We start from the raw sequence: 72,089 nt of genomic DNA, 5'->3' as shown, positions 1-72,089 counted from the left end.
CAACGAACACAGTGATATTATCCCCTACAAACAGTTAGAAAGGTAACCCTTATGGTTAACAACGAACACAGTGATATTATCCCCTACAAACAGTTAGAAAGGTAACCCTTATGGTTAACAACGAACACAGTGATATTATCCCCTACAAACAGTTAGAAAGGTAACCCTTATGGTTAACAACGAACACAGTGATATTATCCCCTACAAACAGTTAGAAAGGTAACCCTTATGGTTAACAACGAACACAGTGATATTATCCCCTACAAACAGTTAGAAAGGTAACCCTTATGGTTAACAACGAACACAGTGATATTATCCCCTACAAACAGTTAGAAAGGTAACCCTTATGGTTAACAACGAACACAGTGATATTATCCCCTACAAACAGTTAGAAAGGTAACCCTTATGGTTAACAACGAACACAGTGATATTATCCCCTACAAACAGTTAGAAAGGTAACCCTTATGGTTAACAACGAACACAGTGATATTATCCCCTACAAATAGTTAGAAAGGTAACCCTTATGGTTAACAACGAACACAGTGATATTATCCCCTACAAACAGTTAGAAAGGTAACCCTTATGGTTAACAACGAACACAGTGATATTATCCCCTACAAACAGTTAGAAAGGTAACCCTTATGGTTAACAACGAACACAGTGATATTATCCCCTACAAACAGTTAGAAAGGTAACCCTTATGGTTAACAACGAACACAGTGATATTATCCCCTACAAACAGTTAGAAAGGTAACCCTTATGGTTAACAACGAACACAGTGATATTATCCCCTACAAACAGTTAGAAAGGTAACCCTTATGGTTAACAACGAACACAGTGATATTATCCCCTACAAACAGTTAGAAAGGTAACCCTTATGGTTAACAACGAACACAGTGATATTATCCCCTACAAACAGTTAGAAAGGTAACCCTTATGGTTAACAACGAACACAGTGATATTATCCCCTACAAACAGTTAGAAAGGTAACCCTTATGGTTAACAACGAACACAGTGATATTATCCCCTACAAACAGTTAGAAAGGTAACCCTTATGGTTAACAACGAACACAGTGATATTATCCCCTACAAACAGTTAGAAAGGTAACCCTTATGGTTAACAACGAACACAGTGATATTATCCCCTACAAACAGTTAGAAAGGTAACCCTTATGGTTAACAACGAACACAGTGATATTATCCCCTACAAACAGTTAGAAAGGTAACCCTTATGGTTAACAACGAACACAGTGATATTATCCCCTACAAACAGTTAGAAAGGTAACCCTTATGGTTAACAACGAACACAGTGATATTATCCCCTACAAACAGTTAGAAAGGTAACCCTTATGGTTAACAACGAACACAGTGATATTATCCCCTACAAACAGTTAGAAAGGTAACCCTTATGGTTAACAACGAACACAGTGATATTATCCCCTACAAACAGTTAGAAAGGTAACCCTTATGGTTAACAACGAACACAGTGATATTATCCCCTACAAACAGTTAGAAAGGTAACCCTTATGGTTAACAACGAACACAGTGATATTATCCCCTACAAATAGTTAGAAAGGTAACCCTTATGGTTAACAACGAACACAGTGATATTATCCCCTACAAACAGTTAGAAAGGTAACCCTTATGGTTAACAACGAACACAGTGATATTATCCCCTACAAACAGTTAGAAAGGTAACCCTTATGGTTAACAACGAACACAGTGATATTATCCCCTACAAATAGTTAGAAAGGTAACCCTTATGGTTAACAACGAACACAGTGATATTATCCCCTACAAACAGTTAGAAAGGTAACCCTTATGGTTAACAACGAACACAGTGATATTATCCCCTACAAATAGTTAGAAAGGTAACCCTTATGGTTAACAACGAACACAGTGATATTATCCCCTACAAATAGTTAGAAAGGTAACCCTTATGGTTAACAACGAACACAGTGATATTATCCCCTACAAATAGTTAGAAAGGTAACCCTTATGGTTAACAACGAACACAGTGATATTATCCCCTACAAATAGTTAGAAAGGTAACCCTTATGGTTAACAACGAACACAGTGATATTATCCCCTACAAATAGTTAGAAAGGTAACCCTTATGGTTAACAACGAACACAGTGATATTATCCCCTACAAATAGTTAGAAAGGTAACCCTTATGGTTAACAACGAACACAGTGATATTATCCCCTACAAATAGTTAGAAAGGTAACCCTTATGGTTAACAACGAACACAGTGATATTATCCCCTACAAATAGTTAGAAAGGTAACCCTTATGGTTAACAACGAACACAGTGATATTATCCCCTACAAATAGTTAGAAAGGTAACCCTTATGGTTAACAACGAACACAGTGATATTATCCCCTACAAATAGTTAGAAAGGTAACCCTTATGGTTAACAACGAACACAGTGATATTATCCCCTACAAATAGTTAGAAAGGTAACCCTTATGGTTAACAACGAACACAGTGATATTATCCCCTACAAATAGTTAGAAAGGTAACCCTTATGGTTAACAACGAACACAGTGATATTATCCCCTACAAATAGTTAGAAAGGTAACCCTTATGGTTAACAACGAACACAGTGATATTATCCCCTACAAATAGTTAGAAAGGTAACCCTTATGGTTAACAACGAACACAGTGATATTATCCCCTACAAATAGTTAGAAAGGTAACCCTTATGGTTAACAACGAACACAGTGATATTATCCCCTACAAATAGTTAGAAAGGTAACCCTTATGGTTAACAACGAACACAGTGATATTATCCCCTACAAATAGTTAGAAAGGTAACCCTTATGGTTAACAACGAACACAGTGATATTATCCCCTACAAATAGTTAGAAAGGTAACCCTTATGGTTAACAACGAACACAGTGATATTATCCCCTACAAATAGTTAGAAAGGTAACCCTTATGGTTAACAACGAACACAGTGATATTATCCCCTACAAATAGTTAGAAAGGTAACCCTTATGGTTAACAACGAACACAGTGATATTATCCCCTACAAATAGTTAGAAAGGTAACCCTTATGGTTAACAACGAACACAGTGATATTATCCCCTACAAATAGTTAGAAAGGTAACCCTTATGGTTAACAACGAACACAGTGATATTATCCCCTACAAATAGTTAGAAAGGTAACCCTTATGGTTAACAACGAACACAGTGATATTATCCCCTACAAATAGTTAGAAAGGTAACCCTTATGGTTAACAACGAACACAGTGATATTATCCCCTACAAATAGTTAGAAAGGTAACCCTTATGGTTAACAACGAACACAGTGATATTATCCCCTACAAATAGTTAGAAAGGTAACCCTTATGGTTAACAACGAACACAGTGATATTATCCCCTACAAATAGTTAGAAAGGTAACCCTTATGGTTAACAACGAACACAGTGATATTATCCCCTACAAATAGTTAGAAAGGTAACCCTTATGGTTAACAACGAACACAGTGATATTATCCCCTACAAATAGTTAGAAAGGTAACCCTTATGGTTAACAACGAACACAGTGATATTATCCCCTACAAATAGTTAGAAAGGTAATTATGGTTAACCTTATTATCCCCTACAAATAGGTTAACAACGAACACAGTGATATTATCCCCTACAAATAGTTAGAAAGGTAACCCTTATGGTTAACAACGAACACAGTGATATTATCCCCTACAAATAGTTAGAAAGGTAACCCTTATGGTTAACAACGAACACAGTGATATTATCCCCTACAAATAGTTAGAAAGGTAACCCTTATGGTTAACAACGAACACAGTGATATTATCCCCTACAAATAGTTAGAAAGGTAACCCTTATGGTTAACAACGAACACAGTGATATTATCCCCTACAAATAGTTAGAAAGGTAACCCTTATGGTTAACAACGAACACAGTGATATTATCCCCTACAAATAACATACATTCATAGGAGTACAGGCTCTCATTTTTGTAAGGCCCGAATTAAACGAAAATGCTCGAAAAAAAAAAAAAAAAACCGAATCTGGATAACAACATTTATTCATATTATTAATGCAAAACGACTATAATATAGGGTTTGCAAACGAATTACAACGCATTTTTAGATGGATTACAAAAAATGTTTAGGGTAGAATGATGGAAATACATGGTAAAATAAAATCTCGGGTTAGCACGTTGCCCGAATATCTCCATACTTTTTTTTCCGATTTTGAGGTTTTACTTCAGTACTAGGGGGTTGGGGTGGAAGTGAACGGCAATCTCTTACGTATGGATGCATTGGTTGGAAACGATTAATCGCTCAACTCAATATTTTTTTAAAACTAGGTTATATAATAATTAAGGTGTGTGTATGTGTGTCTCCCCCCCCCACCCCACCCCCCTCTCTCTCTCTCTCTCTCTCTCTCTCTCTCTCTCTCTCTCTCTCTCTCTCTCTCTCTCTCTCTCTCTCTCTCTCTCTCTCTCTCTCTCTCTCTCTCTCTCTCTCTCTCTTCTGTAGCCGTAGTACATTTTTAACGTTATCGTCTGTCAATAACGCAAACACGATATACATTTCTTTCTGACGTTTTCGTTACATTGTAAAATGAATGCTCATTAAAAAACATTTGTGTCAAAACATCTAAACATGTTCAGGAGGGAAATTCTATCATAAATGTAATTTGTGAAACCTACTACTACCAGAGGCTTTAAAATATATTATATGTATCTGTCTCTCTTTCACTTTCTCTACCTGTCTGTCTGTTAACAGTTAACAATTAACCATTACTCCTCTGTCCGGTTAAGTGGATATAAGCACGAAACGAACTATACATTAAATGAATGAATGAAATCACACACATATGTCCCGGAGAGGGAATTCAGGTCGCAGGACTGTGTCCCCAGGACAGCGTGCTTGAACCGTAATTTGATATAGTCACGTCAAATTCACGTCATCACGGTAAATACCCAGTAAATTAAGAATATATAAAGAATCCCAATATTTAGTTTAAACCAAGTCGGCAAGGGAAACTACTTCTAAGCGCTGTTTTGGCTGTAATACAGTTCAGGTGGGGTTTAATTAATTTTCAGGTGTATATGTTTGTTCCAGATGGAAAGCGACAGCTGGATAACCATGCATGTAATAAAGATTGAGAATCAATAAAACATGTTGTTAAGTTAACACAGCAACCTTTTTACCTCATAGCGGAAAGCTTTTATATTTGGCTGTTGCCCCGTAATCCGACTCATACACAGTTTTGCCCCCCCCCCCCCACCCCACCCCACCCCTCTCTTTCTCTCCCTTTCTCCCTCCCTCTCTCCCTCCCCCTCTTTCTCTATCTATCAGTCTCTCTACTTTTTTGTCTCTGAATGAATTAATGAATGTTAAACAAAGGTAAGTACATAAATGAAACGATTATTAAATCAATATAAAAATTGAAACGTTCAATTAAAAGAGCTGTGCAAAATATATTAAAATATTAAAATTTACAATAATATTCATTATCTCGAAGAAATTTGAAAAACAAAGTTCAAGGTGGACTCGAAATGGTTGCGTGGCGGAAAGTAGCCCAGTAGCAGAGCGCCAATGGTCCATTGGGCTATTTCTCATTCCAGCCAATGCTCCACAACTGGTGTAACAAAATTAAAAAAACGTTTATGTTTAACGACACCACTAGAGCACACTTGGTTATTTTGACATATAGTCTTAGTCCCACAGACAGGATAGCACATACCACGGCCTTTGATATACCAGTCGTGGTGCACTGGCTGTAACGAGAGATAGCCCAACGGGCCCACCGATCCCAAACCGACCGCGCATCAAGCGAGCGCTTTACCACAGGGCTACGTCCCGCCCCTGGTTTAACAAAGGCCGCAGTAGCTCCACAACTCTGTCCAGACCTCTCGCTCGCTCCCTCCTCTCTCTCTCTCTCTCTCTCTCTCTGTACCTTCCGTTCCCCCGCCGCTTCTCTCTCCCTCCATCCGCTCTCTCACTCTCTCCATCACTCCCCTCCCTCCCTCTCTCCCTCTCTCTCTCTATCTCTCTCTCTCTTTACCTTCCCGTCCTCCCGCCGCCTCTCTCTCCCTCCATCCCCTCTCTCACTCTCTCTCCATCCCTCCCCTCCCCCCCCCTCTCTCTCTTTACCTTCCCGTCCTCCCGCCGCCTCTCTCTCCCTCCATCCCCTCTCACTCTCTCTCCATCCCTCCCTCTCTCTCTCTCTCTCTCTCTCTCTCTCTCTCTCTCTCTCTCTCTCTCTCTCTCTCTCTCTTTCTCTCTCTCTCTCAAGGTGTTGGTCACCGAATGTTCTTTCCCTTTTTATGTGACTAATTAATACTGGTTTCACTGTACTCAATTGTAGCCTAAAATTAGTTGTATCCATTATGTCACGGATAAAAGTCTTGATATATTGTGGTGGACATATCGGACCCACGCCGCCACGGTAGACGCGTGTGAATATATATCTAGTGCATAAAGTTAAAACAATTCTATTCAGTCACTTAGAATTCAATGACGCATGCACGCTCCACCAAATGTCAAAACGAACTATAGTATGTTGAACACCAAACAGCCGTACTTTTGACATGTATTGTAACGTCGTAACCTTCCTTTTTCATATTCCTTTTCGCTACATATTGTAAATACTTTATGTGTGTAAACAAAAACTTCTAGACAACAATGCAAGGTGGACTTACCTTTTTGATGTAAACAACACTATATGGAATGTGCAGGTAACCATAAATAACTGTGTGTAATCAGCATCGCTCGGCCGTCTCCGAAGTTCGATCTAGACTACCTATATTTATTTACCTGGCGGCAGGTGTTTTAGCCGTAAGCCATTCGTTTGTCGTTAACAATGCATAGCCCTGGGGTTGTCACTTACATAGCACACCTTTCGCCTTGTTACGATGTATATCTACACGAAGCAAGACACCGATGTATCAAAATGTTGTATTTGGTTTCCCCAAGTAACTAGTAAAATTACCTTCGATCTCTATCAGTGGTAGTTGTTTCTTGTTGACTGTTAAGGCTCATTTACACCAGATGCGGCACGGCCACACAAATTAAAGTGACCGACTCTTAGTTTTTAAACACTACGATGTTATTGTATGTTTCACTACTAGTGTGGGGGTTTTTCGGGGGGAGGGGGGGGGGGGGGAGTTCTTACAATTTATTGTTAGATTAAGCCTATATACCCATTTTCGTATATCCGAAGTGTTTGTAATACCATGAAATGCATTTTAAAAAATATAATTCTAAAAACCCACGTACCTGGGGCTGTAATATAATTTTAGTATAGAGAGTATTTTTCCGTTTCAACATCACAGACTCACTTTTCACTTTATTGTAACCTTATCCAGATGTGTTACAGGTTTGTTAGAGTAACTCAACTTAGTGTCCATTTTCACGTGTTGAAACTAGGCTTTGCGATTGAAATACACTATTTACAATGACACAAGCGTGCGATGCGTGCGATGCGTGCGCTTCCAAAACTCACACAGCAGCCGCAGTTAAATAGCCTAACGCATGCTTCTATTATAGCTTATATGTAAGTCAATGTTATTTTAACAAAAATGGTCAACAAAAGCGTTCATTGCAAAAGTACCGCAAGTTATTTAATGTATGAGACGCTATATAATCGTAAATAAAATGTGTTGAGTGCGTCGTTAAATAAAGTATTTCCTTCTTCTTCTTCTTCTTAATGTATGGCAACAAACCATACCATGCATTTATCAAAATAATGAATTGCAATCCCTTTAAAGTTCGATTTGATCTTTGATACGATCAAATGCTATTTGCATACGCCCGAATAACAACATTTATTTATGTTAGCATTTCTACCAAACAGCTATATAGGGTTGCAAACGAATCAATGCGTGCGCGTTTTTACATAGATTACAACTAATTTTGAGGGTACAATGATGGAAAGACATGGTAAAGAGGTCTCAGGTTAGCGCATTTTACCCGAATATTTATAACATTTTTACCTGAATTTTAGGTTTTACTCCAGCACTGGGGGGGGGGGGGGGGGGGGGGCAGTTGACTAGTTGGTGTATTGGATATTGCAATAATATATCACTATATACATAGCAAGGATAAACATGACAAATAAATAACTGTTATAAATATGTTCATAACACAGCTCTATCTTTAGTATGTTTAATATAAAAATGCATAACTGTGATGTGTGTCCAGGACAGCGTGTTTGAACTCCAATCAGTAGGAAGTGAAGTTAAAGTGAATGGACTGCCAGTATTCTTCGTTGAATATATTTGTGGTTAATCGGTATTTAGCTCGTATTTCGGAGTCATCATTTGATCCATCAAACATCAACAACAAAGTACACCAAACAACAAACATCTGACCGGGCCGAGTTGGAAGGGCACCTCACTTTCAATACGGGGCTCAGTGGTAAAATGCGCGTTTGGTCTAGTATGGACACCTGTCGGTGGGCACTTTGAGCTATTTTTCGTTCCAGCCAGTGCACCACGACTGCTCTGTCAAAGGCCGTGGTATGTGCTATCCTGTCTGTGGGATGGCGCATATAAACGATCCCTTGCTACCAATGGAAAGATATAGCGGATTTTCTCTCTTAAGACTATATGTCAAAATTACCAAATGTTTGACATCCAATAGCCGATGATTAATAAATCAATGTGCTCTAGTGGTGTCGTTAAACAAAACAAACCTGTTTTGTGACTGCTCTCTCACTAACTGTTAGCTATTATAATCTTACAGTTTACACCCATGTCCTGGACAGACAACCCAAATAGCTGATGTATGTACCCAGGACAGCATGCTTGAACCTCATGTGTATATCAGTAGGAAAATAAAATAAAATAAATGTGACTAGAACCAGAACCGGTTTATTGTATCTCTCTAGTTATTTGTCTACAAACTGCCTCCAGAAATTTTGAAGACCCGCCTTCCAATACTCGTGGATACTCCTTTTGTTAACTGATTCTCTCTCGATTGCTTTAGGCGAAGTCGGTTTCACGTAGATATTTAACTTGATCGTTGATAAGAGAGCGTATCCATTATACGCTCACAACCTGTGACAAAACTCTATAACCTAACCAACAGGTTTTATAAATGATTTTAGGGGGCGAGACGTAGCCAGTGGTACAGCGCTCGCTCGATGCGCGGTCGGTGTGGGATCGATCCCCGTCGGTGCGCCCGTTGGGCTATTTCTCGTTCCAGCCAGTGCACCACGACTGATATATCAAAGGCCGTGGTATGTACTACCCTGTCTGTGGGATGGTGCATATAAAAGATCCCTTGCTGCTAATCGAAAAGAGTAGCCCATGAAGTGGCGACAGCGGGTTTCCTCTCTCAATATCTGTGTGGTCCTCAACCATATGTCTGACGCCATATAACCGTAAATACAATGTGTTGAGTGCGTCGTTAAATAAAACATGTCTTTCTTTCTTTCTCTCAATATCTGTGTGGTCCTCAACCAAATGTCTGACGCCATATAACCGTGAATACAATGTGTTGAGTGCGTCGTTAAATAAAACATGTCTTTCTTTCTTTCTCTCAATATCTGTGTGGTCCTCAGCCATATGTCTGACGCCATATAACCGTGAATACAATATGTTGAGTGCGTCGTTAAATAAAACATGTCTTTCTTTCTTTCTCTCAATATCTGTGTGGTCCTCAACCAAATGTCTGACGCCATATAACCGTGAATACAATGTGTTGAGTGCGTCGTTAAATAAAACATGTCTTTCTTTCTTTCTCTCAATATCTGTGTGGTCCTCAGCCATATGTCTGACGCCATATAACCGTGAATACAATGTGTTGAGTGCGTCGTTAAATAAAACATGTCTTTCTTTCTTTCTCTCAATATCTGTGTGGTCCTCAGCCATATGTCTGACGCCATATAACCGTGAATACAATGTGTTGAGTGCGTCGTTAAATAAAACATGTCTTTCTTTCTTTCTCTCAATATCTGTGTGGTCCTCAACCAAATGTCTGACGCCATATAACCGTGAATACAATGTGTTGAGTGCGTCGTTAAATAAAACATGTCTTTCTTTCTTTCTCTCAATATCTGTGTGGTCCTCACCAATAGTCTGACCATATGAATCTGACGCCATTAAATAAAAACCGTGAACCATACAATGAATACAATGTTGAGTGCGTCGTTAAATAAACATGTCTTTTTTTCTTTCTCTCAATAGATCTGTGTTGTCCTCAACCATATCTGAACGTATAACCGGACGAATACAAGTGGGTTGAGTGCGTCGTTAAAAAACATGTCTTTACTTTCTTTCTCTCAATATCTGTGTGGTCCTCAACCAAATGTCTGACGCCATATAACCGTGAATACAATGTGTTGAGGTGCGTCGTCGTCTTTCTTTTTCTTTCTCTCAAATCTGTGGTCCTCAACCTAATGTCTGACGCCATATAACCGTGAATACAATGTGTTGAGTGCGTTTCTAAAACATGTCTTTCTTTCTTTTCTCTCAATATCTGTGTGGTCCTCAACCATATGTCTGACGCCATATAACCGTGATACAATGTGTTGAGTGCGTCGTTAAATACAACATGTCTTGTTTTTCTTTCTCTCAACATCTGTGGGGTCCTCCGTTCTGAATATAACCGTGAAATACAATATGTTGAGTGCGTCGTTAAATAAACCATTTCTTTTCTTTCTTTCTCGCAATATCTGTGTGGTCCTCAGCCATATGTCTGACGCCATATAACCGTAAATACAATGTGTGGAGTGCGTCGTTAATACGCCCTAAAAACATGTCTTTCTTTCTTTCTCTCAATATCTGTGTGGTCCTCAACCATATGTCTGACGCCATATAACCGTAAATATAATGTGTTGAGTGCGTCGTTAAATAAAACATGTCTTTCTTTCTTTCTCTCAATATCTGTGTGGTCCTCAACCATATGTCTGACGCCATATAACCGTAAATACAATGTGATGAATGCGTCGTTAAATAAAACATGTCTTTCTTTCTTATAAATGGTTTCTTCACGAATGGAGTGCTGGGTTTAGCTCAGTCGGTAAAGCGCTCTCCCGATGTGCTGCGGTCGTAGGATCGAACCACCTGAGAGGACCCATTCTCTGATTGATTTAAGCCCTGTCCCAATCAGTTCTCCAGGTCTAGTATATCAACGGCCGTGGTATGTACTGTTATGTCTATGGAAAAAAGTGCATATAAAGGATCCCTTGCTATTAATGGGAAAATGTAGCTGGTTACCTCTAACACTCTATGTCTTAAATTACCAAACGTTTCACATCCAGTAGTCGATGATTAATTAAACAGTGTGCTCTAGTGGTGTCGTTAACCAAAACAAACTAATTCCTTAAGTTACGAGCGTTATATACATATATGTAGCTCTATGGTATAGCATTTGCTTAGAACATTTGCGTAGAATCCTTCATTGCATTCCGTGCTTATATCCAATTAAGGTTCAAGCACGCTGTCCTGGGCACACACTTCAGCTATCTGGGCTGTCTGTCCAGGAGAGTAAATTAGTTGTTGGTGATTAGTGACAGAGAAGAGGCTGTAGTGATCTTACACCTACCCACTGAGTCGTTAAAACTCGCTCTGGGTGGGAGCCAGTACCGGGCTGCGAACCCTGTACCTTCCAGCCTTATATCCAATGGCTTAACCACGACACCACCGAGGCCGGTAGAATCCATCAAATTCGATTGTCTCGGTTTTCTTCCTCGTCCCAACTAATACCCCACACAGTGGTAAAGCGCTCACTTGATGCGCGGTCGGTTTGGGATCGATCCCTGTCGATGGGGTCCATGGGGTTATTTCTCGTTCCAGCCAGTGCACCACGACTGATATATCAAAGACCGTGGTATGTGCTATCTTGTCTGTGGGGTGGTGCATATAAAATATCCTTTGCTACTAACAGAAAAATGTAGTGGGTTTCCTCTCTAAGACCAAATTACCAAATGTTTGATATAAATCAATGTGCTCTAGTGGTGTCGTTAAACAAAAACAAACTTTTAACCCGCACAGTACATCAAAGGTTGTGGTATGTACTGTCCTATATACTGGAAGACTGCATGTAAAAATACCTTGGCGCTCTCTCCATCTCTTACTGTTTCTCGCTCTGTCTCTCTCACTCTCTGTATGTCTGTCTGTCTGTCTGTCTGTCTGTGTCTCTATATCTGTCTCTGTGCTATTGTACTATCAAGTAGTAACTTGTATTGTGGCAGCTAACCCGAGCACACTGACCGGAAGACGTAATGAGCGCGTTATAACTGTCCAAATATCTCTCTTACGGTCAGAGTACTCGGGCTAGGTGGCATACGTATTTACTTTTTCGATTGTTTTTCTCTCTTATTCCCTGTTGTCTGTAGGTCTGTCTAGCTACCCCTGCTATTAATGAATACGACAACGAGACATCCTACTCTCTCTCTCTATCTGCTCTCTCTCTCTCTCTATCTATCTCTCTATCTCATTCTTCTATGTCGTCTCATCTGTCTGGTCTGCTCGTCTCTCTCTAGCTTTATCTCTGTCTCTCCTATGTCGATCTGTCTGTCTGGCTATCTGTCTGTCTGTCTCTTCCTCTCTTCTCTCTCTACTCTCTCGCTCTCTCTCTTCTCTCGCTCCCTCTCCTTCCTCTCTCTGTCTGTCTCTCGCTATCTCTTCCTCGTCGTCTGTCTGTGTCTGTTGTCTTTCTTTCTTTCGCTCTCTGTCTTTCTTTCTTTCTCTCTCTCTCATCGCTCTCCTCCTCTCTCTCGCTCTCTCCTTCTCCCCCCCCCGCTATCTCTCTCTCTCTCTCTATCTCTCTCTATCTCTCTCTCTCTATCTCTCTCTCTCTCTCTCTCTCTCTCTCCATCTCTCCCTTCTCTTCTCTTCTCTCTCAAGGGTCTATATATCAGAACACAAAATATACACCGTTTTTAAAGGTTTACGAGGCCATCATAAAACAAATTGACCGGCCTCGGTGGTGTCGTGATTAGGCCATCGGTCTACAGGCTGGATCCCAGTCGAGGTATGGGATTTGTAATCCAGATACCGACTCCAAACAGTGAGTGCACCGCAAGGCTCAATGGGTAGGTGTAAACCACTTGCACCGACCAGTGATCCATAACTGGTTCAACAAAGGCCATGGCTTGTGCTATCCTGCCTGTGGGAAGCGCAAATAAAAGATACCTTGCTGCCTGTCGTAAAAGAGTAGCCTATGTGGCGACAGCGGGTTTCCTCTAAAAACAGTGTCAGAATGACCATATGTTTGACGTCCAATAGCCGATGATAAGATAAAAAATCAATGTGCTCTAGTGGCGTCGTTAAATAAAATAAATTTTACTTTTACTCTCTCTCTCTCTCTGCCAAGTCTATTATATCAGACACCAAATACACACATTTTTAAATGTTCCGAGGCATCATAAAACAAACATTCCTTTCTTTTCCTTCTTGTCCTGTGAAAAGTGTCTCCAAGATTCATCTCCCAGAATCCCTCTTTTCGATATCGATCGACTGATTTGAACAAATATTAACCTAACTCTGTCAGACATGCTTCTTGCGTTCTCCTTCAGCGCGATCGCCGGACACTGGCAGGGAAATTATTATGGAATCGGAGTTGTTAACATTTACATAACCGATGTTGCGCGTCTAACTGGAAGACGGAATTGGCATCGATTATTTAGGCTTTCACCGAGTTGGCCTTGCTAACATTACAAGTCATCGACGTTTCCTCTTTGCCGGAAAACCAATCATGGGATGCTAGCAACATTGAACCCTGCGTGACGCCGCATACAGCGGAAAACAGGGTTCTTGAAATCAGTGTCTGACTCTTTTCGAATTGCTGTATTAGATATAATTACAAGGAATAATGAGATGTTACACACATTTTTTTTAATATCTGATCATGACAGTGCAAAAGGTCCCAGATCGTTCTATATAGGCCCCGAAGGGAAAGAAAAGACAGGGTGATTCTTGAGTAGACGTTAAAAATGCCTGTTTTGTTTAACAACACCACTAGAGTACATTAATGTATTAATCATCAGCTATTGGATGACAAATATTTGGTCATTTTGACATATAGTCTTAGAGAGGAAACCTGCTACATTTTTCCATTAATAGCAAGAGATCTTTTGTAGCACCATCCCACAAACAGGACAGTACATACTGCACTGGCTGGAACAAGAAATAACAAACAGCAAACCCCAAGAAAAAACTAAAACAATAACACACACACCCGAACACCCCCCCCCCCCCAAAAAAAAAAAAACCTAAAAAGAAAACCCCCAACAAATAACCTAAAAAAAACCCAAACCATCAAAAATAAACATACAAACATGCAAGCAAAAAAAAAACAAACAAAAAAACAAACAAAAAACAACAACAATAACTTGCTTAATATTTTTGTGGGAAGTATATTATTTGTAAAGCAATGCTAGCCATCCCCGTGACAGCCGAAAGCAAAATGGTTTCTTCCTGATGTTAACCACTGACACATTCAGTTAGATTAGATCTAACTGGACTAGAAGAAATAAAATATCAATTTACTGCAGGTGCGGATCCGGGGTGGGGGGGGGGGGCGCAGGGGACTCGTCCCTCAAAAAATATTCAAGTGCCTCTTTTTCCTCTTTTATTATTTGTTTTACCATCGGGATGCCCTTTTGACAAGTTGATCCATGTGCTCTTTTCACCGTTAGTCCCCCGCCACCCAAACCTCAAACCCATCCCCCCCCCTCAAAACAAATTCATGGATTCGCCCGTTATAGTGTCTCACGGAAAGGACAAAAACATGGAACTGAATAGTTAGGTTAGAAAAGAATGATAGAAATTGCTATTATTATGGGTAAACGTCAATAACACTCTGGTATTGAGAGCGAAGCAGAAGTAGATGACAGAATACACATGTTTGATTAGGTACATTTCGCTACATTGTACAGTTGGCTGCTGTTGGGAAAGGAAATAATAGAAATTATTGTTTAACGACACCTCAGCATATTTTAAACTACGGCCATTTTGTGTCGGGAGGTGGGGTGGAGAGAGAGAGAGAGAGAGAGAGAGAGAGAGAGAGAGAGAGAGAGAGAGAGAGAGAGAGAGAGAGAGAGAGGGAGGAGGGAGGGAGAGAGAGAGAGAGGGAGAGGAAGAGAGACAGAGAGAGAGAGCGAGAGAGGAGGAGAGGAGATGAGCTAGAGAGAGAGAGAGGAGGACACACACACACACACAGAGACAGAGAGAGAGAGAGAGAGAGAGAGAGAGAGAGAGAGAGAGAGAGAGAGAGAGAGAGAGAGAGAGAGAGAGAGAGAGACCCGCTGCTAACTCGTAATAAAAGAGCATCAGGGTATGTTTTATATGTACTTTCCCATCGCACTCTCAGCTATGACGCCGAACGAGATAAACGTTGTCCCCCCCCCCCCCCCCCCCATCTGGGGGGACTAATTGCTACTTATGGCTGGCTGCTTGAATACCGTGACCTTGGTGTACGGAGACAGGATCCAGAAGAAAGGAAGGTGAAGGAAGAGGAGATGTGCGCCAGGGGCGGTCCAGGGGAAGCCAAACGCCGCCCACTCAAGGCCGAAGAAGCTGAAGAACGAAGAAGCACCTGCCCCATCGGATCTCACCTCAGCGACCACGACGGGACCGAACGAGTTGGACACTGCAATATGTGACACCCCGTATCGGCGACCCGCTCCACCACGCCACTCTTCAACGTTTCCGGCTGTGTCGCCGATTTTACAGGCGACACCGTCGAGACGCAGGCCCGAAAAGCTGCTGTTCCCAAACGGAAGGCGACCGCTCCCCCGAGCGGCCAACCAGTAAAGCTAAGCCAACCGTCTACGCAGCCACCGAAACCGGACATGAAACTATCTGAGCAGTGGTCACTTCAGGCCGGGAAACTACATCAGCGATACGCTCAGATAGTGAAGGTCAACCTCGAGGATGTTCGGCAGCTCATTGCGCAACCTACCAACCGTTGCCAGCAAGCCCTGCAGAAGGACACTACGCCATGCACAAGGTCACGTTGCGGGAGGGACATGGACTCTGCCTCACCATCCGCCGGAAGGGACTATACCATCAAGGTATGCTAATCCACGAAATGGACCATCCATCGTGTCATCAAGACCATTACCGGGAAGGATTACCGTCCAATCGCCAAGCTGTTAGCAATCTCCACGTACCGGCAGTACCTCCCGCAACTGGACGCCACGAACTTCATCGGGTCTCCGTGACGACATCCTCACCACCAACCTCCTTTGCCTCCGTGAGTAGGACTTAGTCAGACTTTAAACTTTTTTTGGCCGCTATTTCAAAAACTATGTTTAGGTTTTTTTTGTAAATAGTCTGGCACCCTTTATTTTTGGCAGTCTGTCTAAATTGCTCCAATCACCTTCAACTTTGGATGAGCAGTCAAATTTTTTGTTTGGCCTTAATTTTAACTGGACATGGTTATTCTCAACTCTGCAAACATTTTCCAAATTCCGCTCACCTCAAACTTATCCTCCCCCTTGCCCCAGAATTGGTCACCGGCGAAGTCAGAGGCTAAGTCCGAGGTAGGCGTGCCTGAACCTAAGTTGGATATGGGCACGTAAATACAGTACCCATTCCCATACTTTCCCATAAACACGACAGTACATAACTATAACACGTCCTTTGTTATTCCAGTCGTGTTTGTTTTTAATCCAATTACTTCTCGATAACTGGTGTAACAAAAGCACTGTTTATGGAGAAGTCCATATTAAAAAAATCCCCTGCTAATTCGTTTATCACAATGTATAGAAAGGTATCGAACTAACCTTAAGTTTAATATCAAATGATTGTAACTTAAATGTGTTTTATTTTAGTTTTACATTACAGGTTTTACTTTTTTTCTTTTAAAGTTTTTACAAGGTTTTTTTTTTTAAATGTATTTTTTTTTTTTTTTTTTTTATTTTTTTTAACAAGTTTATTACCCCAGAACCAAATATAATAGTGTCAGGGATGGGGCCTTGATATCACTACTATACCGGCCTCGGTGGCGTCGTGGTTAGGCCATCGGTCTACAGGCTGGTAGGTACTGGGTTCGGATCCCAGTCGAGGCATGGGATTTTTAATCCAGATACCGACTCCAAACCGTGAGTGAGTGCTCCGCAAGGCTCAGTGGGTAGGTGTAAACCACTTGCACCGACCAGTGATCCATAACTGGTTCAACAAAGGCCATGGTTTGTGCTATCCTGCCTGTGGGAAGCGCAAATAAAAGATCCCTTGCTGCCTGTCGTAAAAGAGTAGCCTATGTGGCGACAGCGGGTTTCCTCTAAAACACAGTGTCAGAATGACCATATGTTTGACGTCCAATAGCCGATGATAAGATAAAAAATCAATGCGCTCTAGTGGCATCGTTAAATAAAACAAACTTTACTTTTGATATCACTACGTTAAAGTTTTATTAAACGCACAGTTCTTCCTTGATTAAAGTGGAGTAGTGCATGTTTCAGTTAATTTCAGATATACTTTGCGAGATTACTAGTGCGAGAAATATGACAAAAATTATCAGTTTGTATGAAACAATGTGTTCGCGCAACCAGCACCGTGTTATACGAGGCGTGCAATCTGTTTCTTTATGAAAACCGCTAGCTCTCGCTGTCGATATATACTTGAAAAACATCAAAGGGTTCTTGAGCGCTGTTTGTCTCATCTAAAAATAACACTACATTTTTACTGCAAATTCAATACCGTCGGCGTCATGCAACTTGCCGTTGCTATGATGTCAGTATAATGTATATTTTATAGTTTATTTCATTCCAAAACCGCAGCGAATATAGTTTCATATTTGATATTCTTGGATCTCGCTAAAAAATATAAATTGGTTTTCGGCGCCGCGGGTATAAAGGTTTATGGTCATGATCGATACTGGAAATCTTTTTTCTTGTCACACACGTTCAAGAATATGGAAATAATGGCTATTTAGCAAACTGTATCCTGTAATTCAGCTGCCAAATGGAATATGTTTAGGAAGGTCTCGAGGGGAGGCCACTCTAGCTCTGCAAACCATAAGAGATCCAATTATTCCAATACTGCCAATTAGTGTCGGTGCTCTTTAGATGTCGATAATGCCGACCGCTTTTAGACTGAATATTTTCATCCCTGTAAACAGTGGTTCCAGACAGAAGAAGTAGACAGTAGGCCAGTTGCATTACAAAATGTCCAACCCCGCCCAACCCAATACAAATAAGTAAAAACAAAACAAAACAAAACAAATAAAAGCAAGAAACAAAACACCAAACATCAAACAACAACAACAACAAAACACATACACATACACATACACCCCCCAAAAAAACAAACAAAAAAAAACAAACACACTCCCCCCCCCCCCCCCCCCAAAAAAAAAAAAAAAAAAAAAAAAAACCCACACCTCCAACAACCAACCACACAAAAAAACAACAACAAACAACCAGCACCATAAAACCCTACAAACTCATACAATTCCCTAAACCAAAACCAAAACAAAACCAAAACACAATAATTTACCCAAGCAACATGAATATATGACATGGTTATAAAGGTGGCAATTCATAAATAATAAAATTTATATGATATATCTCCCCGCAATAATAATTTTTAAAATACACAACAAAAGAGATAAAAACACAACAAATAATCAACAACAAAATAATCCCCCAAACAAACACCCCCCCCCCCCCCCCCAAAAAAAAAAAAAACCCAACCCAAAACAACGTGAACAACAACGAAACAACGAAAAACAACAAACAAAACAAACCCTCGGTCCAAACAACAAGAAACAAATAAATTTTTGCTCTCAAATCTAATTTTTAAAATTTATTTGTACCTTACAAGGGGCGCGTAGCCTATAGGTAAAGCGTCCGCTTGATGTGCGGTCGGTCTGGGATCGGACCCTGTCGGTGGACCCATTGGGCTATTTCACGTTCCAGGAAGTGCACTACGACTGATATATCAAAGGCCGTAGTATATTCTATACGGTCTATGGGATGGTGTATATAAAGGATCCCTTGCTACTAATGGAAAAATGTAGCGGGTTTCATCTCTAAAATTATGCCACAATTAGCAAATGTTTGACATCCAATAGCTTAATAATAATAAATCAATGTGCTCTAATGGTGTCGTTAAACAAAAAGGTTTTTAATATACCAATCTTGGAATATATGTTCAAATTGTGAAAATGGTAGTAGGTACGCCGAGTGTCGAATTTACGATCCACAGAAACTCGGGAACGAAATCGAACTACGTTATGCCCCCTTCCCAAATTAAATGGGCTGAACTGTAAAATAGTACACGAGATATATACAAGTTTTATTTCATACGGAATTACAAGAAAATGTCGTATTTGTGCTAATTAATACCTGCACTCTTTCGTGCAGCTGAAATATATCTTTCTCCGCCATGTTTACGCTGACTATTCTACGATTTGTGACTATGTCACATGGTTTGGCTTTGGGACTCATCCAATAAGAGAAGCCACTGCTGTCCACGTGACTGATGTTCGCACGTGCAGCCAACATTCCAGTAATATACACATCCTCCAAATGAATTGACGGTGTTGTGACAGCGGCCCTTAAAAGCGACTTCAGTGCCGCCATAGTCATGACGTAAGCACCTCCGGTAACATAAGGCGGGAAAGTTGGAAGCCGATATTTAGCGAATGGCACCGACCATGCATCACGTGGGTCTCGAATAACTTTGGCGCCAGAACTGAAAGCTCCTAATATTTCATGCTGATCAATAATTCTATTTGCAAGCAGTGCCAACAGATATGAGATATTGATAAAAACATCGTCATCACATTTCATGTAAAACTTTGCACTGGGCACGTTTCTGGAAATCCATTCCATCCCCTCAATTAATTTATTGGATAAATTCCTGTAACTCTCTATTACATCGATTTGTAATATATCTTGATGCAAAATATTTTCTCTCCGTATTATTTCCGTCCAAGTATTGGCCTTTCCAGTTAAAAATATCACTCGAACACTTGAATTGTCTTTTCCGCCTTCTGCCCATGTATTCCTTATCGTCTGCCTGAGGTGCACGTGAGACGGGTGGGAGCAGACAACAATAAGCAGAGTCAGTTCCTTTGGTAGTTTCGGAACAACAGAAGTTTGTTGTTTGAAGTTGTTCTGAAAATTATTGATTTCTCGAACAGCTTGCCTCTCTTCGAAGGAATGGACTTGTTGATGCAATCCGACTTTTCTTGAAAACACAATATCCGGAATCGATTGAATTTTACTTGGCTTGACGAGTTTATCAAATGCTCCAATATCGTCCACGTGACTGACCTCTGTGTAGTGCGGATACTTGCGAAGATGAAGGCACGCCAGTAAGACACAAAACACGAAAACCACTTTGGCAAGTCGACATGTTGTGAAAAGGTTTCTTCTGGTACACAAACGAAACATTCTGAACAAACAAATAAAAGAAATATGAATTATTTGCGATTTTACTTGTTACCCGTTTTGAAATAAATTTACCGTATGTTAGTGTAGAAATTAATTATATACTTTTTATGTCTGTAACATTTTCTTTATTGTTAATAAAAAGGAGACTTGTTATATTTCATGTATAGTCTATGAAACCAATTTCACCGATTATTGCGTCAAACAATACGAATAATTTGAGTGTTGTTTCCCCTTATTTATATATTTATTTATTTATTTATTTTACACATTGTGTTATTTACAAATTCACAAAATGTGAATATTTCAAGGAAATTATTTGCTTTAATACGAAACCAACTTCACTATGGAGTGAACTATTATTACATTCAAAAATGCATTTCTGTAAAAACAAGACTTAAACACAAAATGCCATCTGAGCATTCATATAAAAGACTTAAAATTCAAAATATGTACTAAGCGTTCGTGGTTACACTGGATCGTTATATCTAATTTGCATAGACTATGTATTTATGTACATATGTATTTTAGTGCACTATTTAAACGGACAACTGTAGCTAAAAATATTAACAAGTATCACTAAACCTTTTTCATATATTCCAAAAAACACAGACGATGTCCCAGGTGTTAACCTCCTCAAAAGAATTATGACATTTCTGGTTTTGAGTATTTTAAATTTGTCACATAATCGTTTAATACGAAACAGCCGACAAGTTTGTCACAAAGGTAGCTTAACCTTACTTTGATATCGATAGTCTAGCTTTCATTTGGAACATCAGCACTTCGCGACACACATAATCTCAACGGAAATAATGTACAATCCTCATGAAAAAAATATAGTTGTTGTTTATATCATTCCACACGTTTTGGTTTCGTATAAATCAGCAGTCCTTTGTAACACCGAATCTCAAACTTACAGAGGATACTTTTGTCAAAAATTCAAAAAGCTCCTGAGTTTCGATCCAGCCTTTTTGGCTTGCTTCAAAAGCAGAAGCACTTTTCAACACAGAGATTCCGAGATTTCAGCTTAATATACACATGTCAACACGGAAGCACACTTTTCCCTCCATCAGAACCACCATTGAATGGATCCGATGGCACTTTGCAGTTTCCTCAAATACCAATGCATGTTCCTCGTTGAGCGGACGATCGTGGCTTCTGCAAAGACCAATTAGTTTCTGACGAATGGGTTTGTGTCCCTGGCGATCAATATCCCGTTCTTGTAATAAGCCATGTACAACCGAAATACTCTGTTAATTATATCCCATCTCTATCCGTCCCGGGTCACAGGGGACAACAGGTCTGTAGCAGCTCCTAATCGATGCTGGGGAAGAAAGAAAAATCGTTCTGCCCTTTTGTAACTCGGAGAAAAACAAAATTGATATCGTTAGTTCTTTATCCAGTGACAGATTGTATATAACACGATAATGTAAATTGTCCATTGATTGCTAGGCATACAGGATCTTAATCTAGTTGCTATAGAAAAATAAATATCCGGGGTTTAGCGGAATAGCGTTTCGCGGTTTTCATCGCTCTCCTCACTAAAATTAAGTTAATTAAATTATACCTCTTCTTTTTTTTCTCCACCATCTTTCACATTTGCCTGTCGTCCGGCCCATAACACGACTCGTAGCCAGTGTGAGTGGCCACCTAATATAAATCCTAGCTGCCAATGATTACCATATTGAAACGAGTAACATTGTTGCAGTGAACACAGTCTAGTTCTTCCTTTTGTTGTTTTACTGGAATGTTAAATGAATAACAGACGTCACAATGTGGATCGCAGATTATTATAACTCCAACATGTAACAATACTTTATGATTAATTCATGAAACAAAACTCTTGTTTATAATAATGTCACTCCGATCTTCCAGTAAAGTTTGTACTTTGTCAGAGAACATCAAAGTGTGTGAACAGAACCTGTTCTCTCGAGTCTTTCGGACATGGTTAACTTAGCTGTATTTGTATGACACATTCAATTCGTTTATTGCTTTAAGCTACAAGCTTATCAGCACAACATATTTACACAGTATATATAAACACACAGGAGAATTAAATTATTATATACAATGAATCACATGCTTTTGATCTAACATATTAAGCAACAATACATTAAAATATATAAACCAAAAGATATTAAATACGTACATACATGGAAGTAATACATCGACAGTTATAACATATGCGTCTGATAAGTAATAACTTTTATAATATTAGACAACAGATGAGTGCCGTAACTTGTATGTCAAACATACTAAAGATGTATCCCTGTAGTAATATATAGTTGTCATGTTGTACTCGCTAAGACGCCTGCGATACCCGTGACAACAGTTAAAATGCATTGTGTCTTTGATTGTTCGCAACGTATTTTATTGGTGCTTGACACTAATTGGTCTGATTGGAAGGTCGCTAACTAAGGAGAGACCAAGCAGACGTCAGATAACCAATTAACTAATATACATGTAAAATAATTATATAAACTGTATAGTTATAAAGTTGAAATTGTAGCACTGTGACACAATTAATGCTTGAAAAATAACCTCTTCATAAGACAGACAGACAGACATATATTAAGTTTCACCCAATATATACACAGTAAAATACATGAGAAACATTTTTAATAAAAAATATAAAGGCCATTCCTTATGGAGATATGAGATACTAAAAAATCACATTATCAATAGTAAAATATACTGGCATATTATACGTAAAATATATGAACATAAATTACATAGGAACCATTCTTACAATATAAATGTTGCTCATCATGGAGATACGAGACTAAAATACATTTAAATAGTAAAACATACAAACATATTACCCATATGCGTAATAAAAAATACAAATTATCCACATTTAAAATTCGCTTTTTGCATGTGTCTTGTGTCTTTTTATTAGAAATTTCCAATTTATTTGTGATAGTTCGTGACATTAAGTTATTACCCAAGAGAGACGCAATGCTTCCGTCTAATAAATGTGATTGTATGACATTACGAAATTACTGGTAATTCCGTTATATCATTAAATATTGCAACTGCGCTGATCGACTGCTTTCTTGGGAAGATGACTGTTCAAATGTGAAATGTCACTGTTAAATGTCAGTAGAAGATTTCTAAAGATGAACATTATTACAGTGTTTAATAATCTTATTCATCCATAAGAAAACGTCCAACTATTGATTACATAGTGAAATCATGCACGTATAAATGAACCTTTTTAAAAAGATGATGCGAGGCGAATGCCAAATATATGGTATTGACGGCTGACAACCAGGGGCCTAATTCACAAATATCCCATAAGCTCTCTTAATAAGCTCTTGTAATAATTGTTTTATATATATATATATATATATATATATATATATATATATATATATATATATCAGTCTCTTGTAATTCTGTATGAAGTGGCTTGTGTACTTTTATTCCTGTATTTTTGTATTTTAATGTTTTTAAACCTGTCTACACATGGTGAGACTTAAAAATAAAAATGTCTGTCTGTCTCTCTCTTAGGCTCTCTTAAGCTCCATCTCATCATCTTTACAAGTCTGTTTGCACTGCACTGTGGGATTAATGAATTAGGCTTCAGCAATGGCTATATGTCTAATGTGATGATTTTCAGATTAACGAGTTTAACGGTTGAAATCTTCTGAAAACAAAACCCTAAAAGAGTATAATAAGAGTGATGGAAATATATATAGTTCAAATAAATAATTCAAATTTCTTTCTTTTAGGCGCTAATGCTAATGTGAATAAATTTTGTTATCCAGATTCGGGCATTTTGCTTATCAACCTCCCTCCTCCTCTACAAAATTGGAAGCCCGTATATATATATATATATATATATATATATATATATATATATATATATATATATATATATATATATATACTGACACAATGAAAACGCAAAAACAACTTTTCATTGCAAATAACGACAAACTATTAATGAATTGATGGATAAGTAATATGACATTAATGACTGGTATTCATGAGATACATTCACATGGAAACATGGCCAGTTATCATCAGTAATCGAGTTGCATTCGTAATCGAAAAGTTCAACACCCCCCCCCCCCCCCCCCCCCGCCATTGGCCCGTGAGCATGCGTGAAGACGACGGGGAAAGGATTGGCACAAACATCTCAAATAAGCCACATGAATGTTCCTCCACTTCTCCTGCGACGCCTGTGCAAGCTCAGCGACGTTACGAGGTGGTGGCGGGCGGTGACGTAACGGGACATGGACCAGGTCGAGGTCGATCACGGACACTCCCGGTCTGTTGATGACGCTCAACAAGTCGTCCAATAGTTGATGGATGGACTCTGAAGGTCCTAGCAACTTGACTTTGCGAAGTCCCCCCTTGAACCATGCCCAACGCTCGCTCCCTTTGTTCTTCTCCGAGTCGTGGCATTCTTAATGCGACGAGGAATATGACACCGTTACTTGACTTTTATGTGTCCACATACTGGCATTTCACATGCATTGCATGCAGCATGACTAAGCATGTAGTGAACTCATTTCACACCATTTTGTGTGTTTCTGCTATTGTATGTGTAACGAGAACAAAACCAGGATTAAAACCCAGACAGAAGTACCAATCAATGGCTTCCTCTCATAAATTGTTATTTTAAGTCCAATAAATATATTTTTCATTAATCACAACAAAATATTGAAAAATATCTGTTTTGCGTTTTCATTGTGAGTCAGTATACATACATACATATTTGCGTGTGTGTATCATCTAAAATTATTACGAAGCTATAGTCCGTCTCATTGTTATGTTTAATACAAGTTTTATTCTTGCAATTACCATTTTACAATGGAATAGGTAGGTAGTCCTAATATTGATGACTCATAATTGACCCAACTAACATAAGCTCATGTTCATTGCCCTCATTAATAAAATAAAGACTAACATCGATATGGAGACAGAACGCAGCCCAGTGATAAAGCGCTCGCCTGATGCGTGTTCGGTCTGAGAAACCATTTAACTATTTCTCGATCCAGCCATTGCACCACGACTGGTATATTCAAGGTCGTGGTATGTGACGTCCTGTCTGTGGGATGGTGCATATAAAAGACCCCTTGCTACTAATGGGCAAATGTAGCTGGTTTTCCTTTCTAAAACTATAAAGTCTATATGTCAAACTACCAAATGTTTGACATTAAATAGCCGATGATTAATACACCAATGTGCTCTCGTGGTGTGGTGAGCTTCTTCTACTCGTTACAGAGATACATAGGAGCACGGGCTCCCGATTTTGTAAGGGGAGAGGTGTGTGTGTGTGTGTGTGTGTGTGTGTGTGTGTGTGTGTGTGTGGGGGGGGGGGGGGGGTTCTGATGTTTTCTCTAATAAAGGAAAATGCCCGAATCTGGATAACAACATTTATTCAAACTAGCATTAGCGCCTAATATCTCTATCTGGATGCAAATAAATCACTACTAATTTTTACTTGGACTACAACTAATATTGTGGGTTGAATGACAGAAAGAGTGAAAAGGTTTCAGTCCAGCAGCTCACTGTGACCGAATATCTCTATCGTTTTTTCCCAGAATTTAACGATTTGCTCCAGCACTAGGGGAACACTGGACAATCAAAGAATGTTTTTTCTAAGTATCTCCCATAATTGAAAGAAAGAAAGAAAGAAATGTTTTATTTAACGACGCACTCAACACATTTTATTTACGGTTATATGGCGTCAGACATATGGTTAAGGACCACACAGATTTTGAGAGGAAACCCGCTGTCGCCACTACATGGGTTACTCTTCCGATTAGCAGCAAGGGATCTTTTATTTGCGCTTCCCACAGGCAGGATAGCACAAACCATGGCCTTTGTTGAACCAGTTATGGATCAGTGGTCGGTGCAAGTGGTTTACACCTACCCATTGAGCCTTGAGCCTTGCGGAGCACTCACTCAGGGTTTGGAGCCGGTATCTGGATTAAAAATCCCATGCCTCGACTAGGATCCGAACCCAGTACCTACCAGCCTGTAGACCGATGGCCTGCCACGACACCACCGAGGCCGGTCTCCCTTAATTGAGACAGTGTATTACATTTAGGTTTTACCAAAGTGATAGAACAATTCGATATTGTCGGAATATATTGGTTTAATTTTTGTTTTAATTAATTGCAATACTTAAATTGGGTTTTTCAAATTGGATTATTGTTAAAAGTGCTTTGGAACATGCACGCATACAGACAGATAGGTTTAACTAATTGGTGAAATAATTCAAGTGCTTTGGAACATGCACGCATACAGACAGATAGGTTTAACTAATTGGTGAAATAATTCAAGTGCTTTGGAACATGCACGCATACAGACAGATAGGTTTAACTAATTGATGAAATAATTCAAGTGCTTTGGAACATGCACGCATACAGACAGATAGGTTTAACTAATTGGTGAAATAATTCAAGTGCTTTGGAACATGCACGCATACAGACAGATAGGTTTAACTAATTGGTTAAATCATTTAATGCTTAACTTAACCTCACTTTTTGGGGCGGGACATAGCCCAGTGGTAAAGCGTCCGCCAGATACGCGGTCGGTGTGGGATCGATTCCCGTCGGTGGGCCCATTGGGCTACTTCTCGTTCCAGCCAGTTGACTGGTATATCAAAGGCCGTGGTATGTACTACCCTGTCTGTGGGATGATGCATATAAAAGATCCCTTGCTGCTAATCGAAAAGAGTGGCCCATGAAGTGGCGACAGCGGGTTTCCTCTCTCCATATCTGTGTGGTCCTTAACCATATGTCCGACGCCATATAACCGTAAATAAAATGTGTTGAGTGCGTCATTAAATAAAACATGTCCTTCCGTCCTCAACCTGGCTTGGAAGGAACTCTCTGGCAAAGACAGAGATTGTGCCCACGACAGACATGACAGAACAGTTATCTGATGGAAGCATGCCAAAATTACCCACACCCACATGTATCTCAGCATACTGGAAATTAGAATTTAAGCTGGAAATTGTTTTTAACGCTTTATTTTTATATATTTACTAAATCATAATTTGTAAGGCCTGATGTATGATAAACTATTCCTAAAAATATTAATATCTATTAACACATTCTATCCGCTTAGCGTTAATTAGAAAACAGCCATTGCTTGTTTTACAGTTAAGATTGAATTTAATTATTTTTGTTTCCAAGTCGCAATAACGTTCAATGATCTTAAATGAACGCTGAAGGCCTTCTGCACGAAGGGAGAGAACCACCACGTCGACGGCAGCAATGAGACAATCAACAAAGCCGTTTCCTTGTTTACATGTGTATGTGTCGTAATCCAAAGCATTAAATAAACAGTGTGTGCAGGGCCGTACCCACAGGGGTGGGGGGAGAGGGAGGCAGATGCCCCCTGAGAATTTCACTTTTTGTTTTACTCCAGAAAATAGAATACACATCTCAGGGTTTAATTTGTATAGTGTTTCATTTGTTTATAAAAGGTAGTGCCCCCCCCCCCCCATGATTTTGATCAGGGTACGGTGTGTGTGTATGTGTGTGTCTGTCTGTGTGTGTGTATGTGTGCGTGTGTCTGTGTGCGTGTGTATGTGTGTGTGTGTATGTGTGTGTGTGTGTGTCTGTGTGTGGCTGTCTGTGTGTGGCTGTCTGTGTGTGGCTGTGTGTGTGTGTGTGTGTGTGTGTGTGGCTGTCTGTGTGTGTGTATGTGTGCGTGCGTGTGTGTGTGTGTCTGTGTGTGTGTATGTGTGTGTGTGTGTGTGGCTGTCTGTGTGTGTGTATGTGTATGTGTGTGTGCGTGTGTGTGTGTCTGTGTGTGGCTGTGCGTGTGTGTGTGTGTGGCTGTCTGTGTGGCTGTCTGTGTGTGTGTATGTGTGTGTGTGTCTGTGTGTGTATGTGTGTGTGTGTGTGTGTTTGTGTTTGTGTGTGTGTGTGTTTGTGTGTGTGTGTGTGTGTCTGTGTGTCTGTGTGTGTGTGTGTGTCTGTGTCTGTGTGTGTGTGTGTGTGTGTGTGTGTGTGTCTGTGTCTGTGTGTGTGTGTGTGTGTGTGAAGGGTTCATGGGAATAACCTGTGATAAAATGTTTTAGTAAGATGATATTTTTGAATTTGTTTTAACGTTATCAACTCTGCAATCGTGGAATATTACATTTTATGCCTAAGATAGCTAAATTTACCAACTACTTTTAATTGCCTACCACAACTATACGTTTTTTAATTACCTACCACAACTATACGTTTTTTAATTGCCTACCACAACTATACGTTTTTTAATTGCCTACCACAACTATACGTTTTTTAATTAGTGTGTTATTGTGACCTTAACATACACGACCGTTATAATAATACTATCTGTTTGGAAATCATAGGTTATTCCCGTGGACCCTTTGTTTGTTCGTGTGTGTGTGTGTGTGTGTGTGTGTGTGTGTGTGTGTGTGTGACTCTCTCTCTCTCTCTCTCTCTCTCTCTCTCTCTCTCTATATATATATATATATATATATATATATATAGTAATCGCGCCACCTGAAACCCAGTGCGCATGCACATTTTCGCACGTATAAGCATCACATTCCACACCTTTGACGTATCTGCCATGGATCAGTGGTTCAGACTGGGAATCAAACCGCAGAGAGATTATTATATTGCAATGTACTGCATTTTGAAATCGTCTACCGCAGCATATATACGATCGCGAAGAACACACATCATATTTTATTACATTATAGCCAAGTCGGCGGACGATATTCTGCAAGAATCGAACATTATTATGTGGAGCACGTTGTACACATAGGTGATTAATATTTAACGTGGTATGATTTTAACGTGATTGCGATCTCCCTCGAGAACTGATTGAATATCAAAAGGCTTTGAGTAAGTTGATTGATTGTAAACATAGCTTGTGGAGTCGCGACAGGCGGCTTCCTCTGTCGTAAAGGTAGATAATTTACAATGGCTATGATGTTAATCTAATTAGTAACTTGTCAGAGGCGGATCTGAGGAGGGGGGTGGGTGGGGTGGGGTGGGGGGATGGATAGAGGGGAAGGCAGGGGCCCGCCTCCTACATTTTGCGATAGTTATAATTTTATTATATATTAATTTTTTTTTTTTACGATCCCCCTCCAAACCTCCCCCAAAGTTCCCTTGGCATTCCACCTCGTGTCACTGCCCACTCCGCCCAAATGGATTTTCTGTATCCGCCACTGCTTGTTGCCAATTCTTTACGTCGCTCCCTTTGGGTAAGTGTTGATGCACATACAATTAGGTACCCATTTCACACGCGAATATTCCTCCAGATATACTCTCGGTTGGGGATCGACATTTTGATGCAAATGAAACGTAGTACACTTTAGAAAGAAGGAAGTGTTTTATTTAACAACGCACTCAACACATTTTATTTACATTGATATGACGTCATACATATGGTTAAGGACCACATATATTCTAAGAGGAAACTCGCTGTCGCCACTTCATGGGCTACTCTTTTCGATTAGCAGCAAGGGATCTTTTATATGCACCATCCCACAAACAGGATAGTACATACCACGGGCTTCGTTACACAAGTTGTGGAACACTGGCTGCAACGAGAACTAGCCCAATGGGTCCACCGACGGGGATTGATCCTAGTACCTTTTAGAACCCGAAGTATATATATAGAGATTATTATACGAGATGTGTGTGTCGTACTGATTTTATGAAATGAGTGTCAGGATTATTGTATTACCCGAGCTAGAGCGAGTGTAAAACATGAATCTTGACACGAGTTTAATAATTTCTTTATTATCCACATTATCCATATTATTTTATGAATAACAAGGATCATGTCAAACCGATTCAAACATAACTAGAAGGAGATGACGAAATGACATCATTTAGGTAAGCGATTATAGAACTAAAACTAGGGAAGCTGCATTATGTTATGATGTCACTTCCCAAAATTACAACATTCGTTGTAAACGTGAAATCATCATGGCACGTGTGTTATACGTGTTATATTTCCCTGTATATCTTGAACTAAGTGGATAATAAATATAATTTCGACGCCGACAGTACAAAACGTATAACGATAGGTTTTGGACTTGGTTGCTGTTGATAGGGCCTGGTGCTTATAAAGCATTTAACAGTCTAGACGCGATAATCTAATAGTCTGAGACAGTAATGTCATGACAACGCCATACAAATTGTCTGCGTGTGACGTCATTAGAGATCGACTTTGGACTCATAAGCACAGGCCAGGTTTGGGAAGTCACATCACCTACTTGCACTCGTGTAAATACATACAAGCTTACAGTGAAATCAGAGAACTTTTCCTTGTGTATTTTCCTTAAGCATATAAGGTTTTTGTCAAGGATAACTTGCTTAAAACTCCCTTGCGACAAATCATTTCCCGGCTACCTTTTCCCGCGTACTAAGTCATATTCAATATATATGGATAGGGTGGGTTAAAGCAAAAATTCGCTAAGGTTTTACACAGTTATAACAGATACCCGGCGCGTGTGCAGGAATGTTATGGGAGGGGGGTGAGTCATGCTTCCCCAGAAAAAATATTTTAAAAAGAGAGAAACTCTGCCCCTGCACACGCGCTTGGATACTAACCCGTTTCGAGACAATATAACATATTTTTTGGTAATTATTTTGTTCCGTCAGTTATATGTCACTTACAACTTCGGTCTAAAATTACAAACGTTTGTAAATCAAAAATGTTTTTGGCGCTTGGAAACTAACCCGTTGTGAGACAATATAACAGATTTTTGGGTTGTTGTTTGTTTGTACCGTTAATTACACGTCACTTACAACTTCAGTCTAAAATTACAAACGTTTGTAATATAAATCAAAAATGTTTTTGGTTATCTTTGGTGTACATTAAACAGGGGAGCCGGGATCCAGCTCAGTCGCTAGAATGTTTGCCATAGGTGGTTTGGTCGTAGGATAGAACCCCTGTGAAAGATCCATTCTCTGACCGAGTTTCCCCCGTACCTCTAACTGGTATACGAGACAAAGGTATTACTGTGCCGATCGATACAACCGACATTTTTCGGAGGTAGCGATCGGGGTGGACGTGCCTGAATCTTCAGTAGATATAGGCATGTAAATAGAGTTTTGGTTGGTAAAGGTACTATCCTGTCTGTGAGAGAGTGCATATAACAAATAGAATTACTGTTTTTAATGAAACAAATGTCGGGGTTTCCCCTAAGACAACATGTCAGAATTGTCAAATGTTTGACATCCATTGTTCCATGATAAATAAATGTGCTCTAAATTGTGTCGTTAATCAAAATAAATATGTTTAATCAAAACAGAAAATGTACGGAAACTAGTGTCGGGTCCTTGAACAGTTTGAATAAGAAAACACATAACATCAACACGCATTGCAAAGATTTGTTGAATGTTTATTTTATAATTATTATTTTAATAAAAATGAATCAACAAAGACTGTACTTTTTGTAATTATATTCTATAAAATATCTGATCACACAATTTTGCAATGGCTATATAAATAACTTATATATATTTCTTGTACTTCGATTCAGTTTATTGATACATGACATATAAAATGACAGATGTTTTTAATTTCAATAAGAATATATTATATATTAACGTACATATATGATGGGTGTATATCTATATCAAAATATTGCACCGCTGCTTGGAAGTTAAAGGGACATACCCTAGTTTCAACCCGTGAAATTTAACACTAAGTTTAGTTAATCCACAAACCTGTAACACATTTGTATAAAGTTACAATTGAGTGAAACATGAGTCTGTGACTTTGAAATGGTGAAATACCCTCTAAAAATAGACTAAACCTCGACTCCATAACTGTTACTTCTCAGACGCACGTGCGTTTTTAAAAATATGAGAAATGATTTTGTAATATTAAAAACACCAGGATGACCAAAAACACTTCGAATGTATGGAATTTATAAACTAAACAATAAAATCTAAGTAAAATATTATTTAAGTTATCAAAAACGGTTATAATAGTAAAAATAAATATGCGTTAGTGTTTAAAAACTAGGGTATGTCCCTTTAACTATTCCAGTTGTAGCAACAAAATATGACATAAAATTATTAATTTATTTCTGCAGTGCTGTTGCAAACTACATTCATCACAATGAATACAACTCAAATAATTTAACCGCCTTTGATACAGATACACGAAAACATTTTCAATAGTTTGATTTGAAAAAATATGTAATATAAAACTAATAACCATTCAAGTATAATTATAATTTGTGAATACAAATAACGTATTATATTAATATTCTGTTGAAAGTATCTCGGTGGATGGTTGATGTATAATACTTAAAGGCAATAGTTTTATTTTATTGAAATATAGTGTAATGACTTCAATTTATGAGCAAAATCAAATCACAGGTTACCATATTTCGCAAGACTAGCTTGTGTTAACATTGCTAAAAATCATTCGTTATGATGATAGCGCGGCTGCCTATGATACAACGGTAACAGACATCGGCGTTTAGGGTGGGGGAGGTATTAGAATGTAAATTAAAAATGGTATTACAAAATGATTAAATATCAATGCTTAAGATAATGGATCCCGAAAATATAAGTTGGGGGGGGGGGGGGGGGAATTAATCATTCATCTCAGTTTTGATTTACGTCAAGGTATGTGATGACAATATTACACAGAATGTTAACGAATTTCTCTTTTATTGCAGCATAATGTTAAACACGATGATACAAATGAAAAGTTGAAGATAAAATATAACATACTCTTTGTTTACACTCATACATAATTAATGTTACAATGTTAATATGTAATTAACAAAGTATTATTATGCTTCATTATAATATAAACAAATAAATGATATTGTGCCAGAATTTCACAAAATTGGAGCGCCCTAACCATGCCTCCATATCGCTCTGGATTCCTTTACGAATTATAACAATATTTTAATGTTTTTAAAATCATATTTAAATTATAGAACAATAAATAAGTAAAGCTAAATAACCCTTTAAAATACTTTGTCATTTGAGTTATTCGTTACCTTATCATCCTCGATTTTCGTTTGCTTTGATTATGATAACTATAATATACTGCAACTCAATCAATCCATCACTCAAAATGTGAATAATTAACAGATAATAATACCAATTTGTTGAGTTGCATGAAGATTTCTCATTATTTTATTAACATTCATAACAAAAACATTTTTAACACGAATGAAGACATTTTTGGAAAAAGAAAAGAAAGATCATCACAACAAACTGAGAACGGGTCAAAGTGCTTTTAAAACGATCTTAGTTGGTCATCATTATTGATAGTGTTCACACAACGATCACAGTATCAGATTTTCATGTTCAACGTTTTCTACAATTTGTTTGAAACCTATTTTATTGCATTTAATATACAAAATAACTGCCAACTGCCACGTAGAGTTTGTATATCTGTAGCTAAACAATTATTATAACTAACAAAATGGTAAGTCAAGACATGGTTTTTAGTATTCTGGCGTCTGAAACATGTTGCTCAATGCACTAAGTGTATTTCTGAAGCATTTCACTTGTATATTGCACAATGGTCTTTCTTTAAAATCACACTATTAATTCCTATTTATAATTAATGATGTTATATGGATTCACATTTCAAAAGCCTAAATAAGAAGTAAGACAAAATAGAAAGCGAAACGTTTTACCTTGGAACTTCTACAACTGTAATATAAATGTATAAACATAATTAGAAATCAATATTTCTGAAGTCTCCAAATCATCATTCAGTCAAGTACATTACAATTTCGTGTTTAAAAACGTATGAACAAGCTTCAGTTTACATATTTTCAATCTCTGCACGACCTCATCGTTTCTGAGGAATTAATTCCTTTAACATTTATATTTCTGAAGACTCCAAAGTTTCGTGCATAACGCTATCTGAGCGTTTAAGATTCATGGCGGGTCTCGGTGTGTTGCCGTCTGCTCCGAGAGAATCTTGCCCCTCTGTAGTCTGCATCATGTCGTGGTGTCGCAGGGCTTGATTTAGAAACGATTCTGCTGAGAAGTTCATGTCTCGTGGATTATCATCGTTATTCAAATCCATAGTCATCTCCTGTTCGTCGATAGCATTCGCCGAGCCGTCTGAAGATGCCACCTGATTCACGTCTAGAGAGTTTTGAGAACTGATGCTGCAAAATATAATATATACACACAATATGTTTGCTTGATGATGCTGATAGGAGTAAAGGGGTGGTGGTGGTGGTGGTAACCTTTTCAATGTAATCCAGTGAATTGGGGGAAAGTCAGAGCCGCCATCAATCTGCCAGGAGCTGTTTCATAGCGTTATATATAAACACAATCTGCTATAGTACACAATTTCCATGGGGTGAAAATAATAACATATTTTTCAGTTTTATGTTTTTCTGTTAAATTTGAATTTTATTTTGAAAATACACTTTCAACAATTAATAATTTCATAAATAAAATATCATGGTGAAACATAAGTTAAAATAACATACCTTCCACTGTCTTCAAAATCTTTGCCTCCAAGGTCCTTATTAAAGATAGGATTTTCACTGCAACATAAACACCTTTATATCAGTATGAATTACATATACTAAAGACATTTTAGTCAAATTATAGCAACCAATGTTAATCAGTATTTAACGCGACGCATTTTCAACATACACATTGCGTGCATTCACGTAATACTAACACATTAGCTATAACTGAAAATGTACAGAAAGTGTTGTGAACTGAACACTGTTAAATGTTGTTGATTCCTAATATATTTTTGAGTACATATGAAATTATACGAGTGTCAAATACACTTTTAGGATGGCCAGAAACACATTGGCTATACAGATACTGACATTTTAAGCAGGAAAATAATGTATTGTACGTGTAATTGTGATAATGAAAAAGTCTCCGTATTAGTCAAAAAGCAAATCCTGGACAGTCTATTTAACATGGCCACACAGAACCAACCCAAAATATATTAAAATCACAACATGTATATTAACAAGTCTTAGGCTGGGACTATTACAGATAATTTTAAATGGTAATCCAGCAGCCACTCGTTTAGCATTTTCTATAATATATATGACAGCTATAACCAAATAGATTACAATTAAAGGGACATTCCTGAGTTTGCTGCATTGTAAGATGTTTCCGACTAATAAAATATTTGTACGATAAAACTTATATCTTAAGTATATTTTCTTGTTTAGAATATCATTGTCTGTATATTTAATGTGTTTCTGGTCGTCTTAATATTTGTAAGAAGCCCAAACTGGATTTTGTCTTCGAATAATTTTGTACGTACGAAAAAATCCTTTGCAACAAATAAAATGAAATTTAACCTAGTACAAATATTAGAACGATCGGAAACACGTTTAATATACAGCCACTAATATTTTATGCAGAAAAATATATTTGATATGTAATTACAGTCATCAGAAAGTCTCTGTTAGTCGATAACATCTTATAAATTGCAACAATGTCTCTTTAATAGGCATGAAATCAAACACCTGATCCACCATCCCTGGCCAGTAGAATTGGCTGGAGTGGAGTACAAGTGACTTTAGTCCTCCAGGCCAACCATTTATATTCTAGTGCGATTAGCATGTGCTTATATTAAGGTTTGTTATTTTCAATATCGACTACAAATGTTACATTTCTGATTGTCACGTGATTCTAACCAATAATTGAAGAACCAGTGGGATTTTTATGAGGTCTAATTACTTTTCCAGGCTACTAGTTCCCCACACCAATAGAAGTATTTCGTCATTTCTACCCTTGGTCAAGACACACTGAACATTACATACCTAAATCCAGTTTCATTAAACATTCCATTGCCAAGAGGCTTCTTGGGATCCATTGCTGGAACAAATATAAATGAAATACAAATCAAGAAAGCAACCATACACTCCAAACAAATAACAATATGAAACGAAATATTTAGACTCCATCCATGTATCATTACAGCAGACCTGTAGTAACCGCGGGGGCTGTGCCCTCCACACGAGGACGAAAATGTACGTTTGTTGTCCTAATCTAGATAAATAATGATTAAAAGTATGGCGTGTGCCTCCCCATTAATGGTTGTGACCAGCATCACGCCAGAAACTGTGCCCCCCCCCCCCCCCCACCCACTCCCACCCCAACTCCAGATATAGTTCCTACGGGCATGATTACAGCGACATACACCGGCATACAGTGTCTATATTTAATGAAATTGTTCCTTTTTGTATACAGATTTGAATTTGTCATGAAAGAGATATAACTAAGTTGTAATGTCGTCCGAGATGTGATTAGTCGCATGATCGATCGCCCTCAGTTTAATTTGCTTTTTGTTCTTTTTGACTGCGAGAAAAGATATTCTACTATTACTGCTTAAAGAGACAGTTTTGCATAAAAATTGAAACTATTTTTTTCTTCTTGTCAAATGTAAAAATTACACCTCGATTTACATGCCCACACAGAATTACTTCAAGCTAATTTCATTCATTATTATTCATAGTTTTTACTGTTACATTTGGATTGCACCTTTGTACTGACAAGGAATTTGCTGCTATTTCAATGGATATGTTACGAAGGTTTTCTATGTACTATATAGTGTTAATCAAGGATTTTAAATGAGGAAGGAAATATTTTATTTAATGACGCACTCAACACATTGTATTTACGGTTATATGACGTCGGACATATGGTTAAGGACCACACAGATACTGAGGGAGGAAACCCGCTGTCGCCACTTCATGGGCTACTCTTTTCGATTAGCAGCAAGGGATCTTTTATATACACCATCCCATAGACACGATAGCACATACCACGGCTTTTGATGTACCAGTCGTGGTGCACTGGCTGGAGGGAGAAATAGCCCAAACCAACCGCACATCAAGCGAGCGCTTTACCACTGGGCTACGTCTCGCCCCGATTTTAGGAGAAACACAGTTTACACAATAGAGGTAATTGTTATATTTTATTGTTAATGATGCAAATACATGTATTTGTGATAGATTAAGTTGGCGAAATATGCAACTTTTTAAATGCACCTTTAATGTTTGAAATGCATGGCAATGTGTATTCAATTAACGGGTTTTAATCAGTATGTAGACAAAGGAAGAAAGAAATAGCATACCATATGCCTCGGTTGTCGCGGCTTTAAGTTTTCGCTTGTACCTGTAACAATAATATAATACAGCTGAATTATGACCTACTTTTAACTCACATTGTCAACAGACGATAATCATCTACAACAATCATGGGCGGAGACTCAGATAAGCTGCGAGTTCTTATTTGCATGGGCATTCCCCAACTAACCAGAACATTTTTCCAAACAAAGGCAGTTTATCGACCTTGTTCTCTACAGACAAACATTCTTATACAATGCATCGTCTATAGTCCGGTATTGCCTATAGCCCGTTTGTCTGAATATTGCTAGCCATGAAATAAAGTCAATGGGTTATCCACAAAGACATGGTGGATAAATCAGTGAAAGTTATAAACAAAAGAGTACAACAGATTAGTAACGACTGTAAAAGGAAGAAAAGTAAATGGGATAGTAATACAATTGTCTTAAAATAATAAAATAGTCCCATATGTTTCGACACCATTATATATAAAAAAAAAAAAAGACTTCTTTTTTTTCAAAACAAAAACCTATTTTCTATATCAAGACAGTTTAATTTGTGGGTCTGGATCAGGCACGTCGCCAGCAATAAAAAAAATTGTACACTAAGGAAATGTTTTGTAATTCTTAAAACAATATACATATAGCAGACCAAAAAGTCTAAAAGGATACTATACGCACGTGCGAATGATACGTGTAGATTGCGACTGGCCTGCTTTGGATAGGCAAACATTAGTGGTAAAAATTAATTAAATTCTTTAATGATTCAACACCAAGTCAGTGTACCTTAGGGGTAACATTGAATTAATTCCTTTAAAGAGTCAAATTTAAGGCAGTGTACCTTAGTCGTAAAATGTATTAATTCCTTTAATGATTCAACATTAAGGCAGTGTACCTTAGTGCTAAAATTCAATGAATTACTTTAATGATTCAATATCAAGGCAGTGCACCTTAGTGGTAAACGTGAATCAGTTTCATTAATAATTCAACATCATGACAGTGCACCTTAGTGGTAAACGTGATGACAGTCACCTTAGTGGTTTCATTTTCATTAATAATTCAACATCATGACAGTGCACCTTAGTGGTAAACGTGAATCAGTTTCATTAATAATTCAACATCATGACAGTGCACCTTAGTGGTAAACGTGAATCAGTTTCATTAATAATTCAACATCATGACAGTGCACCTTAGTGGTAAACGTGAATCAGTTTCATTAATAATTCATCATCATGACAGTGCACCTTAGTGGTAAACGTGAATCAGTTTCATTAATAATTCAACATCATGACAGTGCAAATGGTTACTGACAGGTACATATGTCCATACTTGCTAATGCTGTTGAAGAAAAAGAAGGCTACAATTAGGACAACAAGCGCCAGGAAACCTATTATGCCACCAAGTATGTACTGCAAACGTTCCATAATGTTCATGGCTGGTTTATCCTCAACATCCTCCTGCAAGATAATTGAAAACGAAATAACACATGCATTAGAACGACACTGGTTTATTTTTAACATATAGACATACTAACAACTTCATTGTTTACGTTTACCAGTATCAAATTAAATAGTCATCATAGTACTTAAAGATATTTTGTGTAGGACGGATAATACATTATATAGTGAATCACGATCTAGCTACTTTCTCATTGGCAAGCAGACTATCACTGAGAAACATTCCAGTTTGAAACCACAATGGTTAGGTGTTAATGATAAAGAAGATGGGCTGTCGACACAATTGCCAGTGAGGTACACCATACGCCTGTTATGTCAAGAGTTTTAAGGATAAGCACATGCATTAACTGAATGTGCTTTAGGAATGTCAGGCCTCCCAGGGATGAGCACTTGGTAAAGAATCGTGGAAGCGATCGCGGCTTTGCTGTAAACATCTCTTGGACTCTGCGTGGTGCACAGATATGATTTTGATTACAGTATTCGGTTTTGTCATTCAGACTAAATGAAATGATCAGGAAGATATGGCCCAAACAAGGATTCACTTTAATGTGCAGTAATGTGTGAAAAGTAGGTCGTGATGACTTATTTAAGTACACGACACACTGCTATCCCAAGTTGTACTTGCATTCAAGGCTTGATGATCCTATATCAATTGATAAGGAAATACGATATGGCTAGGGCAAGGATTTTCTTTTATATACAGTAATGCGTGAAACGTAGGTCGCGATAACCTAGCTATGGGTTGAGACACACCGACATCCAAAGTTGTATTCACATACCAGGTTTAATGAACTGTTACCAAAGAGATGCCCTGGAAACAATATAGACGGAGGGACGTAAGTACGTATGGACGGACAACGTTATATCATAATTCGACCCGTCAAAGTCGAGTGTATTATAAACATAATGGAAATTATCTGCCAGTGCCATATGCCTATCCTGTCTATGGAAAAACACAATCAAAGATAGCTTAATAACTACATCTGGAGAAGCCTTTGACAGTAATACTGAGCCCTATCTCTGGACAATGCAACGTCGAATGGGCATTTGGCAAACTAGTAGATGATTCCATGAATCTATCTAGTACCTCATCAACTGGAAGCAGTCACTTCCGAGGAGATCCTTTACTGTAGATGTGATCCCTCTTGCATTGCCACATAGATGACTGCCAAGTATATGCACTCTTAATTATTCAAAGGCCGTGGTATGTGCTATTCTGTCTGTGGTATAGTGCATATGAAAGATCCCTTGCTACCAATGGAACACTGTAGCGGGTTTCCTCTGTATGACTGTATCAAAGTGACAATATGTTTGACATCCAATAGCCGATGATTAATAAATCAATGTGCTCTAATGGTTTTGTTAAGCAAAACATAATCATTATTTGTATAATTGTTAAGATGGTTAAACATACCTTCACTTGATAAAGATTAAACATTCTAATGAGATCTCCAGTCAATGTTGGGTGGAAGTCTATTCGCCTGGAAAAAGAAAGATCAGTGGTACAGCTAATAGTCGGTACATATTCAATCCCTTTTTCATTCTGCCGTTTGTATTCTATCTTATTTCTTTTGATCTGGAAGCTACTCCAATCTGTCAACTTATTTTTGCTTTCCACATCGACACCCTAGTTGTTCGAAACATGTGCTGTCTCTTGTGACCATTTGTTAAACGCACCTGACATTTCACATCTTCTTTTAGCTGTGGGCGTAGTCTGATTACTAGTATTTCAGGCAGTGTTCATTGTTTACTTATGCATTGTCAAGACCCATCTGGAACCATCTACAATACTCTCCTTTCACCTGAAACCATCTACTATACTCTCCTTTCACCTGTAACCATCTACTAGACTCGTCAGTGCCATAGATCAGACCAGCTACAAGGGTGCCAGGTGGGTTCAGTTAAGTACAAAGAGACTGCACCTGCACATGCACCTGTGGAGGAGTTTGAGATGATAGTGTCGATAACTCAGAAGGCAAACGTTGAAAAAACTGACAGAGAAAGTATATAGATCAGAGAGAGAGAGAGAGAGAGAGAGAGAGAGAGAGAGAGAGAGAGAGAGAGAGAGAGAGAGAGAGAGAGAGAGAGAGAGAGAGAGAGAGAGAGAGAGAGAGAGAGAGAGAATAAAGATGAATGGATAAGTCAGTCGTGATGGGTTTCTTCGTAAACATACTCAACGTCATATCTAATTGCATAAATATAAGGATGTACAGTACTGGATTCCAACCGAATAATTTGAGGTACAACTACCATAAACTATACAGTTTCACAGACATAATTGTTTTAATTTCTTGTCCAACATTCTGACTCTGAAAAGAGATGATTATAATATGGGTTTCTTATGATTTGTCAACATGATCCCCTTGTTTGCACCTGTTCTTTTCAGGCCATTGATCTTATGTTAGTAGAAAGTTGCATCTGGTTTTAAAACCAGATGTCTACAGCATTAGTCATTTTTTTATTATCCTCAAATCGGCTGTAATGCATATATATGCTTATTCATAATTTAGAATATACACTTTTGATACCCCCTCTCATTATAGAACCTCTTGAAGTTTATTATGACAAACTCAAACTTTAATCTGGACTCAAATTCTAGGGGCTGACTTTACGAAGCCTGTTTTTCTTAAACGGGGTTGCCTAAGCATTCTAATAGATGTTGTTACACACGTATAAATTAAACATAGGCTTTGTAAATTCGGCCCGATATGTTGTGTATGACTTTAATCCATGCTCAAAACGTTTATAAGTCTAGACGTGGAACCCGGAGAACACACTTACTCTCGAACATCAGATGCATCAAATATGTGTTCTGTTTTCGGATCAACTGCATGCACAAACAGGTTTGACCTACAAAAGTAAAAGATAAAAAAAACCAAGATGTCAATTGGCCTATAGAGCTTTGCGATTTAATTTTCAGTGCTGTCAGTGATAGATAATTCATTAATTTGTAAAAACTTCCTTGGAATATCTATGTATTAAGTTCAAGAATCTTTGAAAATAGGCGGTGTTAAATATTCATTTAAATTTTAATAATGTAATCCCAATTAAAATTTCCAAATTATATCTCTATTAGTTTATGAATACTGCCCCAGATAATCATAGTACCAAGTTTCAGAACGTTTCGATTAAAACTGTAGGAGAAGATAGATTGTTTACATTTTCAGTGATAAATTTCTACTTAATATGGTTAAATTAAATAAAATTCACAAATTCAAAATTTACAGGATACCTCTCAAGTAGTTTGTGAATACTGCCCTAGAGAATCACAGTACCAAGTTTTTATAACTATAATCCATTCAAAACTATAGGACAAGTTTGACTTTCAAAGATTCAGTTTGAAATAAAAATCCATAACATTTTAGTAAAAATTCAGGAATTAAAAACATGTTCGAAGACTACCCCTGAACATACATATACGAAATTTCAGAACTCTAATCAAAACTCAAGATGATAGACATCTAAGTTTATATTTAAAAATTTTAAAGTTAATTTAAAAAATTACAAATTCAAAATATACAAACTATTTCTCTATTAGTATGCGAAGACAGTCCCAGAGAAACATAATACAAAGTTTCAGAATTGTTCGATCAAAAGGCTAGGAGAATATAGACTTTCATATTTTCATTTTAAAATTTATTTTAGAATTAATAAAAATTCAAATGTTCAAAATGTCCTAAAATATCTCTCTATTAGTTTGTGGATAATGCCCCAGAAGATCATTGCACCAAGTTGACATTCATTGTACCAATGAAACCCAACTGTAGGATACGAAAGTCCAAAGGAAAAGTTTATGGACGCCAAACAAATCGGAATTTAGAAAGCTCAACTGACCAACGTCATGTCAGAGTTAAACACATATTTTCATAACAAAATATTAACAATGGCATAGTGATTTCTCTAGAAATTTGGCAAGGCATGGTCGATCAAACACTTTTGGGGCATTTTCACCATTTTCGGGCACTTGTTTTTCATTAAAAATACTCAAAAATTAATTGAAATAAACTTTAATGTAATTTATGTGCTTGCTTTAATAAATGAATGGCAAAAGATATAAAAGGCATATTTTATTAATTAATAATACTTTTTGAGGTGTTTTAGAAAGGCAATTTTAGAATTAATTAGTGAAAAAAGGCTTGTTTAATCTCAGGGCAGCATGGTGCTGATTAAGGCAAGACGGTGCTAGACTACTGAGGCATGGTGCTGCACCATGCTAAAACAAGCTAGGGACAACACTAAATGACACTACATTTCACATTAAAAAATTTCTACATGTCAATTAATTTTCGTATTATAAACTCAGTTTTAGCTTAAATCTGATGAACAAAATATTGAAGAAAATAAATAAATAAAAGTTGAAACATAAGAAAAATATCAGCAAACTTACTGGTATTTCTTCACGTTTCCATCTTTATCCTTACTCGATGCAATTTCGTCATTAATGACAAACTCTAATCCCATCTCTGTGTCGAGTTGCCTGTAACATGAGGTGAAAAAAACAATAACTGCATGTACGGCAACCAGCAGAATTAGCAGCTTCGCGCTACATCAGCTACATGTGACAGCCACTTAAGCCTGGATTTTAAACTATCATTAAGAGACATACATTGATGCAGACTGAGAAAAATCTGCAGGAAGGTAAGTGATCGCGGTCGCCCACTAAATTGTTTTTGCACTTAACGTGAGATAAATGTGATATGATAGAAGCTGATGGTACCAGTCAAATTATGTGTGAGCGCTCGGCCTCCTTAACACACCGCTGCTTTCAACTTGCCATAAAGTGTTTCTTTGGTCTACATCGATCTACATCAGGTAGCGACCGTTACAAATTGTATGGAAACCAGCCTTTTATTTTGTATTTTATGTCCATTAACTCAAATTCAATTCAGATGTTTGGAGTGCTCTCCCGTTGTAATTTCCCTCGTATAATACTCGGATTGGTTGATTTCAACTTATTTTCGTGCTTATATCCAATTAAGGTTCAAACACGCTGTCCTGGGCACATCCCTCAGCTATCTGGGCTGTCTGTCCAGGACAGTGGGTTAGTTGTTAGTTGGTTAGTGGTTAGTGAGAGAGAAGAGGGTGTAGTGGCCTTACACCTACTCATTGAGCCCTTAAGAACTCGCTCTGGGTTGGAGCCGGTACCGGGCTGCGAACCCTGTACCTACCAGCCTGTAGTCCGATGGCTTAACCACTGCGCCACCGAGGCCGGTTAATATTTAGAAAATAGCAAATGTGCACAGGTACAGGTATTTAACTTGACATTAATTTGATGTGGACTACGATATATATGTTTGTTCATATTGGGAAGGTAATAAATAGAAGCATCTAAAGTTAGTTTAGGTTGCTTTTGTGATCAAAATGTTACTTTTTGTTTTTATACCAGGGCTTACATTTGGATAAAATATATGTTCTCCAAAAGAGATGCCAACTGAGCAGATGGAATATATACATATGTTTTTTTAAAAAATAAAATCTGAAATCGCTTGAAACCATTCTTATAAAATATGAATGTACACAATTGGAAAAAAAAACTGGGAGTGCCCGGAGCATATTAGAGCTGTACGCATGTTGGTCCTGACGGAGGGGTCCCAGGATGGTCTCTGCACTCCCGTCCCCATTTACTTGGCTTCCCATTCTACATCAACTCCCCAAAGACCCCCCCCCCCCCCCCCCCCCCCTACAGTGGTTACTCCTATAGTTAACCAAGAGGACATACAACTGTTTCAAACCCTAACCAACTCATTTCTGCTCTGGATTTATTAAGAATTATTTCTGGCCTTTATTGGAACAATAAAAAAAGTTCCCCAATAGAAATTTACTTCAGCCAATATTGAGTGCGCCACCAATGCAGCCTGTGAGGTACTGAATAAACATTTTGCTATCAAACTATATATTGCTTCTGTCCAAAATAGAAACGTTGCCTGGTACAAAGAAAGAAAATTAATTAAATTGGTAGAGAAAAAAAATTAATATTACAAATTATTTATAATAAATAAATTAAATTTAACCAGTATTGTTTCGTCTTAATTATGGGTATAAGGCCTAAAGTTTATAATAATAATAATAATAGTAAAATAAACAATAATGATAATAATAATAAACAAAATATAATAAATCAATTTAAAGGCCTTACGGTACTTCAGTGGAACGCCAGGGGCCTTCGCTCCCATTGGGTCGGAATAAATTTTTAAAAATTAATTCTAATAATAATATAGGTGTGATTTCCATTCAAGAAACTACAGTTTGTATAGAGTACAGAGTGATTAATATCACCTGTCTCGAAGACTTTTTGGCAATATATAGAATGGCCATCCTTGATAGTAATCAGAATAATGGTATTTCTTTGAGACACGGATTTGATGGTGCGTTCGCTGGACATCGCGGTGTATCTTCTCTTGCACGGACTCTTACACAGTTCTTTTTTAATCCAGTACAGAAGACGAATTGACATATTTCCGGATTTTTAGTTCTAGCCAAATATGCGAATGACAGATTCATGACCATACTGTAATACCTGCCGAAGATTGCGATTTTCAATGATTGAAAGATCACCTATTATGATATGTCATGTTGGCTGATGGCAGACTGATGAACATTTACAGACACAGACAGTGTATGAAATGTCATGACTGCTCAAGTCAAAGTTCTGCGAAAAGCGTATATAACTGAACATTTTTGATGGTATAGTTTAGTTCTTGGAATTTGAGATAAGGTGGACCATTTTGGGAGAATGATTTACTTCTATGTATATTGCCAAGCTTAATAGAATCGATTCTCTTGTTTGCCTATTCCAAATTTAGAAACACCTTTTTTTGTCTTTGATTCTGTGAAGTTTGCTCTGTTATCCAGTATCTTAACAGAACAAACGACAATTTGAAACCTATTACTACTGCAGTGCACAAGACACCCTAAAGTCTAACACATTGGTGACAATTTTGAACTTGGGGAAGTATGGGGTAGATATTACTAATATTAATATTAACTGCGGGAAACTGCAAGCTGTTCATTTGGATCTTAAGATGCTTCAATATATTAATGAATCGCAGATGCTCTTAGTGTATATTTTGAGATATTATAACAGTCTGCACAGTCCCACGATCCGAGATTTTGGCTAAAATATACTATTAGTTGAATGCTAATTCTAAAACTGCCATGTTAGATTCCAGAATACAATCACGTTCAGCTCTATGTACTAACACACATTTGATGCACACTGACTTTATAATGTTATGCTTCATGTTATATAAATCGTCGGGAGCTTGATTGAATGTCAACTTCAGTACTTGGTAGTCGGCAACGATGTAGATCTGAAAAAAAAAGAAGATTAAATTACTATACACAACCATCAAGTTATCTAGAAGTTAACTAATTTCAGTTCTGTTTACTGCCCAGTACCCCCTTTTCAGTGTTTTCGTTTAGTGTCCGTCCCCTCCTCTTATCAGTTTTCTTCATTCTCCCTTGTTTTCTTGTTCAAACCATCAAACTCTTATACAATAATTTTTAAAAAATCCAAAGTTCAAAGACATTATTTGTATCCATAATGGTTTCTTGATACAATATATATATATCCATGAGATACTTGTACTAAACTATAATTTTATTACACAAATGTAAATGTATATCCCTCTTATTACATAGAAGCCCAGACAAAACGAACACCATATTTACAATGTGTTTATAGACACCAGGGTCGTACCTATTGGAGACAAGGTCACAGTTGCCCCATTCCATGCCTGTTTTGTGTGAATTTGAAACTGCGTTTTCTCGTTCCAGCCAGTGCACCACGACTGGTACATCAAAGGTATGTGCTATACTGTCTGTGAGAAGGTGCATATAAAAAGATCCCTTGCTGCATTATGGAACATATAGCGGGTTTCTTCTGATGACTATGTGTCAGAATTACCAAATGTTTGACATCTAATTGCTGATGATTAATTATCAATGTGCTCCAGTGGTGTTGTTAAACTATTTTTTTGAAACTGCGTACATGAGCGAATTCTTGTTTCTCTGAATCTTTCAAGAACATGTTCCCTGCACCAGAACAGAGTTTTAGTTACATACTTAAAAGAAAACATGCCCATTGTGTCAACCCAACGACTACCCTACATCACTGTACCCTGATTCTATTTTCATTGTTCCTTCTACTACTGCCCTGATCAAAATGTGATTATCAAATTTAGGAAAAAGCAAGTGTTAGTCATCACAAAATACCTTCACTTGCGTCTTGTCGGCTCCGGCACTATCATTCACATACACTGTGCTGTTCAGAAAGCCCACCATGTCTTGGCCAAACTTCATATTGGTCTTCAGAGTACCGTTTTCGTTCAAAAGAAACGGCTCCTTGTATTTATTCACGTCAAACGTCTTCACAAGCTGCTGGTCTGGCACCATTGGTAGAGGCATGCTATATTTGTGTACCTTGTTTATTCCAACATCCCTGTCGGTTACATATTTCTGAGGAAGAAAACATTCAGTTGTTTGTGACATACAGCGATTGTTAAACAAGCTTGTGTGTTGTACTGAGTTTACGAAAAGAGTGTCCGGATTCTTGTATTGCCCAAGCGAGAATGAGGGTAAGCCGATAATCCTGACACAAATTTCGTTAAATGAGTATTACCCACAAGCGAGTGTAATATTTTCTTTATTATCCATATTATTTTTTAAAATAATGAATAACAAGGATTATGTCAAAACGTTTAAACGTAATTAGAAAGAGACAACAAAATCAAATCATTATAAAAAATGAATACTTTTTGTTAAGCGACGTCTCCTTCCCTTTATAATAAAATTACATCTAATGACAAAATAAAATAAAATTGCAATGAACGTTACTTTATTAATGAAATATAAAATGCAAATACAAATTTCACATACAGGACGCTAAGACTGGAGAAGGTTTTATCACACGTGTACTTTTACGTTGTTTTTATTAATGGTGATTTTAAACCCTGTACATAATAAATATCATATATACATGTAGGCTTCACGCGAGGGTAAAATCATAGAGCGAAGTCACTTCTCTCTCACACTTTTGAGAGGGCGAAGTTTGTAACAGGAGGGAGACATGTATACATGTATACAGTGAAGCTTCATTATCTCAATATTGATGGGACCAAACCAAACAAGATGGAGGAATCGGTGGTTAGGAATAAACACAATAGTTATTGGTGACATTATGCCCAAGAACAATTTCTACTACTTGAGATATCAATATTTAGAAATACCAAGTGACAATTGGCAGGTTTCGAACCTACTGCACCGATTCGCATTGAATTTGACAATCCATCGTCCTATCCACTCGACCTAAGTAGCTTCTACAAAAATAGAACCCCCCGTAACCGGTAGTTAAGAATACGTACTATCAAACACTCAGTTCTAAACTAATTTAACATTTTAGTGTTTATATCCAGCAGTTTTTAAATTGCAAAGGGGTTAATGATGCACCCGAGGACTTATTGGCTACCAGCAGAAATGTCGACCCAGTAAATATAATATTTATAAACACCAAGTGCAAAATGGCAGGTTATAAAGCGTTTAGTCTAGACTAAATAGATAGATATAGCCACACACACACACACACACACACACACACACATATAGATCCATATAGATGTATATAGATGTATATGTATATATATGTATGTATATGTATGTATGTATGTATGTATGTATCTATGTATGTATATATATATATATATATATATATATATATATATATATGTATGTATGTATATTGATTGGTATTTTTGTCTGGGTTTTAATCCTGTTTTTGTTCTCGTTACACATACAATAGCAGAAACACACAAAATGGTGTGAAATGCGTTCACTACATGCTCAATCATGCTGCATGCCATGCACGTGAAATGCCAGTATGTGGACACATAAAAGTCACGTAACGGTGTCATATTCCTCGTCACATTAAGAATGCCACGACTCGGAGAAGAACAAAGGGAGCGAGCATGGTTCAAGGGGGTTCTTCGAAAAGCCAAGTTGCTAGGACCTTCAGAGTCCATCCATCAACTATTGGACGACTTGTTGAACGTCATCAACAGACCGGGAGTGTCCGTGATCGACCTCGACCTGGTCAACGTTCCGTTACGACCCCACGCCAAGATCGGCAGATTCGACGACACCACCTCCGTGACCGGTTCAGAACTACGACGATGACAGCAAGCAACACGATAGGACGTCATGGAAGGCATATCCATCCGATGACGGTCATCCGTCGACTCAGAACGGCTGGATTCAGATGCAGACGCCCGTACAACGGTAACATCATGACACCGCGACATTGTGCTGCGAGACTACAGTTTGCTCTCCAGAATGGTAATCATCCACCAGCCTTTTACCGGAGTATTGTTTTCTCAGATGAGTCCCGTTTCTCTCTCTCCTTTGCCGATGGAAGAGCACGTGTATACAGGAGACTCCATGAACGGTACGCTGACGGATGTGTGAGAGAACGTGATCGGTTTGGCGCCGGTTGTCTGATGGTATGGGGAGCATTCAACTGTGATTTCAGGAGTGATCTCCACGATGTCCTTACAGCCCAGCGTTATGTTGACGTTATTCTAAGACCAGTTCTCCAGCCACTTTTGCGCCGTCACCGAAGACCAGGAGGTCCCCTTCTGTTTCAACAAGACAATGCCCGTCCACATACTGCAAGCATTACCCAGGCATTCCTGCAACAAGCCGGTATCACCGTTATGAACTGGCCCGCCGTTTCACCGGATTTGAACCCAACTGAAAACATGTGGGATACGTTAGGACGTCGTGTACGTCACCGCCAGCCACCAACGCGTAACGTCCCTGAGCTTGTACAGGCGTTGCAGGAGGAGTGGAGGAACATTACTGTGGCTTATTTGAGATGTTTGTGCCAATCCTTTCCCCGTCGTCTTCACGCACGCTCACGGGCCAATGGTGGACACACCAGATACTGACCTTGATATGGGGTGTGGTGGGGGGGGGGGGGGGGGGGGGGGGGTGGCGGGTTTGAACTTTTCGATTAAGAATGAAAACTCGATTACTGATGATAACTGGCCATGTTTCCATGTAAATGTATCTCATGAATACCAGCAGTCATTAATGTCATTACATATCCATCAATTTATAAATAGTTTGTCGTTATTTGCAATGAAAAGTTGTTTTTGCGTTTTCATTGTGTGTCAGTATATATATATATATATATATATATATATATATATATATAAAACACCAGTGTAAGATATTGCTCATGTCATAACAATCACTCATATCTAACTAGTATAATATTGGGCAGCGTGACATGAGCGTGACGTAGATCACTTCCTGACCCAGTTCATAAAAAATAACGTGTAGTAGGTCTCGGCATCTGCTTACTTCTGCGTTGCGGCTTGTTTGCAGTTGGTTTGTAATAAATAAAATTCCAAACTAGCTTGCCTGTCATACCATTTTTATGAAACTCGTGAAAACTGTTCACTCGTTTCATAAAAATAGTATGACAGGCAAGCTCGTTTAGTATTATATATATATATATATATATTTATATATATATATATATATATATATATATATATATATATAATATATATATATATATATATATATATATATATAATATATATATCTATATAATATACATACATATATATATAGAATACTAAACGAACTTGCCTGTCACATCATATTTATGAAACGAGTGAACTGTTTTGGTATCTGATGAGCGAAAGCGAGTCAGATACCAACACTGTTCACTGTACGTTATTTTTCTACGATTTGGGTCAGCAAGTGATCTACGTCACACGTAAACTTAAATGACGTCACAATGAGCAACGAAACGTCAGCTATGTACAGTTTAGAATTTGGCGTGAAGCTTGCATTAATTGTTAGTTAATGAGGAGTTGAAATTCACAATAATAATTGAATTGTTGATCGGACCAACAAAGATTGAGCTGAGTGAATGGGGTTGACTAAATCTGACGCTGACATTTTGTAAATAGGGCCGTAAAAAAGAATAGCAGGTCGACGACAGACACATACCGCAACCTCGGTTTGGCTTCGTACACAATAGACCCAAATATAACAGCCTATCATATCCCAATTTCAATTCATGCCATATTTCGTAATGGTACACTTTTAAATTACACTATTTGGTACAAATACAGTTAGATAGGTTAACAGCAATTTTGCTCTTAAACGTTTCTAGCGTTCTAAAAAAGGACGTATCATGCACTCAGTGTATTTTAATGCAGGGAGAAGCAAAGTGACGTTATTCAAATAAAAAACCCACGCCAGTCTGCGCGTGTCAATATTACACTAGTTAGATATTGAGTAATTGTTATGACATGAGCAATATTTTACACGATACACACACACACACACACACACACACACACACACACACACACACACGTTTGTTATAAGTTCTGGAATCCGTCTTATCAAATCTGAATGCCTTAATCACAATCAAAATTCAAATCTTTACACCAAGCAGAGTTTTGACAAGGTTCTTACATTACAAAGTTAAAGCTTGTTTTTTTTAACGACACCATTTTTACAGTACAATTATTTATTTTCCATTAGTAGCAAAGGATCTTTTATATGCACTGTCCCACATGAAGTCGTGGTGCACTGGCTGGAACGAGAATTAGCCGAACGACGGGCATCGATCCTAGACCGACAGGGTATCAGGCGAGCAGTTTACCACTGGGTCACGAACATTAGAAAGAGAGAGAGAGAGAGAGAAAACTTTTGTTTGTACCTCGAGTTTAAATACCAGCTTTCCAACTTCCACCTTTTGTCGAAGTCCAGCTGATATTTTGGGTTTGGTAAATTTTGGCGGGTTGTCATTCTGGTCTTCAACTACAATGTTCACTTCAAGCTTGTCAGAATCAAAATGTTCAAAAGAGTTGTCCGTACACACGTTGTATTTGTTAACAGTAGAGCAGTCTTCGACAGTGATACTGAATGTAAAATCAGCAGTTACTTCTCTGTCAAATGAGTCATTAACATAAATCTCAGCTGTCACATTGTCCAGTTGTTTTATTATGAGATGCTTCTTAGCTATTGTACTATCTGAAGAAGAAAAAGAAAGTTAAATGTAAACTGAAATGGATCTACCAATAGTTTCATACATGTTGTAAAAAAATAAGGTATGTAAAAGTCAGTACATTTTATACATTCTGGGTACTGGTATAAATATTTCAAGCGTTGATGCACTGATGTATTTTATGACTATGCCCATTATGCACTGTAATTAACGGATTTCGTGCTATACATAAGTAACCCATATAATAACTATCTATTTCTGAATGTTTATACACAAACGATAAAACGACTAGCATCATAAAATCGTTAGCTCTGTACAATCTGAATGACCAAACCATTAGCATCTTCACAATCGTATCCAGCACATGACAGCTCATGTTCACGTGAGGTTATTGTGAAGTAGAGGACTGCCACTCCGAAAGATTAGAACAATCTAAACTTGCACAAGAGACAGGTCACTGGAAATTTAAAAGGTTGTGTTGACATGCATGAATGAATCACTGTCCAAATAGTGATGATATTAAATGTTTTTTAAATTCTTTTATTTTTTTTTATTTTTTATTTAACAACAAACTCAACACATTTTATTTACGGTTATATGGCGTCGTATGGACCACACATATATTGAGATAGGAAACCCACTGTCACTACTTCATGGGCTACACTTTTCGATTAGCAGCATGGAATCTTTTATATGCACCATCCTACAGACAGGATAGCACATACCACAACCTTTGATATACCAGTCGTAGTGCACTGGCTGGAACGAGAAATAGCCCAATGGGCACACCGACGGGGATCGACCCCAGACTGACCGCGCATCAAGCGAGCGCTTTACCCCTGATGATATTATGTGCACTTGCAAAGATGAGTATATTCAGCCCCACTTGTAACCATCGTGGGAACAGCCAAATCATGTCAAATACGTTGAAAAACGATGAAAAAACATCTACACTATCAAAATAGATTATGCATAAATAGATTATGCATAGATTATGTTAACACCGGACATCACGTTAGTCAAGTGATGTGTCATGCTGGAAATTATGTTCTACATTTCTACCATAGAACATTTAAAAAGCTTCCAGGAGTCCTTGAATTATATAACGCGGATGCAGCAACTCCTGTCACTCCATCCATTTATTAAAGTAATCACATTATTTAAGTTTATTTTATTTAATTTTCAAATGAAAAAATGCCCTGAAAATGGAGAAAATGCCCCCAGTAAAGGAAAACTACTGCGTGTTGTGTGAAATCAGAATAATGAGAATACTCTTAGGAATCACAGATATGTTATGTATACAACATGATTTACTGCCTATTGGAAATTTGTTATAATTCCTTTTCTCATACAGCCATGTTTGGAGACCATTATCGATTTGCATATCCAAGTATAGTTTAAGGTATGACACTGTTTTGATACATTCAGTTATTTCTTTTATTTCAACTCTGGTGGATAATTCATAGAAGATAAATGTGTTATTCTGTTATGTATTAAATATTGAACATTTCACAAATGTAAACCTCGAAATACTTTTGTCTCGAATAACTTTCAGTGTTTAAAACTGTCAAAATCTGCTGAAGATAGTTATATTCTTGTTCACCTTTGTTTACAACAATAACATAAGATTCCAAGGAACAATTTGACAAAGTCATTTGGCAGGTGTATATCTTAAACTAAGACATTTGTTGAAATTGCTGCTACGTCCTCCAAAGCAAGAAGGATAAAGACATATGCTAGAGTCACTGTGGCTGTGCTCAGTTTGATGAAACATTTTATCAAGAAGGTACCTTCGACTTTGTTACATCGAAATATTGGTCGTTGTGATAGCCTACATGTACATGTAAACGTGCTGTATATAGGTAAAACACATAAAATAATTTTTTTGTCAAAATATCCCTTGAATGTGCAGTGACACGAGTTTAACAATGCTTGGGTTTTCTCGTTCAGATTAATTCTATATCTAACGTTCCAATGTTTAAAGCTCACCTGATATATGATAACTTGCACACGCTTCTGAATCCGGGTCATTTGCTTTGACAGTTCCTATCTTCACATTGTTTCTGTTCTCCGTCACATTCCACTTGACCCGCTTGGAAGGAACATTGCTGAACGTTGGTGGATGGTCATTGACGTCACTAATCTTAATGGTCAGCTCTCGGGTTAGCGCTGTCAAACTTGGTATGCCCAAATCGTAAGCCACTACTCGTATCTGCAAAGTTATTATAATGTTACAACTTCCTTGTAGATGTGGCGTGGGTAGATATTACAGTAGCTGTACCCTACAATCATTAGCACAACTTCATGTTTACCAACATACTTTAGAGTACATGTCCTGGTCCCTCTCACAGAATTCTGGATCCACCCTGGTCAGCCAGTATGAGACATTTATTTAAATAAAAAGTACAACAAGTCCTCATGATTTAGGATCAGGATGCCTCTCAGAGATAAACATTCTGAGTGATAGTTCGTGGTACCTACCCCACCTAGTGGGCCATCTGATCCATTTTCTATTCCAAACAATACACAACACACGCTATACTATATCAGTGGAATATACTATCCTCTCCTTTGCAAACCAATGTCATGTTAACTATCACGAGCGGCTTATATGACTGCATTGGGTTTGTTGACCAAATATTACAATAACCATAACACGTAACACCTAGCTAATGATGATAAACTAAATAATGTATTATACTAGAAGTTGGTTTGTAGTCTAAATACTGCAGTAACTACAGCTGCTACACACCTAGCTAACATGTCCCATTAGATGTTCAAAATATGATTATACGACCAATATAACAATACTGATATATCAAAATACATGGTATTGAATGTTATTTTTGAAATTCAATACGAAACCATTTCCTATCTTATTTTGCTTTAGGATGCCTTTCCAAAAGAGCTATAAAATATGGGTTTGACATCATTTTGACAACACACCGAAAAGGCAAATGTAACTTTATAACCACTCGTAATTAGTAAATTGGCCATAAATTTGTAAACATTTTGTCATAAAATGATAAATACTTTAATGAGTTACCAAAATATAAAGTTAAGAAAGTTAAAATGGCAATCAATATGTGTTTTCAATACATAGTTTGATTGAACAATCAGGAAAACCCCCACAAACATTAGCCCATGATCTAAAGATTTAGTATACCTTACTTGTTGGGCTAATGTTTGTGGGGGTTTTCCTGATTGTTCAATCTATTTACCAATAAAACACTTTTATTTTCCCGATCCAAATGCTTGTTGATGGTCAGTTCACCAGAATTCCGGTCGATATTCAGATAATGATAGTCAGTAGATGAGCTGTTATCAAACCTGTACTCCACTTTACCATTGTGGATTTTATCTTTATCCGCATCTGTTGCAGTAAACTGATAAACGGTTGCTCCAATACGTGCACACTGCAATCAGTAAAAAAAAAAGTGTAATGAATGCAAGACAATTGATGTCTCCACATTGCAGATAATCCACATTTGATCAAACATAGTTGCAATCTTAAATTATTCCTGGCATCAAAATGTTTCATTTGTGAATGGGGTAAGTAAGTTTTATGGTAGCAGTACACACCAATCAATGGAACATCAGTTTAGAAATATGTAGTGTTGGGAATTGGTTGGACATCGATCATTGGTTATAATCAGTTAACATCAATCGATTAACTTATTATTACACAATCGGTTAGAATTATATGGGCTTTTAGAAGGATTGGAATTATAAGGGCAAGCACCTTGTGTTGTGTTCACCCAACACATGGCTATTTTTACATTTAATAACCTTTTAATATACTTTGTCTTTAGGTACTCATGAACAATCCTAACCCCAGCATATTTACATCAATTATATCATCTGAACAGAAGGAACTATTAGTAGTTTCCCACAGAATGGATTATAAAAACGTTAGGTCCACACCGATCAATTTTAGGTTATAATCGATCATTGTAATATCACTATAAATAGGACCAGTGTATCTGAAAGTATGTTTTCTAAAGCAAATGAGAAATGATTTTACAGTATATATTTGACGCCCAACTCAAAAGTAAACTTTACTATAACTTATTACAAATAAAAAATTTGATGCTTGCAGAACACAGATCCTCATTTTAAAAGCTTCGAACATTTGCGCAGTAAACAAATATAATGGAGTCTAGCAGGTTCCATTCAAGTGTAATTCTAATCAAATTTAACTAGTACAATGATTTGAATAATAGCTGGCAAATTCACACTAAACGGTTTTGAAGACGATGCACACTACTCATGATATTTGTGTTGACTTCCAGCATAATTACATTGTAATTTGTGAAATAATTTTGAGTACTAGACTGTATTATCACTGTATCAAATTAATATAATATGCATGTTGTTATGCGTTTACTGAATATCCCTTTATTACCATGTTTGTATTGTACATTATATCAGTACAAAAATAGCTAGTTTAATCATATATATATATATCATCTTTAACAAACTTACCTCTGGCATTGCTTTCAAATTAAATGGTGTGACAAATACTGGATGATTGAGATTTTTATCCAAAACTTTTATAATTAATGTTGTGTTGTCATTGAGATGTCCTTCACCTTGATCTGTTGCAATCACAGTAAGCGTGTAGTTATCTGCCTTTCCTAGAAGGCTGTCACGAACAGACACTTCGCCAGAATTTTCATCAATGTGAAACAGATGGGAGATGTTTGAATGTTTAAAAGAATACTTTATTGCAGCATTTGTCCCATTATCCTTGTCTGTTGCTAATATAGTTGGTTGTGTTTTGATGACAGCACTAATCTTGGCATTCTCTGCTATTACACCTGTGTAGTTCTGGGAGCTAAAGTGAGGAGGATTGTCATTGACGTCCGTTACTACAAACGTTATGGTTATTTTACTCTTTCGGCTGTCACCCGATGATGGGTTATCTCGAGCAGAGATCTCAAAGCGATATGATGGAATAGCTTCTCTGTCAAGATTCCCATTAAGATAAATATTTCCCTGAAAATAAATATAAACATGTATACATTAGATTGGGTGTAACAACAAGTGGTCAGCAAAGTATCATTGGCGGAGTGGGTTATAAATATTAAATGACCAAGGCACCATTGTCAAAGTGCCTACGGTTTATATTGAGCCTGTTCCTCAGATGAACTGGTATGCAGACTGAAAATATAATTTTTAGTTGAATAAATAATTAGTTATGGAATGAATACTGGTTGCGAATTATAACAGCATATTCTCAAACACATATCAATATATGTTTTCCACACGCAGTTTGTGACAATGCTTCTTTGACATGTCAGCCCGTTAAGACACGTATTAAAACGTTCATTTAGGAAGTAGCCAAAATATATGCAAAATGGTTTGGGACTATATGAAAATATAACACTATTATAACACACACACACACACACACACACACACACACACACACACACACATATTCAGAATTATATTTTGAATGTTGAATTTTCTAATGATAATTTTTAACACTATTTTGGTGAATATAGTTAAAATTATATAATGTAATAAATTTATGAATTATTGTTAATGTATTTATCTTTTATTATTAATTTAGTATTTTACTATGAGTTTTTTAGACTATGAATAAGTCAACTATAAACAGTAGAGTTTCTGTGTGAGAATGTTAGTAAATCCCTGTATCAATTATAGACAGTTTTGTCATCAACAACAACGCAACAGCAAAGTTGCCCAACTCATTAAATTGCCAAATTTCGACTCACTGACATTCACCATAGCTAAATACATATTGGCACGCGATCGCTATGAACGATAGTTGGGCAGCACACCCACTCAACACAGTAAATATGTTGTCACACTGACAGTTAGTAGGTAGTGGGTTAATATTCTATCTAGGTCACGTAATATTTATCATTACTCATATGGTTAAAAATATCAGTGTTACTTCCCACTAGAACACCAAGTGTGACGTAATACATCAGCTAAATGAGATCAGTGAAATGAATTAAAACCGATTATAGGTCATAAATAGGATATTAAACTCACTCCCATTTGTATCATGTTTTATGTCCCTCGTGAAATAATTTTCGTTGTCACTGGCTAAAGCTTTTGAGTGAAAATTAATTCACGAGGGACATAAACATAACACAAAATGAAAGTTTGTTTAATATTCTATAAATAGCAGTACATGAATGCTATACCGTATGGAATGGGTGTTTTATAAACTATTGACATACACTGCCAACTGCAAGTCGGCAAAAATGGGGGTTGCGAAAAAATCGTTAGCTTCATAATATTTAAAAACACTAAGTGTCATCTGGCAGGATCAGAACTTCCTACACCGATTCACATAGCTCGGTCACAGGGCCCTCCACAAAACTGGAAGCCTAATTCACTGTAGTTAAGAAAGTGTGTTGTCAAACACTGAGTTGAAAACTATTGTAAGTTTGGTATTAATATGCAGCAATTTTATAAATTTAGCAAAGTCTTATTACAGAAGCAATAGTCAATAGCAATATTAATTCCTCTGTGATACAAATAACTTACAGTTGTTTGATTCATTCTGAATGTTTTCTTCCAACCATCATTATTAATGAATGTTATCCGAGCATTAGGTCCAATATCGGCATCACTAGCATTTAGTGTCGCTACCAATGTGCCATTTGTTTCATTTTCTGGTATATGGAAGGTGGTCTGGGCCATATTAAACTGTGGGTCATTGTCGTTGGAATCAAGAACAGTGATGTTGATTGTAGCATTGGATTTAAGTGGAGGCAATCCGTTATCTGTGGCAACAACGGTGATCTCATAGCTGTCTTTTGTTTCACGATCAGTGGTATTTGCTAGAAGAAGCTGTCCTGTAAAACAATAGATACACTGTGATATAAAACAAAATTTTCAGTCATTTTATTATAAAAAAACCGGCCTGATTTTGTGAATTTGTAAGATGATAGAAATATTTAGGCAACTGATAAATTATCTGAATGAATTAGTCCATTTGGAAATTGACATTGAGGGCAATATATAATATTATAAATCAGGCGAAATAAAATTGTTAAAAAACGTACATAAGTATAATCAATTTGTTCAAATAAATACATTGTAGACACCATAAAGCTTTTATAGTTTAAAAAGTACTGACAAATTGCTAAACAAGTATTCCTTTCCATTCACAGTGATATAATAATACAACAAAACACTGGACATACTTACCATCTTTTGTAATATTGAAAACATCTGTATTCAGCAAGCAGAAAGATACAACAAAACACTGGACATACTTACCATCTTTTGTAATATTGAAAACATCTGTATTCAGCAAGCGGAAAGATACAACAAAACACTGGACATACTTACCATCTTTTGTAATATTGAAAACATCTGTATTCAGCAAGCGGAAAGATACAACAAAACACTGGACATACTTACCATCTTTTGTAATATTGAAAACATCTGTATTCAGCAAGCGGAAAGATACAACAAAACACTGGACATACTTACCATCTTTTGTAATATTGAAAACATCTGTATTCAGCAAGTGGAAAGATACAACATTGTCTTTGTCAATGTCAATAGCTGTAATAGTCATCAGATCAGTGCCGACAGGTGTGCTCTCAGAGACTGAGAGTGGAATTACACGGCCCTGGGTAAACTCTGGACTGTTATCATTCACATCAAGAATAGTCACGGTTAATGTCCCTGCAAATATAGGAATGTCATACGGTCATGTGACATAACACCAATCTGCTAGAACAGACTGATTACAGGCATTTACACAAAGATTATATCTACTAGTTTAAATACATTTCTTACACACTCATTGAAAATAATATCACATTCGATTTGATATCACGCATATTGTGTTGGGTTCATCTTTATTGTAATGTTAGTTCCCTGTCATGATATATTTTTGCATTAAAACATTACCTGTAGCTGTCTGGGTGTTTTTGTTTTCCGTGGCATTTTTATCTTCCACAAATATTCGTAATGTCACTGTTTCGGCCGTTTCCCTGTCAAGCGTAGAGTCGACACGTATATCTCCAGTGGAAACGTTGATTGAAAACCATGACTAATAAAAGAGGGAAAATCATTGAGCATATAGTTCAACTAGTATAACGTCCACAACCTGTGCATTGTAGCTATACAACACTGCAAAACAATCAACTTATATTATATAGAAAATTACCTGGGAATATGCCATGCATTTCGTGCATTCATAGCCCATGTACTGTTGTTTCAGTTGATAAAAATCAACGTCTGTGATATATTAAATGACGATGTACACACCACTATGTTGTAATCTGCTCCAGGTACAATAATTAAGCAGAAATCCCATGTGAAACGCATTGGATTGTGAAGACAATGAATCCATGGCACCATACGTCATATCAGTATAACTGCACATTGAAACACTAATATGTATCAATATTCTTCATTTAAATATTTTAACATTAGAGAAAGAGTCTTTGAAACACGTTAAGCCATTTTCAATATCCTTACATAGGGACCCACCAGTTCCACGTCACAGAATGTTTATGAATATTAACGAGAAAGCGAACGATCTGTATTTGAGGCAAGCTTGTTTCGTTTCTCTATAGTGCCTTATCGAGGAATGGAACGAATCAAGCGTTCTGCCACACAGTATTATAGCATTAAATGATATGGCGCTTTGATTAAATCCCTTTTAAATAAGATCAAGAATGGTGTCCGAATCTGTGATACTGACGATTGCCAAAATTAATAAGAAAAAGGAGGTAATCAAACCGAGTAGTAAACCCGTGATCATTATATATCGTGTGTATAGCATGTCGGTTATGTACAATGCATAATTATTATATTATGATTACGTTAATGGAAACATGGTCCTGGAGCGAAATAGCATTATTTAGAATAATTACTGACATTTTTCCAGAACAAATTCTTGACTGAAGTCGGGAATAAAAAAGAATCATATTTCAATATTTCCATACTTTAAAAAAATAAAACAATTATTAATAAACAATTACAAAGAATTCTAGTTTATACTAAAGAAGAAGAAAAGAAATGAAATTTTGTTTCCGGGTTTATCAGGTAAATTCCGGGGGGGGGGGGGGGGGGGGAGAGAGACTTCTACTGAAGTTATGAAGCAAGTGACGTACATCCATTTTTTTAACATTATTTTTATTATTATTATTTTGTTTTTGTTGTTGATAAAACAGTATTTCTCTAATTTCATTTATTACTTATCACAACTGCAGTTTATATTGTGTGATTTGTTCATTTACCCTCAACGTACCAGTAATGACAAAAAAGTGAATACAATACGAAAAGAATATTGCAGTTACGGTACGTGACATAAACTATATATGGCGAGACGTAGCCCAGTGGTAAAGTTCCTATTCGATTAATGCTGATGTTCAATCAATCAGATAACATTGGCAACACTATTTTACTTGAACCGTTGTTTTGTTCACATATGGGTAATGCAACTTTAAATTCATGCCAATATCAACTAAACTGATCTCTAATGATCTGGAATACGATATTCTTAGATTTTGTTTTACTTAAAGCCGCACGCCATAGTTCCATCCAGCGAAAATAAATTGTAATTTTGGTTATCTACAAACCTGTAACACACTTAGATCACGTTTTTATAAAATGGAGTGAAAAAGCAGGTTTTATATCGATAAATACCATGGGAATCCCCAAGTCCCAATCGCTTGACATAATTTTGAAAGTTAGTATTCTGTCACCGTTAGATGTCGCTCGAAGCACAAAAATGCCTACGTCACGACAAATTTCACAGAGTGGCCACAGACTTTGGGTGCGTTCCTTTCACCTCTCCTGGACATGTTCCAACTGTTCTGTCCTAGACAGCGAACGGAATGAGTTTGGAACAGGAAGTTACTTTACGATCATGGGTGCTTCTGTTTAGGAAGTGGCTGCTGCAGCAATCATGATACTTGAATGGGAATAAGACGACACTGACCATGTTGACTATACTACAGTGTTTGAAATAATCAATTTTATATATTTTGTATAAACCGCAATTAGCCTACATTCGCTAGTACTAGTGCCTAACCTATTGTTATTAGCAATTAGATGCACCGTTTATTATTGGTGGTGGTGGTGGTGGGTGGTGGGTGGTGGTGGTGGTGGTGGTGGTGGTGGTAGTATGTTTTTTTGTTGTATTTTTTGTTGTTTTTTGGGGGTGGTGGTAGTAGTAGTAGTAGAAGTAGTAGTAGTAGTCGTCTTCGTCGTCGTCAGGGGTGGAGAGGCACTTCCCCTCCCCAGGACGAAAATGTAAGACTTTTTTCCCCTACTCTATAACAATATAGTTTGTGTCCCCCACCCCCACCCCCCAAGGTTGTATCCCCTCTCCAGATATCGTAAGACTTAGCAAAATTATTGGTTTTAAGAGTTTGTAACGTTTTGTATTGAGATACTTACTTGTCTGAACTTTATTGTTAATGAAAATGTTCACGAACTGTGAAGAAAAACCTCACAAATGAACAACAAGCAAACGACAACAAATCGGATGTTGATTGCGCGAACCGTGCACGAGAAAACAAACCGAACCAAAATGATAACGGTCACGTGGTATACCAACGTCTGTGACATTGAAATGGGAATATCCCTTCTAAAAATAGATTAGACCTTGTCTGCTCAACGTTTTTTTTCTCAGAGGTACGTGGCTTTTTAAGAAATACGAAAAATGCATTTTGTGGTATTACAAATACCAGGATTACCAGGATTACCAAAAAACACTTCAGGTGAATGGAAATGTATATTCTAAATAATAAACGGTAAGTAAAGTGCAATTTTATTTGTGAAAAAAATGGGTTTAATAGCGAAAAACAACGGCGTAATGGTTAACAACTAGGGCGTGTCCCTTTAAATTTACTGTATCAACTAGAAATACCATAGTTTGACACCCAATAGCCGATGTATTTTTCGTGCTGGGGTGTCGTTAAACATTCATTCATTCAACTAGAAATACAGTAAAGTTTGAGGTAATTGATCAGGTTAACCAAATAATTATATATTTCACGTAAACTAACAAAAGATAGGTAAAAACCAAAACTACTTTTGAAAAGATATTGAATATGTGTAATTAGTAATATACATTTCTTAGTTATATTATCGCATCACAATATATATATATATATATATATTAATGGATTTGGAACTTAGTAATACGGAGTATCAGACTCATAAAAAAACTAAAACAATCATTATGAGAAACTGTAACAAATTTACTTAATTATATTATAGCTGTGTACTTATAGCGCTTAACTGTTGTAGAAAAGACATCTAGCAGTAAGTGATAAAACATAATTTGAAGGCCACAAAGAGACTGCCGCCCCAAAATAGTTCACTAAAACAAAACTGGCAAAGGACAGAGGTCACTGGAATAAATACAGCTGTGATAAAAACTGAAATTGATGTTGTTTTATTTATTAAAAGGTAACACGTACCTTCACTTTGTTGATAGTTATCTTCTGATCCTTGTCATTTAGTGCAGTACTGATATTCCATAGAAGTTTGTAATGCAGATTAGAGTCCAAATCCTTGTCAGATGCCGTGAATTTGATTACCCGAGTATCATGTGTACTGTTTTCCAATATCGATTTTGACATTTGATTTGAATTAAACCGTGGAGCTTCATCATTAACATCGTTAATTGTGACACTGACTGTTGCTGTGGTCGACCGAGGTGGTGATCCTCGATCCATGGCAATCACAGTAAGGTTATAGGAAGCTTCAATCTCTCGATCGAGTTTGGCTCCTCTCTGAACAGTGATGTTTCCAGTCTTGCTCTCCACACGGAATTTGTCAGATCCGCCAGAGTCGATGAGATAAAACACCACATTGTTAGGAGCACTACCATCTTGGTCAGCAGCATTAATTCTCTTAACATAAGTACCTGAAAAACCCCCAATATTGATAATGTTTTGAACAATCTTTAGAATATCAATATATTTATTGTTATTCAAAACCCATTACAATGTCATCCTTACTATAGTGTTGTTATGTGTATTCAGGTCGTCAGTGTTTCATAATGATCTAGTTTTTGTACTGAGTATAAATCAGTTATGCAGTAAGTGTCACCAAAAAGAAGACACTCATTTTACATGTCAGTGATGAAACTTACAAATTAGTCTAGCTACTACAAAACATCTGTTTGCATAATTATGTACCTTGCTTTCTGTACTGTCTACTAATTGTATAGTGTACATGTTTGTTAAATCGGTGCAAACGGGAAAAACTGTTAAAGGTATCAGTTATGACTAAACAATAAGTATGTGTTAAAGCATGCATCACTGTGTCTCGTATTTACTACTGCGTGTTTAATATTATACGATATAATGTGATTAATTATTTTTAAAATGTATGATTGTCCTGCTACACGTTTACAGAGATAACTTAAAAAAAAAATTAATATTAAAGGGACATTCCTGAGTTTGCTGCATTTTTAAAGATGTTATCGACTAACCTTTTGACGACTGTAATTACATGTAAAATATATATTTCTACATAAAATATTAGTGGCTGTATATTAAACGTGTTTCTGATTGTTCTAATATTTGTACTAGGTTAAATTTCATTTTATTTCCTAAAAAAAATTATGAAATTATTTGAAGACAAAATCCAGTTTGGCCTTATTAAGACGACCAGAAACACATTGAATATACAAACACTGATATTCAAAATAAGAAAATATATTTAATATGTAAGATTAATCGTAGAAAAAGTTTATTAGTCAGAAACATCTTACAATGCAGCAAACTCGGGAATGTCCCTTTAACTGTCAATGCAATTCTAAAACACCTCAGAAAAACAAACCTACAAAAGGACAAACACGTCAGGTAATCTACGCCAGAAAGGCGGGATTTGTATAATAACAAAACGTCACAGACCTGTTCTATAGGTTTCAATATTCAAGACTGTCTTGGACACCCATTTATGAAGCAATTTTAGCGCTAAGATCACCTTAGTTATGCACTTACGGTGATCTTAGCGCTAAGATCTCTTCGTAAATAGGGACACATGGAAATTATGTATCTCAGTGGTATAGCACAAACTTGTGGTGCAGGTGTGTGGCACAGATAGCCACAAGAGACAAGCACCTGCCACGGTTGGAGAGACAAGGACTGGAATGTGGAGGTGGACAGCGAAAGAAGTTGAAAGATAGGAGAAGTTGCCAGATCGGGAAGGAATGAGACGGAATTCAAAGGAGATAAAGGAAAGGGGGCAGTAGGATTAAAAAAAACAACAACCTTGCAGTGCAAAGGACTCAGGTGTTTTCACCACCCAATCACTGCCCCGTGACAGGTCCATCAAAGGTCATGATACGTACTGGCCTATCTATAGGAGGTATATACGAGAGATCCCCTGTTTCGTTTTCTTTCCATTTAAATGTGTGAAAATAGAAAACTGATAAACCTTCGTTTGCATTCTCCAGTATGCTTCCTTTGTAAATGTCTTGATCAAACCGTGGTGTTTCATCATTAATGTCCTGAAATGCATTTGAACACATTCATAAGTCATGGTCTTAAACATTTATGCACTAAACTATCAATATGTATGTCCATAAATACAACACTCACCCATACATCTATCATTCTGATTATTCATCCAAATAACTCATGCGGTTAAACGCTGTTGAAAACAGTTGAAACTAGAAGGTCTGTGCAGATCGATGCTATATATATAATTTACATCACGTCTACAATTAAATGGTGGATATACATCAGCACATATCAATAACACTATTATGTAGACACTTAAGTAAGCATCTATATTCATATATGTACCAATAATATTAGTTTTGCTTAATATAAAAAAGAAAAGGTGTTTTGTAAACATCAACAAAATGTTGTCTTAATGGGCAATTTGAAAAAAAAATCTGGTCAAGTTACTAAAATAAAGTACCAATATCTACCCTTAGTGAATGTTAATGTTGCCTGCTTCATAATGGGTGAAACATGATCTTATTGGTTGGTTTACCCTACATCCTACAGAACGGATACCCGACTAGTAGAGACAGATCAAGAAAAGAATAATCAAATACAACTTCATCAGAACAAATTAATAAAACTATATCATTCCATTCTTCTTGAGTATAGTGGAGATTACTGGGTTGTATAATTCAATTATATTACCTGTACGTGTATGGTGACAGAGGTGGTGGCTGTATTAGGTGGAATTCCATGATCCTCTGCTGTGACTGTCAAAATTATGGGGACATTAACAGTTTTGATTAACTCTTCATAATCTAATGCACCATTGAGTGTGATCATACCAACAGACTTATGTATGCTGAAATTTGCAAACAGCCCACCAGACACATGCCTTATGTTGTAAGTTACATTTGAATTCTGTGAATGTGGTTCGTCTATGTCGGTTGCCTAAAACAGATATCAAAACATTGGTTGCAGGATCAACTTGAAGAAATATATTTACACACATATGACACATTCAAAGGAAAATATTTAAAACAATATTTTAGCATGTAAACAATTCTACAATCACTTATCGGTACATTACAGGCAATTTTGAATGTCAAATATCTGAATTTGTTAACGTTTATATACAATACACTGCATAAATCCATCAGGCTATTTTAAGTGACCTTTGGTTGTCATTTGATGATATTGTAAAAGTTTTACTTTTTCTGTAATGCAAGCTTTCTGTAAGATTATTGCAGGCATGCAGCAAGCTGGTCGAAAGGTTGTCAAAGGGTTCTAAATATTAGCTCGAAACGATGTATTTATTACCTTGCAACACATCATTGTACAACCTAGTTTAAGAAGCTTGTAATGTTTGGAAATGATCCGGTCGGCAAAAGGTATCCGCAGCCGTACACGGAACAGCACTCTACACTGGACAAATGGGCACAGTCCTATGTTATTTCTTTGTGTGAAAGTTTAGCCATGTCCGTATCCATGTCCGTATACGTGTACAGAGGCGGATCTAGAGGGGCCCAGGGGCCTGCCCCCCAATATTTTTTTTGCGGCAGTTATAATTTTATTTTATATTAATTTTCGTCCCCCCACCCCCTCCAAACCTCCCCCAAAGTTCCCTTGGAATTCCGCCTCATGTCATTCCCCACCCCCAAATGGATTTTCTGGATCCGCCACTGGTGTAAGTGAACACGCCACTTTATGCTGTGAGTAAGGTGTCTGCACACTATCTATCATATCCCGAGTACTCTGCTGTTTGAGAGTTAGAGGGACATTTGAATGGCTATGGCTGATTTCTCAGCCAGAGATAAAACGATAGGCAAATATTCCCACTCTAATAACCAATACTCCTATGTTTGACGCTAAATAACATTTCGTTCATTATTTTCGAGTTCGCCGATAACATATATTTCACTAATACGCACATGAAAGGAAGAAACCCGTCAACACCTGTGTGTTTAACCAGAACATTATTGAAAGGGGGTGCTGACGGGTTAGTGGTATTAGTGGTTACTATGTGAAATATTTAATATCAGCGAACTTGAAAATTATCAGTGTAAAGGTATTTAGCATCAAATATAGGATGTGTTTTGTATTATATCAAGAATCTGTGCCTACCATGTGCTAGGCAACAATTCCGTGTTTTCGTTGTAGAGTTATCTCTGGCTGAGAAAGCGATTATAACCGTCTAAAACCATTCCATCACTTCAGATTGATAGCTGATTTACGAGCTAATTTAAACATGTACTTGACCTTTTTTTCAATCATTTAATGGAGTTTCTGCATTCCAGGACCAGTTTTGAGTCACAGGTGAGAATGAACACTTTTTCACGGACAGTTCACCAAAAAGGAGTAATGGTTTTGGTATACTACAATGGTAGTTGGACTTATGCTGTTTGGCCACAATTTTGGTTTGACAACGGTTATGCAGATGACTTTGCAGTCTTGGAATTTTATATCTATTTATATGTGGGGCGATAACCTGTCCAATAATGAGATAGTCTTTCATTCTGACATTCAGTCTGTGGAGGCGATTATAAATTCGATGACGTCCAAATCGCTGAGTATTATTGACAATGTTTTGATTATTTGTTCTTCGTTGTTTACAGTTGAATATACTTTTTACAGCAGAATATATTCCTGGCATTACAAATACTTTAACAGATAGTTTGTCACGTTTACAGCTGGGAAGATTTCATCAGCTGCCACTGCAGGCAGATCAAAGAAAACAAATTTCCCAATCTGGTTATGGTCAATCTTTACAGTGAAATAGAGATGCTACATGCTAGTAATTGGTTACTGGCAAAGATTCAGATACTTTGTTAGTTAAATATATACCAGCACTCATCAAAGAGGATATGGTACAACAATACATATTCTGCAAATACTTGGCAGTTTGGTATGTCCGGTTGGCAATATGAGAGAGTTCCTGCTGGTTAGACCAGCCAGCGCCACTTTCTTTTTATTATCCATTGTGATGGAAAACCTCTCATTAGGTATCAGATTACTCTGCAGTATTAAGAAAAGTAGTTGATTTATTGGGTTTACCACGTGCCTGTTACAAGTCTAGTTCCTTTCGAATCGGTGCTGCAACCACCTTGGCTATACAGGGAATTTCTTTCGAATGCATTTAAAAGTATATTGGAGTTAACAAATTTGGATTCGTACATGTGTAAGTTTTTCTTTTTTTACTATAGATACATGTATGCGATGTTGGGTTGTACAATTACATGGATGGTTGTATAATTACATGTAGATATTGTTTGTTTAAATGACATTGAGCTGTTTTTAGATATATTGAAAGTGGGTTCCTCCACTGTGTATTGGACTTTCAGGAGAGCAGCATTTCAGTTAAACCAAAATGTTGCTTGGGCAGCGTGGTTTGAAGTGGGACGATGAAATGCACTTAATCGTCAATGGTTAGCATCCTTTCCTCCACCGCGGTAACTTATGTTACATGCGGTAGTAATGATATCATCATGTGACAGAGGTGCCCACCGCAGAATTCTGTATGAAAGTAGAGAGCGATTTCCACCGCTTATCTCAGTGGATACTGGGCTGTATTTTAATTTAGTCAGGCTCACTGTCACATTTATTTTGGAGGAGGTTCATTCTATACTAGCAGTAGAAAAGAAAAAAATAAGAGGTCAACTGATCAGAGAGGAAGGCCGCTATAGCAAATGGCGGTAGGGTTATCAAGCATGATGACATTACATTTGACTGCCCCAGTCTAGTTAGGAATAATGGGGTCTATTTGGATGCGATTGGCAACGCAGTCTTCCTCAACACACTTCAGGGGGCGCTGAATACATTTATTCAAACAAATCGTGTTATTTTCTCTTAAATTTGGAGCTAAGTATTAGTTGTAATGGTAGGTTCAGTGGATGGCTGGCGGCGGATCTGTGGCAGGATATGATATTGTTACTATATTTGCCCCAAAAAAGACGGAGTTTACTCATATACTCAAAAATATTACCTGAACTTGAAATGGACGTGGGAAATTTGTAACGTTTTCTTTTATAGTAGCTTCATACTGATCGAGGACAAATTGTGGAGTCTCATCGTTCTTGTCTGTGAGTGTAATCGTCAGCGGAGCTGTGGTTTTGCTGCCTGTTTATCAGTTGCAATTATAGTCAGGTAGTACGTGTCAATCTTCTCTCTGTCGAGAATGTTTGTTGTATTTGTCAAGTTGATATACACCTGCCCTGTCATGCTGTTGATTTCAAATCTAGAGACAAAAGCATTAAATAACACTATTAGATGGGTAACCATATAGGTGGGTCGCTATACAAATATGCATCCTGATACATGAATTGCGATAAAATATTTATAGACATTTATCTTAGTTATTAGACAGTGTAAAACATGTTCAGCTATTCCAGCTTTTTAACTGTTAAAATACATATTAATAGTAAACAATCCTAAATGGCTAATGACCTTGACCTTGGATGTGACTCATAGCCTGACCTACTTATAGGGGAGCAGTGGCCATGACATGTTTGGGCAGATGCCCATTGAAAGTTACAAATCCCACCCTAGCATTGACCTAATTAGAGGGACAACGCCCGCCCTAGCTCAATGGCTACTGGTCTTCAGGTTCAGGCTCAACTCTGACTCTGTCCATACCGCGATTTATATCATAGGTGATGGATTTCACATTGAAAACGTTTGGCGTTTTTAATTTAGCACGCTGAATGGCCATCACTTCACCTCAGTGGCCCATTGCCCTAATTCTGTTTAACATTTACACATTATGGATTATCTAATAGTCTGCAAATAATTTAATTTCCAGAAATCAAATTCTTAAAGACACCAAGTGTGTTACAGAAATACGAAATGTTTTTTGTGTACAGAAAAGGAATTTTTTGTAATCATAGTGTATACGATAAAATAGCTATGGCATCGACATATAAGCCTGTATTTCTTAAACGCAGGTGTTTAAGCATTGTAAATGTAGTCTAAAACAGGCTTTGTAAATTCGTCCCACAGTGTTTACATCACAAAAACAATTGACCTAGAAACATCGTGTAATGGGTAAACGCATTGAACAATCAGTTAAGTACTTGGGTTCGTTTTCCGAGGTAACTTAAAAAAAGAAATAAAACAATTTATTTATTTGTTTGTTTGTTTATTTATGTTTATTTATATTTATTTATTTAGACAAGAAATATTTTCAAGAAGAACCATTTTACCACTGTACATTACCTAGTCATGTATTACATGCATAAATTGGATATGGCATGTGTTTTGACGAATTTTAAACAGAAGTTCTCTTACTATTAACTTATATTATATTTAAGGTAGAAACTGTCTTTATTCACACTCACACATAAGGACATTTACGCTTTAAAAATGTAACATATATACCGAGAAATAAAAAAACCCGGACAAATAACAGTGAATGAATGAATGAATAAATGAATGAATGAATGAATGAATGTTTAACGACACCCCAGCATGAAAAATACATCACGAAAAATACATTGGCTATTGGGTGTCAAACTATGGTAATAGTAAACAGTAAATGATGAACCACATCAAGATAAAAATTCAACAGTTAAATAAAAACAGTGTAATGAACTGTGCAAAAGATACAAATATCACAGATAGATAAAATTAAATATAGAATAAATGTTAGTATCACGTAAACATTGTAACAAAATAATTCCATCACAGTGCTTTGACCAAATATATCTTTTCTAGTTTTTTGTACATGCTTACACTCCACCAGCATGTGGCGTACCGTCACAATACATTGGCAGTGGAGTATCCTTCTTCTGATGCGAGCACGAAACAAAACTATTTCATCCTTCCTGCACTGCCTATAGGAGGACTGCCACTCTCCCAAGACTGACTTAATAGCATGAAGCTTGTTCGCAATCGCACCATCCCAATTATTTTACCAAGACGAAAAGATAAATTGGTTGATACTATGTTTAAAATCTGCCTTTTCATTTTCGCTGATACCAATATGGCTAGGCACCCAACACAATGCAATATCTTTATTGGCAATGGATACTTTCGTATCACCATCCCAGTTAAAGGATGCTCCAGCTTCATATTTTGTAAAGCTTGGCGACACGAACGTGAATATGTGAAAATGCAATCGAATCCTTGATCTCTTCTAAGACTTTCATAATTGCCCAAATGTCAGCACTAAAGATTGATGCTGAGTTAGGCAGTATCATGGAAAGTATTGTATCAGATGGAAACACTGTAGCACAAGCTACATAATTCCCATCCCGTGATCCATCTGTATAAAGAAGAATGTAATCACGGTACTAGTCTTGAATTGCCATGAAAAACATGTTTATATACAACAGCATCTGTACGATTTTTCTTCAGATGCGCAAGTTCAAACACAATTATAGGTGGTGTAATATATCAAGGTGGTAAAACAAAATAGGAAGGAGTTTCTAAAGTGTCTGATTAATCAATGATGGAAATCGACAAACAAAAAACCGCTTAATGCGAAGATCAAATGTATGAATAGCATTCGGGCTTGTTATCAAATACTGCATTATGTGTTGGATAATCTTGCTGGAATACTGCAGAGAAAGCTTTGCACGTCTAGCACCCAAGCAAGGTTTTGGGGCATCAACGTACAAGGTCTCTACAGGAGATGTTCTGAAAGCACCAAGACAAAGCCTTAAGCCTTGACTGTGTATAGGATCTAGCATCTGCAAGTAAGACGTGCGTACCGACCTATACACAATGCATCCATAGTCAAGTTTTGACCTCACGAGATATCTATACAGACAGAGCATAACCTTTCAGTCTGTCCCACATTCCGTATTA

General features: G+C 37.3%; 3 protein-coding genes across 5 annotated transcripts in view; all 3 read right to left on the bottom strand.

Annotated features, from left to right (window-relative positions):
• LOC121379101 (carbohydrate sulfotransferase 15-like) overlaps nucleotides 1-7,308 on the bottom strand; it is a 24,852-nt gene extending 17,544 nt beyond the window's left edge. Inside the window, exon 1 of one of the 3 annotated variants that reach the window (XM_041507573.1) lies at nucleotides 7,260-7,308. The gene's annotated coding sequence lies outside the window, so the exon portion shown is untranslated. Of the gene's footprint in view, nucleotides 1-6,682; nucleotides 6,767-6,972; nucleotides 7,077-7,259 lie in introns of those variants that run through there. The other 2 variants (XM_041507572.1, XM_041507571.1) reach the window with 2 other exon arrangements.
• An 11,907-nt stretch (nucleotides 7,309-19,215) lies between these two features.
• On the bottom strand, nucleotides 19,216-21,579 carry LOC121380029 (beta-1,3-galactosyltransferase 5-like). Its single transcript, XM_041508754.1, has one exon. It carries the CDS (start codon nucleotides 20,335-20,337, stop codon nucleotides 19,240-19,242), a length of 1,098 nt encoding a protein of 365 aa, XP_041364688.1. The 5' UTR covers nucleotides 20,338-21,579; the 3' UTR covers nucleotides 19,216-19,239.
• A 10,630-nt stretch (nucleotides 21,580-32,209) lies between these two features.
• On the bottom strand, nucleotides 32,210-66,617 carry LOC121379487 (protocadherin-like wing polarity protein stan). The gene is made up of 21 exons (XM_041508132.1): nucleotides 66,606-66,617; nucleotides 65,991-66,236; nucleotides 65,272-65,344; nucleotides 63,303-63,751; nucleotides 59,773-59,914; nucleotides 59,347-59,544; nucleotides 58,393-58,703; nucleotides 56,350-56,862; nucleotides 55,086-55,280; nucleotides 53,854-54,076; nucleotides 51,577-51,890; nucleotides 47,052-47,294; nucleotides 46,059-46,147; nucleotides 43,225-43,314; nucleotides 41,619-41,687; nucleotides 40,252-40,318; nucleotides 38,710-38,837; nucleotides 37,390-37,430; nucleotides 36,074-36,128; nucleotides 34,766-34,822; nucleotides 32,210-34,435 (listed from the first exon to the last, which is right to left on the bottom strand). The coding sequence occupies exons 1-21, from the start codon at nucleotides 66,615-66,617 to the stop codon at nucleotides 34,144-34,146; spliced, it is 3,807 nt and encodes a 1,268-aa protein (XP_041364066.1). The 3' UTR covers nucleotides 32,210-34,143.
• Between the last annotated feature and the right edge of the window lie 5,472 nt (nucleotides 66,618-72,089).

Source organism: Gigantopelta aegis, chromosome 8, assembly GCF_016097555.1.
Source record: "Gigantopelta aegis isolate Gae_Host chromosome 8, Gae_host_genome, whole genome shotgun sequence".
Taxonomy (NCBI): Eukaryota; Metazoa; Mollusca; class Gastropoda; order Neomphalida; family Peltospiridae; genus Gigantopelta; species Gigantopelta aegis.
The sequence above is the reverse complement of the archived record's forward strand: the minus strand, read 5'-3'. Positions and strand labels throughout refer to the sequence as shown.

Bases quoted from the DNA above. Each gene is read 5' to 3' on its own strand.
- LOC121380029 (XM_041508754.1), bottom strand. From the start codon at position 20,337: ATGTTTCGTTTGTGTACCAGAAGAAACCTTTTCACAACATGTCGACTT.
- LOC121379487 (XM_041508132.1), bottom strand. The intron at 54,077-55,085 runs GTAAATAGATTG...ATAACTTTGCAG, and splicing joins AAAATAAAAGTGTTTTATTG to ATACGAGTAGTGGCTTACGA. The intron at 40,319-41,618 runs GTAAGTGTGTTC...TTCTTTTTCCAG, and splicing joins GATGCATCTGATGTTCGAGA to GCGAATAGACTTCCACCCAA.